At 43.0% G+C, this 58,571-nt stretch overlaps 1 protein-coding gene across 2 annotated transcripts; it reads right to left on the bottom strand.

Annotated features, from left to right (window-relative positions):
* Positions 1 to 10,856: 10,856 nt before the first annotated feature.
* Positions 10,857 to 18,562, bottom strand: LOC147882865 (protein kinase STUNTED-like). 2 transcript variants are annotated; one of them, XM_087400638.1, is made up of 11 exons: positions 17,090 to 18,562; positions 15,854 to 15,951; positions 15,530 to 15,651; positions 15,287 to 15,402; positions 13,951 to 14,964; positions 13,601 to 13,855; positions 13,342 to 13,502; positions 13,155 to 13,234; positions 12,192 to 12,339; positions 11,949 to 12,101; positions 10,857 to 11,826 (listed from the first exon to the last, which is right to left on the bottom strand). In XM_087400638.1, exons 1-11 carry the CDS (start codon positions 17,253 to 17,255, stop codon positions 11,560 to 11,562), a joined length of 2,580 nt encoding a protein of 859 aa, XP_087256764.1. In that variant the 5' UTR covers positions 17,256 to 18,562; the 3' UTR covers positions 10,857 to 11,559. The 2 variants fall into 2 exon arrangements, 1 of the variants encoding a protein (XP_087256764.1); XR_015543871.1 differs by having other exon boundaries at positions 11,695 to 11,826; positions 12,196 to 12,339.
* Between the last annotated feature and the right edge of the window lie 40,009 nt (positions 18,563 to 58,571).

Consider the following 58,571-nt stretch of genomic DNA (forward strand, 5'->3'; position numbering starts at 1 on the left):
ATTGAAGGGGGAATTGAGCTATGGAAGAAAGTTAGTGAGGGTCGATCATTGTTGCCAACAGGTTGTCTGGATATACTACCAATGGCTGCATTTGTGAGAGATCACTTGCAAGTAATATCAGGGATAAAGGATTACATTAAGTTTTGGGAGAGATGTGCAAGTGGAAAGAATGCATTGTATGAGTTCTACATTAGGCCAGTGATAGACTATTGGAAAACCATGATCGGTGAGCTCGAACAGGAAAACATCTCAGAGATAGGAGTGTACAAAGAGTTTTGGCCAAGAATACAATCTCCTGATGAGGAGGATGATATAGATGCTTGCATTAATGATTTCCAAGGCTATGAGGAATGGAATGATCACTATTGTGGGCCTCTAAAAGGTAAGCCGAGGGAAGAGTTTAGACCAATGGTGGATGTTAAGCAAGGTGGCTTCGTCTTGGTGAGGCCATCAGATCCTATATACCCCATATGGCTTGGGGTTGCCATATCAAGTGGTGAGATGGATGCTGCTTCTCCTAATTTCAAGAAATTATTAATTCAGTATTGGGCACCATCAGTTAAGAGAAAGGGGCTCAGTGATGCAGATGCCTATGTTGATTGCTGGAACAAGTATTGGGCAGAGAATAGGTTGGATCCACAAGTATGGGAGTGTATTGATGCAATTGTCTGGTCATGTGCAGGTAAGGGCACTATTGATGAGCGTGTTTTGGAGGAATGTAGTGGGTGAGACACCCAACATGGTCAAACAACAAGGACAGGCAATGGAACATCGCTTGTTCGAGGTAGATAGGAACTGGCTCTTGGAGGCAAATGCTTGTTTGCCTTTCGAGTGCACCACCAAAGAAGGTTCTTATGTTCACAGGGGTGCGGAGGGGTCGAATCACATTTACAAGTGAGTTGGATTCCTGATATTATTTGCTATACATGGCTTTCATTTCCTCGAGAAGAGTAACTTAGTGTTGGTAATCTACCTGGGTGGTCATTACATACATTCACAAAGCCGAGGCAAGCAGTTATTGATGTGTTTGCAGGCACAAGAGGACTTAGATGGCAAGCTAAATGCATGTCATGCCATTACATAGGCATAGGTAATGACGTGAGCTTGCAGTCCATCTTGGCAGATTTTCCAGATGCGGAGTAACTACACGGACCGACCAATGTGCCACAATGAGTTTTGAGTTCAAATAAATTGAGATTTTGTTAGCAATACCTTCCAAGCAGCGCTCTACTTACACTTTCATAAAAAAAGTGTCCCACACAACCTTTTGCCACATGGATTCTTTCTATTTTTGTGCTCTCTCTCTCTCTCTCTCTCTCTCTCCCCCTCTCTCTCTCTCTCCCCCCCCCTCTCTCTCCCTCTCTCTCTCTCTCTCTCTCTCTCTCTCTCTCTCTCTCTCTCTCTCTCTCTCTCTCTGTCTCTCCCCCTCCCCTTCCCTTTCCCTCCCCCTCCTCTCTCCCTTCCGAGTAGTAAAGGCACTCCTTCTTTGCCTCCCTTCTCCTCCCTTCCCTCCCGTAGTAAATGCAATGCTCACGAGTACTTGTACTTGCTTGTTATGCACCACTGCTATGAACTTGGCGTTTAGAGACATATGATTGTAAATTGTAAAACTGTAATGAGTTGAGTAGACACTTAAACAGAAAGATAGAAGTTAAGATATAAGGGAATAAATACAGTAAATCCACAAGAGGGCGGCCCAATGGCCTTACAACAATCACCATAAAAATTCATAAGGTGTACAATAATGACAACATAGCTGAGATTATAAGTGAATCATGCGTTTTATAACAATAAGAATAAACAGCAATTGTTTAGAATTTTTCAATTATAGCATGCAGATAGTGCTACAAACCAATTCCCTTTAATAGTGGACCTAAAGCACGATTAGATTAGAGGGGTCGATTCCCTCCTCCGCAATGGAAGCTCCACCTTAGGTACTTAGCTCATCCACTCCAGTTCCTTCCTCCGCATTGGGAGCTCCACATTCTGCACCTGAATCGTCCACTTTGGCACTTGGATTCACTCTGTCGTGTCGATCCTCCTCCTTCACTGCAACACAGTACCCACCCCTTGTTGTCACTGAGTGATGATTCTTTGATGGCGAGCTTCCTTGACATCAATCAACCATTGCAGCGGATGTGGATGCGACTACGAATAGTCCTAGGCACTCACCTCTAGCCACTTTTCCCTCTCTATCTGCTCCACCACCATGGCCCCAAATGGAAGGTTGAGGTCGATCCGCTCCGTAGCTGTAGCCCTCCGCTTAAAGGTTTGAGGGAATAAAGTTGGCTGGTCTGCCAGAGGTGCAAATGGAGTCTGACACCTAGTGAAGTACCACACCAGAAACCGATTTGCATCGTGCCACCAAGCTGGCCGCAGTGTCCTATGAAGTGCCCAAGAGTGCATAGTTAGTTCTAGCCAAGTGCGCAGGTTCCTACAATGCCACCTCATCTGCAATTGATGCTTGACCATTTCTGTCAAGTCATTGGCCACGTCATTATACTTGGCCTCCTAGTCCACAGATGTGGATTCTTGTTCGGCTTTCGATTTGTTTGCAACCCTGCCATGTGTACCCTGCATGCCCAGAATGCGGATGGTGAGAGTGTCATGGCTGGTCTGCGCTCCGAAGACTGGCTCTGAGTGGTGCAGAGCAGTGCTTTCTCACGTCTCTGAAATCCCTGCACGGCGCCACCGAGACACATTCTTTGTCCATTCTTCTTACACATCCTCTTGCATGTTGGCCAAAAGATCTTCTAGCTACTCCACATTGATAGACACATTGCTGGGCACCGTGGCAAGGTGCTGCGCCAATCCATCCATCATTCAGTGTCGCACCAACTCCTCCCCAATAGATCTTGCATACTCCTCATGGAGTTGCGGGCATGTTCTACCACATCTTCTGCCTATCGCACTCGTTGTTCCAGCTATTGCGCCCGCCTAGCCTATACCTACAATGCGGCGTTTTTCCTTCATAGCACTGCCACCTCTGTATGCAGGCCCGTCAGCTGCCGTTGCTCCTCCTCCCAGTGACTGGCCATCCAAGACAATTGAGTGGCGTAAGTCAGCAACATTTGGAGTGACCGAGAATCCATCGGCTCTGGGGCCCTATAGAGAATTGTGGCCTCTCTTGCAACACAAGTGACCACCACCGTGCTGTCCATAGAAACTGTCTATAACAATGGAAATGGCATCGACGAAGTCGCCGATGATGGAACATTTTTGTCCCTCCACCGCTGCAAAGAGCTATCAAACTGTATCCCTTGTCAAAACTTGCCTCACTAGTGTGCTTGTCGCCAGTGGGATGACCCCTGCATTTGATGTTGGCACTGGCGTTGGTGTGTCCGCCAACCAATGACACTGATGATGCAGCAGTCGCGTAGACACTGGCATTACGAACACGTTGACCATGGAGACTGTCAAACAAAAAGCCTCCGCAACCGTCGTCACTACCTCGACCATGGAGTTTGTCATTAAAAAAGCCTCCGCAGCCCCATCATCAATGTTGTCGATGTGTGAGTCGTGGGCGAACGAACATTCATCTCCAAGCCGAGAGCTTGGATTGCCAAGGGTGTTGAAGTAACAGATGGTGGTGGAGTCCACACTTCCCTGAAGCATGCCCTATTACAGCTGACCCAGGGCACGCCCTCCGCTTTGCGTTCGCCACCGCTCGGGTAAGAATTGAACAGCTTAGGCACTCGAAACCGAGCATCGGCCCTGAAATGAATCTCAGCGTCCCTCCGGGGGAAAAGAATCGACAAAATTTAACCTATTTTCGTGTGGATACATCAACCCTTCGCACTCGCCGAGGAAACTCTGGCAGCCTCCAATCGAAATCGCTCCTTTAAGACTCTGGCCCATGTCACTGGTTCAGACTCTACATGGTGTAGGAGAGCGTGTGTCCTCACAAACATGGTGTAGCTCTTTGCTTGCAAGAACAATGCCTTCAACGACCACCGAAAACACTCTCGGATATTTGCATACTGAAAGTTGCTGAGGCGATACTCGCTAATGTGGCCTTCCCCAAACTCATTCTCCATCATAGATTGGGTGAAGGAAGATGGTGCAATGAATGCTCCATCAATGGGAAGAAATAGGTGGTCCTTAATCAACTCCCCACTGAGCATGAGTTGTCGTGCACCAATGTTCACCTCATCTCCCTCGATAAGCTGAGAACACCGGGCAAGAGCCTATGGATAGATCACTTCATGAGCCCAATCGATGCCGCTGTATCCTTGAGTGTGAGTGAGACAAAGCCATGCATCCACGTCGGAGTTCCACAAGTTGAGTAGCGAAGTAAGAGCAGCAAACTACACTATTGCGATAACCATATGGGAGAGATGCACAGGAGATGCCAAAAAGAAAAAAAGATGGTGGGAGTGAAGAATGAGTATGTGCTAGCAATCATGGATAGACCACAATGAATGAAAGGAGCAGACCTAAGTTACACACAAAAGGCATGCACACTTCCAACATAGTGGAGCTGTTTGTATCTTGTCATCATTCTGTGAACTAGCTAGAGAGGCGTTCACTCAATCCAAGCCATCGATCGCTCTCGCTTGGATCATGATGGAAAAGCATGCCACTAACATCTCCCTCATTTTGGTTGGTCACACAACTATTTGTAGACGGACATGAGTAGAAAGAATGGACAAGCCCTAGTTCAAAATGTGTCCACTTGGCGGGGTGTAAATGAATGGGAGTCCCAACAACGGAATCCATGGTCAGAGTTACTCTGCTAGTGGGGAAAGGCGTCCGTCACAACCACCACCATCAAATCTAATCCGGATGCAAACTTTGAAAGGGTATGCAGGGTACTACTTTGCGGGGAACATTAACTCGTTAAATGGACATCCCACGTCCTTCTCATTGAGGATAATGATTCATGCTCAGTGTACCACGTTTAGGCAGATTCTTGGGTTCTAATCGCAACAAGCTCACCAAAATGTTGGGGAGGGCGAAAAAGCTCACCACCCAAAGCTCACCCAAAAATCATACCCTTGAGACTACTGAGTGAAATCATGAGAACTTATAGCAAAACTATCGCATAGTAATGGTAGGTGTAGTTTGGGTGCATTTTCATAGGAATATTTCCTTACAAGTACACATTTTCCACATATTCCCTTTTGACACTTGCTCGAATAGCATAAATGAGACTGTATGTTGTTGCGATTTTTGCTTGTCATCCCTTGGCAATTCTTACTTGGGGGATGACTAGTCAAATAGACAACTACTATATCCTTAGGTGGACCTACGAGACAATTTCATTGGACAGTTATTTTCATGTCATCCCTTGGCAATGCTTGTTTGAAGGCCAACTAGTCAAATAGACAACAACCATTTTATTATGTAGAGAAATGGGTAGGGAGTAGGACACAATAATTCATTAAGATGAAGCATTCCTTGAAGTAGCTATGAGATCAATCCTTATGTTTTGAACACCTCAATTTCAATGGAAAAGAGTGGAGTTGTGAGTGGGAAATATGGACAAGGGCATATAAGCAACAAAACGTAAACCCAAGTCTCATATCTAATTGAGCCATTAGTACCATGCCTTAATGGCCATATACAATCGTACAAAATTGACAAACAATTGGTAAAAAGGCAATAATTGAATTCGATGATTTTATTAAAACATTAGAGAGTATGTTGGGAGGGTATTGAGTCCCTCAATTGGGCCTCAATCCCATGTCTATAATGGAACATCTCCAAATTGATATGTAGAGTCCAAGACCTCAAGGATATGGCATGTCTTTTTAGGGACCTTTATTAACACATTGGAGAGTATGTTGGGAGGGTATGGAGTCCCTCAATTGGGCCTTAATCCCATGTATACAATGCAACATCTCCAAGTTGATATGTAGAGTCCAAGACCTCATGTCTTTTCAGGGACATCTCTTCAAGTCCAAATGGCATAAGTTTAGCCTAAGCCTTCAAGGAAACTATAGGCCTCTCATTAAATCTAGGTGGCATTAGTCAAGCCTAAGCCTTCAAGGAAACTAGAGGCCTCTCATTAAATCTAGGTGGCATTAGTCGAGCCTAAACCTTCAAGAAACTATTCCAAGAAACTATAGACCTCTCCTCAAATCCAAATGGTGTCTCTTGTGAGGGGTCTCTCTTCAAATCTAAATGGTGTCTCTTGTGAGATACCTCTCTTCAAATCTAAATGGCATAAGTCAAGCTAAGCCTTCAAGGAACTATTAAAGGAAACTACATAATGCAATAATTCTCTATTCAAACACCTAGATTAGTATTCAAACACCTAGACTTGTATATTCTTAAACCAAACCAAACAAAACACAAAAAGTAAATATTCAAAAAATGCTCAATCCAAACCCCTAGACTAGTATATTTTGAAGTTTAGCCAAACAAAACACAAAAAGAAAGTCCAAGTAGATACTAGGACAATACAAAATCACATAGAGATGAGCCCAGGGGGAGGCTCAAAAGACATTCAGGGTAATTAAAAGGTTGACCCATTTTCTTGTGATCCGCTAGAACTTTTGGAGGCACCAATATATTGCCTATGACCCCACTAATGGCCTTAATCAGCATTTTGGAACTTAACAAAGCTCTTATGACTGAAACCAAGGGTATGAAAATTTTCATATAGTCATCTCTTTGAGTAGTTCCATGAACTAAGGAGTTGTGCCAAATAGACCTTGGCTAAGATCTTATAGGTAGTTTCTAGTAAATTGATTGGACACTACTAGCAAATGTCTGAACCGTTCCCTCCTTTAAACATTGGACAAATCCAACCATGGGCAAGTCACCAAGGTAGCGATTTCAAATCAAAGACTTTTGGAAATCCAGATGTGAGTAGATTTGAAAATATTTGCAAAGGAAAAGCCATATTAGGTCACCACAAGAAAAAAGGGTGGAGGAAAGCAAACAACAATTGGGTTGCTATCAACAAGCCTACTCAAAGGCCATTTGTAGTGGTACTATTGCATGAATTTAGTTATGCTTCAATATTATGGTTGGCAAAAGGTCTCACATATCTCTATTGCAATGTATGCTAAAGCATATAATTTTGCATAGGAAAATCATGCTAAAACAAAGGAAAAGGTGTGATAGTTACTCGTTTGGGAAAAATATGGATCTAGTCACAAATCTGCAAGGCTACACAAAGAGATCATCATTGTTTTAAAAAAACACAACAATGACAATGTTGATAGAGATGTTAGGAAATCCAGAAGAAGTGACAAAATGACTACTTTACAAATGGCTGAAGCAGCATTGGATTTGTTATTGGCCATAGCCTATTCATTGCAGGATGAGCAAAGCTAGTGGAGCATCTAGTCAAAAAATAGATGTGTAAAAGAAGTCAAAGAGCCTATACTGAACCAAGGGGCTCTCTTTTCGTTCTTATTTATATGTAGTGAGTTTCCAAGTATTGGATCTATGAATTGTGTGCTTATAACATGTAGGATGCATTCCTTTAGATGTGCATTGAAATGTCTATGCTCTAGGATTTTATGGAAGAAGTATATGCCTAATTACAAATTGCCTAAGGAACCATCTGCTTAGTGAGAATCAGACTCAGCATGCTTATAACTCCTTATGCAGTGTGCTCATTTTGTAGATGGAAGAGAGTGATGGATGAATGTGAATTGTAATGTAGGTGCACAATGCATTATTTGAGAACCTTGAAGAAAAGGGATGTTCTATTCATTGCATCAACTCTGAGCAAGGTAGTACAAATGGCACAATTCAAAGCCTACATGCCCATATCCTTTATAAACTCACTTACAACTCATCTTTTACAAAGTACCAAATGCCTATCCTCAACCATTCATGGCAACACCACAGCTCACACAACTAGCAATATCAACACTACCTAACGATCCACAATCTCACAAATCAACCATGGAACTTAGAACAATAATTTTAATTTGAACCCCTCCTACAATGCACTACTACTCCTTGTGTACTTATTGTCCTTAATGCTTGGCATGCCCACCGCTAGGTGTCTTGCCTCTAATGTTGCTCTTCCACTACTATGGTAGATTCTCCAAAGTCTTGGGCTTGACTCAACTGAAATGTGTGGTGCAAATGTGTGGTGCATTTCCTTCAAGTGTTCCATTCAGTGGGCACCTTCCTCATGATTCAACCCTCACTATGAATCGGCCCACATGATTTGTACATAGGCAAATAGGTCGCCTTGTTCTGCATTTGCTTCAACCGATGCTTCACTTCATTGGAGCCCTCCATTATAGGGACTTAACTTTGCCCCTGACTGTCAGTGTAGCTATTTCCTCATGGTTTCAGTGTCTTGCTACTAGGTGGTGAGGTGCATTCGTGTATTTTTGCTTCACCTAAGAATGGGTGGTTCACCACATTTATTCAATAAACCCTAGATCTATGTCATCTCAATCTTAAAAATGCAATGCATCTTGTAGAGTGATCCTTGGCCGATTTGGAATATAAGGTCCACTCTCTATCGATTTGGGGAATTGGCATGTTCACAATTATGTCCAAGAGAGTGATTCAGTGATTAGCTACTACCTCTCTTGTCTTTCTCGCCTTTGCAATACGAACCTTGATGGCCCTACACTAGGCTTGTTTGGTATTAATTGGAACCTTGAGTGAAATATGTTCCTCAATTATGCCTTTGAGTGCCCCAACTGTTGTCTTCTAGCTCATGGTTTGTTGACAACTATACAAGCTCCTTCACTTGAGCTTGGAGTTCATGCCATTTTTGTCAAATGTTCTCAAAGATGCTATCAGTGAATTTAGTCTATACTTCTTTTGATTTGGACTAGGAGACTGTCACTTTGTCTGTTGCTAGATCCACAGGCCTCAAGAGTGCTATGAGGTACACATCCTCCTCGTTGATTCAATCCATGTGTTTGCTCAATGCCTCAACCATATGTTTCCTCCTCCTTGAGTGAACTAATTTCTGAGACCGCTTGGGCAATGGCTTCGCTTCCATTGTACCTTTTCCACCTCTAAGGTTGTGCACATTATCTTGAGCCTTCAAATGCCATCCAATGCTCATTGCAAGACGAACTCGATCATGCAGAGGCTGGAAGTTCTCTTGGACGTGTGCCATCACATTATTCGCTTGCCACTTGCTACACGTGGCATGAAGCATGAATCACAATATTGCTTCATGTCCTCCATGGAGTTAGTGATGTCTTCATATGGAACCTACATATCTGGTTGTAGAGGGAAGGCCTCTTCCTTAATTAGCTACTTCCCTTGTCATTTGATCTTTATTGTTCGGTAGCTACTCTCTTGGTGGCTCTTCCTGAACTCTCTCATTCACTGATTGTGATAGTTCTTCATTTGTTGGCTACAGTCGCTTTTGGCTTTGAAGGCCGTTCATCGAATTGTTCTTCCATCATATCTTAGTTGTCAATGCCGTAGGCAAAGAGGTGCCATGACTCGACATGCTTTTTGTTTACTTGCCCTCAATGATCATCGATTGCATCATGGGTAATTTTTCGCAATTACACCTTCGCTCGTCTAGCCAACTTGAGCACTTTTTGTACTAGCTGCTTCGGTACACAAGTATCTATGGTATCAAGCTAGATTCATTCTGACAGAAACTAAACAAGGTTGTTTGCATTAGATTCTGTTTGTCTTGCTTGTGATGTAGCCTTGGCCTTGCTGTTAGGATCCATCAAAAAATAGTTGTCACATTCAGCATTCGTTGGTTTTGGTGATTCATCGCCTTTAGTCGGGAGTTCGAACGTCAACAACACTTCCACTTTGTTGATGGAGATTCATTGCCTACAATTTGAAAGGTCTTGGTGCTAGACTCGTATATGAAAATGACATTTTTTGCTATGGTTCTATCAAAATCTTGTTTCCATGGTATCTTCTTGAATGCTCGAAGGCCCATTCGGTTGAGCCATTCAATGGATGCTACTAGACAGTTTCATTTTGGTGGTGGTTGAATGTTGGATGGTGTTTGTTTTCTCCATTGTTATGGCTTTCTTTGGTGTCAATGATGCCTTCTCTTTGCCAGTGACTTCCGATTGCGTCATGTTGTCCAACTTGGTTTCATTGTCCTCATAAAGGGCTAGCTTCTGCAAGTTTTGGGAAACTAACGGAAAGATGAGAACAAATGCAAGCTTATATGAGTTTTGGAATGCTAGGGGATGCACAAGCAAAATGTACAAGGGGCAAGAAATTACTTTGTGAGATACCTAAGCAAAACCACTTTGGTAATACAATCATCTAGGGAATTGGGACTGATGTGATTATCTATCAATGCATAGTTTGGTCGTGGAGGTGAGAATCTCAAACATCTGTAAGATTTTAGGACGGAAAATGACCGTGGCCTCTGCTTCAGGTTGCACGCAATGGACTGGGCTAGAAGAGCACTTGGAGAGTGGAGCCGAAATGGCCCCACACAAAGCAGCACAGGAGCAAGGCCTGAAATAGGCCTTGCACCAGCCCAAAACGGGCTCGTTACCAGCCCAAAGGCTGGTGGGGAAGTGGCAGAACTCGTGAGCAGAGACAGCCCAAAACAGGCTGTCACTGGGCCCAAAAACAGGCTAGGGAGGGAGAGGACATAGGCAGAGAGGGGGCGGGCAGGAAGAAAGGGCACAGGAGAGGAAGGCAGGCAGGAGGGGGGGAGAAGAGCAGAGCAGGGAGAAGCTATGCAACAAAATCTGGACGCTTAGCAAGGGTTTTCTTTACAAAGAATTCATGTGGCCTCATTTGTGCAAGGATGTTCCAAAAGAGGCCTAGTCATGATATTGTTTGGAAAACAAAGCATCAGAGTTACACCCATGGCAATTCATGATCAAGTAAAAGGGAAAAATACAAAGGGAAGAAACAAAAGAGGGGATAAGGGGGGCAATGGATGCGGTATGTTCATAGCCAAACATACATCAACTTGTATAGTGAAATTGTTCCAAATCATCAGTGCATCTGCGTTCACCCTCACCCACATTTGTTCACAACTGGGCATACTGAGCATCCCAATGGCAATTTGGGCTCCCTCCCCAATTGGGCCCAAAGTAAAATCATTGACCATACTCACCCAACATCCACGCATAAGCTGGGAATGGGGGCATCCCATCAGTCTGGCCTGAGGGAATTCCTGTGTGCAAGAGGAGCACTTCCCTGCAACTTTGAAGACTTCAAAAGCACACAACATTGCACATGAGTTTTCCTAAGTCAATGAAGATTGCAGAATATCTACATTATAAACCTGGTACAATCCAGAAGTGCAACAAATGCAGTTCTGACTTCTTTTCCCATTCGAATGCCCAAAACCGGAAATACACTGATTCTGGAGATTTTAAAAGCACACAACAGGTGGCTTTAATCATCAACCTTGATTCAATCCAATTCTGAATTGCAAAGCCAAGAAGAGAGATGTGACAACATCGGTCACCCATCTGATATTTCCAGCACTCATCCTGCCAATGTGACTGTAAATGTTGCCCTTATGTTTTGTACTTTGATCTAACAAGGGTGGGATTACGAGAGTAGCACAAGCATTCGTTCTGGAATACTTGGTGATTATCCTCATGAAGTCATAGCATGCAATAGTGGCAGAAGAGTTGGCTACAGAGTTTGCCCAAAGACCACACTTCAAGATTATTCAAAGCTGCTTGAGCGGCTGTACCGGCAACCAAGATACTCCTCCAGAAACTTGTTTGAATGTGCAAAATCCACACTGTGATCAATGCTGGATTGTGATGCTGCATCATCATCTAGACCAAGCAGTGCTAGTGTCAAATGTGTACGAATATCACACTCTTCATAGTTGGGCATGTCATATCCCTCATCCATTTCCTTGGAGATAGCATCTTGCCTTGCAAAGAGTTCCAGATCCTCACATTCCCCAGTAAGCAACTTCAAAATCTGCGAAGATACAATATTAATCAATTCACATGTGAAAAAAATTAGGCTGCCACTTTTGTACCTTGCAACCTTACAATATAAGAAGGCTGAGAACGATAATATAATGCAGCAATTGTACCTACCCGACTCATCCGAGGTCTTGAATGAGCTGACTGTCGAAGGCAAAGGGCAGCAGCAATCATCATATTTTTGAGCTGGCTTGCATTGTAGGCTCCCTCTAGCTTCGGGTCAATGAGTTGATCAGACCTTGACTCATCTTCCAAAAGTTGCCTTGCCTGATAATGAACAGCAGTTATAAAATCTTAGCATATGAGGCTAACTCAAAAGCGTCACCTGTAAACAGGATAAGGAGCTCAAAAGATTACCCACACAACCATATTCTCCTGCCCTTTGGGATTCCCAGTGGCTATAGGATGTTTGCCCGTAATCAGCTCAAGAAGGACTACTCCAAAGGAATAGACATCTGTTTTCTCATTGACTTTTCCATACATGAAATACTCTGGAGCTAGATACCTGTGGCAAGTGAAGACACACAATGGTCACTCACATAACTTGAAAAGAGAAGAGACACAAAGGTCAGCCGTGCCCCCCCGCCCCCCCCCCCTCCCCCTCCTTCTCCTTCTCCTTCTCTCTCTCTCTCTCTCTCTGCACTAGTTCGCATATGTGTGGGAGTGTGATTATGCTTTTGCTTGCGCTTGAGTTTGTGCTTGTGTGAGATTATCACTAAATTATGGTCACAGTGACTTTCACAGCCTCCATAATCTTAGAGCTTAAGTAACAACTGTCTGTCCATGCCATTCTTACTCACACTTTTCTGCTTGTAGATGGCTCCATGCCACCCATATTACACAATTCCTAAATTCAACATGAGAGCAAAAAATTATGGAATAAGGATTTGTAATGAGACCCCAGTTGCTGTCATGGACAGCCCTGAGCTGTGTAAGTGTGAAAAGAGGAGTCCTGTCAAGAAAGGGCTTTGTCAGACATAGGTGAGTGCTCCAGGATGCACTGCTGGCAGAGCACTGGTGGTTGCAGAACTCACTCCTCAGAATTGCTTTGGTCTCTAATGCATGTTGAATTATAATTATTCCTAAGCAGGGCAATGACAGGGTGTCAAGAATGGATATGCAGGGTTCTAAAATCCTTGATTGAATGCCAACCAGTGCTCTACTTGCAAGCAACTGGCGTTGTGCAATGGATTGTCTTGTGTAATAGCGTTTTACTATGGCCTTGCAACCACTAAATTACTGTGAAATGGCATTCTCTCACATTTGAACCCTTGACAGTATAAGAGAGTATTTTTAAACAACTCCAGGTAATGCACCTACCCAAAAGTGCCAACAACATCACTGCAAGTAATGTGCATAGAGCTTGTTGGGGCCCATTTTGCAAGTCCAAAGTCTGTCAGCTGGTACAAAATAGAAGCTACAGTTAGCAATATGCTGAAGTTCTAAAAATGCAACTGAGCTGCCTATTAAGTGCACTTTCAAAAGTGAAAACAGAGAACAGACAAACCTGTGGTTCAAGATTGGCTGAAAGAAGGATATTTGAGGACTTAACATCTCTATGAATAACTGGCCGTGCACATCCATCATGCAAGTACTCCAGCGCCTCTGCCACTCCTATAGCCACTTTGTACCGTACATCCCAAGGAAGTATAGCCTTGCCCTTCCCAGCTAATGATAGATCACACAATTTTAAACTTCGCAAAACTAAGAAAACATGTCTTTGCCATACATCAAACTAATAAATGACACAACAGAAAGCAACCTACCATGATGGAGCTTCTGTTCCAGGTTGCCTTCTGATGCAAAATTATACACTAACAAGTAATGATGACTATCAACACAATATCCAATCAGCTGAACTATATGGCAGCTGTTGAGACCACTGATAGTCTCAACTTCTGTAAGAAATGCTTGCTCAGAATCGGGTGCAGATGCATTTAAGCATTTCACGGCAGTGGTACAGCCATCAGAAAGCACTCCCTTATACACCTGGCTGCAGCCACCTTGTCCTACTAAATTCCCTGAGAGACCAAAATTAAATCATGTAAGTCATTAAAAATAACATTTCCAGCAGAAGGGTGATGGAAGGCACATCCGTCACGAAATATAAACTCACCTACAGAGAAGTTATTTGTTGCTGCTTGTAACTCCATGAATTGAAACACCTTGCAAGATTTATTTTGGCAAACAGCAGCACATTTCTCCATTGTCATTGCAACTCTGCTGATGTAGAGCACTTGAGGGTTGATGGTTACTGCGACATCCATGCTATCTTCTTCTATCATATTATGTTGCTGCTCATCATCAAGGTCTTTATGGCACATGCCTCTATTATTGAGCAAGGAAGAAGACAATTGAATCTTGTCTGCATGGTGTCTCAAAGCTTCTTTTTGCCTATCTGGCAACTGTAGAGCCCATTCCACAACTGTCATTTTGCGAGCTTTCATCCGAGGGGAGTTCAAGTTGTTCATGGAGATTGATCGGTGCAGCAGAGGCCAGCCAGGGGGTGTAGTGCTATGGGATGTATTCAATGATCTTGTTGGTATGTTAGTGGGTATCTCACTACTAGATTCTGTATCATGTTGGGATTGCTCCGAGTCCATACAAGGAGATGCTTGTTCAGACAGTACTTTCTGTTCCAACTTTGCAGATTCTTGGGAGTCAGATTTACAGTCTGGTAAACTACACAGTTGACGTGCTCTTTGCTGGCATGAGCAATGCCTTAATGATGCACATGACGTGCAAGTATTTCTGACGTTTTTCTTAACTACATCCGTATGCAAACTATCATCTTGACATTGTTCTCTCAGTACACTTGAAAGAGAAATTGGATATGAATCGGGTAGTGCCATGTCGCATGATCTCCTCAAACCTTGCACTTGGGGTGGAACATTCTTGTAAAAATGAGGAACACTGAGAGATGAATCTGTAACATTGCTGGAAAGCAAGCTGTCACATGAATTTTTGTCAAAATCACTACGTTCACAATGGACAAAAGCCTCCTGCTTTTCCTTGTCAGAGGGTTGGTCTGAAATGTTAGCTCTTTTAACCTTTGTATCTTGACCGAACCCCTTCCAACTGTGGCTTCTCAAAGTTCTTTGAATTGTGTTCAGCATCCCTGAATTACCATCTGCATTAAGATTATGATAAATCAGGCCTCCAGCCAAATAAATGCAACAGACAAATATCAATTGCCAAAATCACAAGCATAGTGGGTTTCCATATGGGCTTAACAAGTTTATTCTCTTATAGACGACATGGATTTCCCCTGAAGAACTCTCTCTCTCTCTCTCTCTCTCTCTCTCTCTCTCCCCCCCTCCCGCCCCAACACACACACAGAAGTACAGATGCAGCTTTTTCTGGAAAAAAAAGAGTACAGAGCAGCTGGGCCATTTAATTGGATTGCTTTTCACGTATATTGTCAAACAAATAAGTGGATGAGCAATTCCTACCCAAGCTTCTCAAAGCACCTTCCTTTTCAAATACTACCCGGCCATGCTGAATAACAAGGACTGAACAAGTTGATAGCAGCCGTTTTGAGCAGTAATTTGCCAAGGAAAAGGGGGATCTGTCCAACATCAAACAATCATTCATTTAATCAGCTATCTCCATTCTTCTGCCTACAATTGCCAATGCTAAAAGCAATGATTGATTACTTAAGAGTTGTGAGTAATCTACAAAAGGATTGTCCATACCCTATGGATGATTGCTTGTTCGTGGTACCGAGTATCAACTTGATAGCATTATAGTTTTTGGCCTCCTCAACCAGTACCTTCCTCAATGAAGGCCCATTTGTAACTTTCACCTTCAAGTCTATCTAAAAGATAGAAACAAGTATTATCTGGTTAATATCTCTGTTCAGCTGGCAAGTGCCATCTTGCTATCTTGTAGAAAAGATTTTACTCTATGGTATGGAGATGAGATAGCAGCCTTATATGTAAATAGCTTATCATTAAGCCTAAATCTCTCTCTGTCTCTCAAACAAGCCACAGAACAATTATGACAATCGTTTAACTTACTTGTTTAATGCTGCAGAAACCCTCATAGACACCAATAACCGAATCAAAAACTTCATCCACCACTTGATTTGCACTATCCGACTTGTTTCGTAATGCATCTGCATAACGGCCTGCAATTAGTAGTGCTTTTTGCAATGCGGGTATCAAATCAGATTCCACTCCAATTAGAACTTAACATAATCTCTCCTCTAAGGCCAAAGCCGTTCCCTTAAACTGGTCGGTCGCCAGTAAAGGGTCAAATCCCATGGAAGAGCGGTACATGGAACCAACTTCGCTCAAAAAGCTGCAAGCTCAACTCAAGAGCTTGAAGAAAACTGGTTTTAGAGTAAATTCATCGACACCCATTGCAATTTATTATTCTAGCAAAGCACGCATGTATACGGTTCACCGCTTGGTGAACCTGTAAATTATCCCCAGCAGGCTCTTTGACTGTTCAGTTCAATCAAGCAGAGATGCATTCAGTTCAATCAAGCAGAGATGCAGTTTGATACAACTTTTGAGATAGCGCACAATTTGGAGCAGGTTTGTTTGAGAAGAGGCAAGAAATTTCTTATTAGACGATCAGATCTATTGCAAACACAAGGCAGGATCTACGCAATTCGTCCAAAAACCAGGCACTGCCGCTACATGCGTTTCACGCGGGAGGCCTCTAGGTTTAGATGTATGCAAAAAACAAGCCCAGACTCGGTGCAGTTTTGCATCCTTGAGTGAAGAAACGAGAAACCTCCAATCAGGCGATGTCTACTGAACGTCTTTGAACATTGTTCCCTAGACTTGCAAAAACAAATGATGATAATAAGAGAGTTCAGATCTCAGCAGAAAGCGGATCAAAAAGTTCCGGGTTCCGGAGCTAAGAATTCAAAGGAGGAACTCTGGAACAAGTTCGAATTTGAAACGACAGTGCGCAATCCGTCACCTGAATTGAGGCCTATTTCACTACGAAACAAACCGGCTGGAGGATCGCTGCAACCATCTTTTTTTTTGTTTACAGAGTTTAAACTGCGACTCTTGCAACGGTAAAAGGTCCAGAAGATCGTCCACAGCGCTTTGGCGTGATTTTACGACATGTGGTTGAATGCACGGCATACTCACACGCCAATTGTGAAGAACGCAAATACCTATTGGATTTCCAGGCGATACGCTGGCGGTGCATTCAAGGATCAAGCACAAGTCTGGTGCTCTCAAGAAAGTTGCGCAGTAAAAGCAAACAGATGAACCGGTGCTCGAAAGATATACCTGCTTCTGAAGGAGACGATGCAACGTGAAGGGCAACAACATGGTCGCCTGGATTCGTGAACTTGGCCAGCGTCCAAGTGAGCAGCTCTCGGCTGGTTGGACAGACCTTTACCCCAACAATCAGTACGCTCCCTTTCTTCTTGCACTTCGTTCCTTCGTTTGTCATCGCGCCCTGAGCTATGGCCTTATTCCTCGCAGCGGGCCTGGTGCTACCTGGCTTGCATCCTGCTAAGCTTCTGACGGGGCCTTTCCACGTTCCAAAGAGAATCTGATGCAGAAGAAAAATGTCGCCGAGGATGCAAACGAGGATCTGCGAGTTGAAAGGTGCCAGTTTGACAAGCAGGAGGTGAAGCGCCTGTATGGAGACGCTGCGGAAAGCAACGCAGCCGCATAGAATTTTTGCGAGCTAAGCTATGCCGTAAAGTTTGGCATTCAGGAGGTGGCTGTGCGGAAGCGATCGTGCTGCAATGCGAGTAGCTTGATTCGTTCCAAATTGCTACAGAGCTCCAGGAATCCTTGACAGCAAAAGAACTTCCAGGAAGCTAGAAAAGCGAACACACGTTCCTTAAAGCGAATATAAATCAAGATAGTGTGTCTGCTTTCTGTTTGATGTAACAGGCTGCAAGAAAGCTTGATTTGCAATGTGGCTTGTGACAAGAACACACGCGGACGAGCTGGCTAGAGCAGTAGAGGATCAAAGAGCAGAGAGAGAGAGAGAGAAGAATCGGAACCGAGACGGGATCGTCTCGTTGGCTTGCAGGTTGGATATGGAAGCCTGAGGGAGCTCGCAGACGACATCAAAGTGATGAGGATGTTGTGAGAATCATCTCTTGCCTGATTATGACGACGAGCTTCAACCGTGGGGGTCCCTGGTTGGCTAGTGGTCGCCATCTTTCGGCTTCGTTGGAGCTGAGGATTGCGTAGGGGCAAGAGTCGGAGCTGGTCTCCATCGCCATGAGCTCTGTGCGTTGCGCAATGCAAATCCTGAATTTGAACCACAGATTTTGCAGCAGCAACGCAATGGAAGCAAAATCCTGAATGTGAACCACAGATTATGCAGCAGCAAAGCAATGCAAGCAAAATCCCGAATTTGAAACAGCAGATTGCGGCAGCAAAGCAACGTAGCAGCAGCTGGTGCTGCTGCTGCAGTAGGCGATTGTTGTTAGCTAGTCAGCGCCAAATTGAAGAGGCTGAAAGAGAAAGAAAGATGAAAGAATGGGGTTCTGCTGGCATGATGTTGTGGGCAGTTGGGAGATGGTTGGATGAGAGAGTTCACTTTTTGATCATTTGAGGTTTGAGGTTCGGTTGGGAGCAGATGAAAGACAGATGGAAGAAAGATGAAAGAAATGTACTTGTATCTGCTCTCAAGTTTGTGATGAGATGAAGATATCTTTTCCAAATTCCCACGAGCTTCCCATCAAAGAGATCGAGCTGCAGAAAGAGTTAGAAAGCTGGAGAGCAGCTGAGATCAAGTAGTTGGATCGTTGAGGAGAAGACAGGGGAGTTTGAGCTACTCAGAAAAAAAAGCTCAATCAGAATTGCAAAATTGGATCTTGGAAGAAGAGAAGTTAAATGGTTGTATTATTAACTGTCTCTTACATGAAGGTTAAAAGTCGTTATTCAACGGAAAACACAAGCTGTGTTTGCTCATCATTGCCACACAATTGCTCTGCAACCAGTAATGAAAAGCTTTGTTTTGCAACATAATCTGGATTCTGAATCTGTGTAGGAAAGAAAGCATTAAGCTGCTCCATCAAATCATAAGCTCCTTCTGGTGAACAAAAAGGGGGGAACAGAGGGTGAAATTCGAGAAAGTGGGTTTTTGAATCATAAAGTTATGAACCAGGGAAATGACACCATACAAGAATGGTGAGTTTTTTGAATCATAAAGTTATGACACCAAGCCAAACACAACAATGACAGCACAGAAAATATGTACTAGGAAGTAAACATGCAACAGGTTCTCAAAGCTGAACTGAGAAATGGAATATATCATATCATGACAGGTTTTAATTTCAGCACTTTGTCGAATGAAAATCAATCTTGGTCATCACCTTGTCATTGGCCCAAAGATCCTATATATAAATGAGAAGATTTCTACCCCTTTGCCTTTTTCATTTGACTTTTTTTCCTTTATTGAGCATTGGTAGATGAAAAAGAAAACACCCAATGACTAAACATCCTAGTTCATTTACACCACTAGGCCACTAGAAGGATAATTGAAGCACATGAGGGGGGGGGGATAAAACAAACACGAGGTAAACGTTCTTGTTTGAGCATTGGTAAATGAAAAAAGCACCCGATGACTAAGACATTTTAGTTGATCTACACAAGTAGACGAGTGAAAAACAAGAGTCGAGAGGGAAAATTGAAGCACAAAAGGGAAAATTGAAGCCTTAAAAAAACAAAACATGAAACAAAATTTTATGTAATGATATGGACACACTCAATAGGTCCCGCAATCGCACACAGGACACGTCAAATGAATCTAAAATATGTGTTCCCTACAAAACCAGCAGAGAGTGAAGGGAAAGTGTATTCTAATTCAATAACTGCTCAAATCTAAGATTACTCTTGCTGCCATCACTATACAGATCAAAGCCCAAAAAAGAAAAGGAAACAAAAAAGAGTGGTTGGAACTTGGCTGAGTTCGGAGATATGAATGCTAAAATAAAATATCTAAAGCTGCACTTTTGATACCCACCTGCGACCTGCCCACTTGGCAATGCCTAAACCATAGTGCCCCAAAACTTTGTCGTGTGCTGCTTGATCTCTTCCTCCAAAGTCTTTATGACTCCTTGAAAGTCTTGTTTGTTCTAATTTGCTTGTTGGGTGGTTGGTTGATTGGTGAGTTGGTTGGTCTTCTTCCTCTTCTTCACTCCTCCTTAACTTAAGGTCAATCCATTCATCTCCCGAGTCCCAACTCTGTCGTCTTACCCAGTTTCAAAAATGTGACTTCTCAATTGCCTCTTTAGTTCTGTCCTCCTTTCACAGAAAACCATTATTAAATCCCTTCAGCCCCGCATCGCCCTCCCTGTTCCCCTTCTTTTTGGCTTGAATGGCTTGACAATAGCAATGCTTGTGTCAAATTAAGAATTGCAAAAATCAAAGGTAGGTCCTTTGAAATTTGAATACAATTTAGGTCCCTGTTGCAATTTTGACTGCAAGAGTTTACACTTGATTAGCTCACGTCACAATTGCAGGCACTTCTAAACCATTTCCATCGCTCTCTTCTTTGCAAGGATTCATACAATCATCAATGATTCAATATATATTTGGTTCCGTCAACGAGTTATCGCATTCGGTTAGGTTGCCTCAGGACAGCAGGGAATCAGGGATCATTGCTCGATTGGTCCTCACAATTCAGAAGTTAAAAGCCTTTGTGCTTGTGTTTCGGTTTGCAGACCTTACCTTCGAGCTAGCATCAACCGTTAAGCTCAATCTTCCCGCGAGATTTGTAACTCCTATGTTTTCTTGTTCTGGTACTCCAATTTGCCGCCTTAGCTGTCAAGCCAACCTACTTTCTTGACTCTCTCTCTCTCTCTCTCTCTCTCAGTCATCTCTCTCTCTCTCTCTCAGTCACACACACACACTCCCTCTCTCTCACACGCACACACCTACTCAATCACAAAGACCGACATCAAGCAATCACACGAGAGCACAACAAAGCAAAGGCCAATTGGCAATGCCAACTTTGTCCGATGGTGCCAACAAGAACACCTTGGGGCAGCTTTCAACTTGTAGCATAGGTGATCCGGATCGTCTTTTGATTTATCGCCCCAAGTTCTCGTCAATTCCTTCGTCCCTACCTCGAGTCTCAGCAATCCGTCGGCAAATTGGCATCTTTGAAGAAGTTTATAGTCGATTTGTTCAATTCTTTATTCGAGTCTCCAGTCATGCCGAAAGTCGTGACTGATGGGTGTCGACTGATACTTACTTGGGATGTCTGGAGTCTGCGCCCCCAATTACCCAGGCCCGAACTCCGGAGCCTGACGGGTTGCCCATAGCTATCGAATGTCGCGATTGAGAATTTAAAAACTCCCCCTTCCAGTACAACCTTCTCCTCAATTTTGTAAATCACGCGCGCCACTTCTCATTGCCTCAAAACCAAACTCTCAGTTAAAACCGGTGGTAACTAGTAAGAAAGAAGTAAAATTGATGTGCATGCTTTGATTCTTGAACGCCCGAGATTTCCCAGCAAAATCGCACGAAAACCGGAAGTAGATACAACGAATTACATTTTCCAAGAACCCAGGTCCGAATCTGTCCCCCAAATGTCAAAAATTCAAAACTATGAGAGCCAGCCAACTTCGAAAACTCACGATTCACGAATTTCTGTTCTGATAAAATTATTCTAGAATGTAGAGTCCAGACTGAGACGACCCACGGGTACTTAACATATTTAATCGAAAATCAGGTTCACCGTCCGGAAGTAACTCCGTAATCCGGACTTAAATTCGTGGTTTATAACGGGAAGCGAACTTCGCCCCAGAACGGAACACGATTTCACGATTGGATCAAGAAGAGCATATAAAACTCCCAAATCCGAAGGAGTTGTTGCATCGGGCAACAAGTGCCGAGGCCATATCGCATTAAATTGAGCCACAGAAAAAGCGTCGACGACTCACGGAAGCGAAGATTGCGTAGCGCTAGGAATAATGGGAAAGCCGGGAAATTTTGGCGGGATGCGCGGCCAACGAAGCGTTTTTCGCTGCTAAACTGGCCTAACCAGAGTTTAGATCGCCGCTAATTTGGCGGCGGTGTCTCACGCCAAAATAAACTACATCATCTTTTGGCGGCTGTCCCAAATCACTACAACCATTCAGAATTGCCGTGTGTCGGGCTTAAAGTGATCCACCACTTGCTCAATTGAACCCATTGCAATCTCCCACCTTGGGCGCACACAGCGCAAGGCAGGCAATGAGATGTTTGCAAACATCGGATGCCTGAAGAATGCAAACACACTACACAAGCAAGCAAGGGTCGACAAGAATAACAAGTGAGTACAAGTACTCATGAGCATTGCCTTCAAGTTGGCACATGTGATGGAAGCCGTGTATAGGAAAGTTCAAATGATTTGCAAACTCCGCGCGCGCGCGCGTGTGTGTGTGTGTGTGTGTGTGAGAGAGAGAGAGAGAGAGAGAGAGAGAGAGTTCTTAAAAAAAGAAAGTGTGTGTGAGAGTGTTTGTGGAAGAGAGAAAGAACCAAAATAGAAGGGGCCACGTGGCAACAAGTGTGTGGGACACTTTTTTAACAAGTGTACCTAGAGCGTTGTTTGAAGGCAGTGCTAATAAAACACAACTTCTTCTATTTCAATATGAAGATTTGTCCCTAACTCCAATAGGAATCGGCACACTTTAGGCTGTCATGTGCCCTTGATTTTAATAACATCTGGCTTGACAGACTACAAGCATGTGCTCAACCTATCCGTCTGCTTTATGAGACAATTCCCACCAATGCAATTTGGGAGGTGGCAACCCCCATACCTGCAGGGTCAATTAGGCTTAGACTGGCAATTGCCCGCTTGGTGATCAACACAACGAATTAGAATTTGGATTCAATCCAAATCTCTTGTTGCCCTATCCACCACTCGAAACACCTCCTTTGAGTCGAGTTCTCCAGTAGGTCTCGCCCCTAAATTGGCAGGGCGATTTAGCGTGTTCGAGTATGGGGACAAGATGGCAAGCTCCAAAATACCCATTCTAGCGTGGATCCACGACCTACTCTTAGGCTCTTGGTCATTACATGTGGCACATTGAGCTAAGCCATGCACGCACGCACGCAGAGTGGACGAAGGAAGGGAGAGAGAGAGAGAGAGAGAGAGAGAGAGAGAGGGCTCGATGATGGCAAAGGGAAGAGAGAGAGAGAGAGAGAGAGAGAGAGAGAGAGAGAACCAAAATTAGTAAGCAAGCTTATATGCATCATGATAAAGACAGCTTGAATCATTGCTAGATCATTCCCTTTCGCAATGCTAACAAGGGAGTATACGAATTGACCATGCAACAAAGAAGGGGATGAAAGCTTGGCTTAGCGGCGAACACTTTTTAACAAAAGTAAAATCAGAGAGCCCGTGCCACCCTTGTCTCATTACACTCTTCTTTTTCTTCTTAGGTGAACGCAATGTACTCATGCCAAAATTTTCAAATTGCAGCAGCTCGAGTAAGTATGGGCTATGGTCCCCCAATCCCAAGTTGGATGCTCAAGAGGATCTTGGTATGCTACTCATCTCAAGACTTAAGTGCAAGTACGACGGGTTGTGGTCCCAAGATGGCTGGTTCATACCTTGGTAGAGTAGCTGGTCGTACGACATGGCCTTGGCACCACTCAAGTTTGGAAGCCTTTAAGAATCTTTCCACTCTCTTTACCCTCCCAAAACAAGAATAAGATAAGAAGCCACAAGTTGTGTTGCTAGGCTCTACCAGTAATCTCTTTCAACTATAAAGTATTTCCATCTTGCACTTGTTGTTCATGCCTTCACCATCTCCCACATGGTATGTCTCCTCTTTACCTACCTTTATTGCAAAGCTAGTCTGCATCCGTCCCCACCCCCATTCAATAACATTGCAAACGAAGTAATGCAACACTACCCATCTCTTTCCCAAAGTGTGGACCTCCATAGATCAACATCCCATTCCACACTCATGTCCATCATGGCCTATGCTATTTTCTCGATCCTTCTATTCTTCTTCAAAATCAATAAAGCTACAAATTGCAAATCGTGAACCAAGACACTCCAGCACATGATGATTTAAATCTAGTATGAACATGTGATGTACATTTGCATCTTTATAGTGCATTATTTGAGGTCAACAAACAACATAACACATCTTCCTAGAGCAATTCTTCGAGTGCACAAAGAAAAGAATTTCCAACAAAGCAAGCTCAATCTATAGCTAGAATAATAGGTAACTTTTAACCCTTGCTAGGAGTTCTAGCTATAGAGACTCTTAGCATCCTTATAAAAATTAGTGAACATCAAAGCTCAAACATTGATCATGTCATCATCAGATTCTCAAAAGTAACATGATTAATGTCAAATAAAGCGTGTGTCATTTAAAAAAACAATTGCAATGTGCTATTACATGCTTGATGGAATACTAAATACAAAGAAAATATCATGTCCATGGCTTTTAATAGAACCTTTAAAAACTAGCTATTAAAGAAATTGTTTACCTAGGCTACCCAAATTGAACATTTGATTTAATAGCATTGATTTTCCCACATGATGATGCTATGGGACATTTTATAGGATGTTCTAATCTACTTTTAAGTGTTTTTGTTTTCAATAGTGATTTCTTTTACAAACAGTTGCGTGCTTCATTGTAACTATCTCTAGAAACACAACTATAGGAAGGGGGGAAAGTTCTCAATAGTGATTTCATATACAAATCGAACTATCTCTAGAAAATACAACTATAGGAAGGGGGAAAGTTCCAATAATCATGATACACAAAACGAACCTTGTGCATTTAGTTGGCAGCCACATTGCGAAGAACTTTAAATGCTAGAGAAAATAAGTCGATGGAATCTTTTATTAATGGTCCAACACATCCACTTGGACCATTTGCTTATTGTATCTCTTGATACCATACCTTTATGACACGTTGAGCATTCACAACAAAAGAGCTCACATATCTTTGGGTAATATTATAGTTTGTGCTTCACACTTGCAAATATCTAAAGATAAGGAGGCCTTAAAATAACAAGTACGTTGTGAGCATATAGGAGCTTTCAATTCACACTTGCAAATATCTAAAGGGAAGGAGGCCTTAAAATAACAAGTACGTTGTGAGCATATAGGAGCTTTCAATTCATCCCTACACACCCAATCTTTTTCCATGATGCTCGTCAAGTACCATTTTTTGTCTTGGAATATGTGACCTTAAAATTTAAATTGTGTGCTATCTTGTAACTTTATTTTTGAAATATCTAGAATCAATGATTTTCTATTCAACTAAGAATGCAACTTGGTATCAATTATAACCCCTCAAATACCGCAACTCAATAGAAAAATGTGCAAAAGTGTCACAAAAGAGCATAGTTTCTTGTTTCTCAAGAACTCAAACATATCATCATATCTTCTATTGAGGAGTAATTAAAGTAGAATCGTAGAATCCTCAACTTTCCATAATTTTCAAAGCTCTTGACTAATTGTAATGAACATGTTTATCTAATGGTGTGATGTTTAATGAGACTATTCCCTTATGCTATTGGGATCAGTATTCAAAGTTGATCCTTGGGGATATACATCATGTTATTTTAGTGAAATGAGCGATCACCCCTTAGTTCAACATAGTTGACATGATTGATAAGGAGTATGGTCAAACCCAATGCAAGTAATTCCAATTAAACATGCCTAGAATTGATTATAACCCTTCAAAAATGACAACTCAATAGAAAATGTGCATAAGTGTCACAAAATGGGCATAGTTTCTTGTTTCTCAAGAACTCAAACATGTCAACATGTCTTCTTTTCAGGAGTCTTCAAAGTAGAATCCTTGACTATCCATAATTTTCAAAGCTTTTGATTTGATTTGTACATAAGCATGAATATTTATACTCCTTTATGCTATCCAAGTTGATACATGGGGATATATGTCATGGTATCATATTAAAACGAGTGACCACCCCTTAGCTCAACATGGTTGGTGTGATTATAACATCTATGACATATGTGAAGTCGCACTTGTCCTTGCTTAATACGTTTAGTGTTTGCAACATTTACAAAGTAGTCCTCTTTTTTATGCAGACTAGTAATAAATTATATTTTTCGCCAAAAAAAAACATTTACAAAGTAGTACATATGCCTTGCATAAACACTCTTGAATATTTTCTTACCCTTTTACTTCATATAATCACGGACAACAATGCATTTCATAAATAAAATCATTGACAAAATTAATTTCAAGAAAATTAGAATTTACAAGAAAAACACAAATGTTTTAGTTATCAATCGTAATCTCCAACAACCTAAAACAAAAGATTATCCTAGAATCAAAATACGTGAAATAGAAAATGTGAGAAAGGATAGTTACCTGGTGCTTCTAACCCCCCTATTTGAACATTGTAATCAATGCAGATCATAACATTTGCTCATGTGTTCACTATTCTTGAAGAGACTTTATATTAATCCATAAAGCTGAAAGGTGCATTACTATGAACTTTATGTAAAGGACACAAAAGATAACCTAACATACATGAGAGTCAATGAGGAAGATGTTTCTTAAGTAAATGAGTGAGCTGAAAAGGGAAGCTACAATACAAGAAGAAACTTGGAGAGGTTAAGTAACCGAGTTAGTATACTTGTGATTGGGAATTTATATGTCAAGAACAACTTTTATAATAAAAAGTTCATGTCACATTTATAACAAATTCAAAGAAGAACTACTGCTAGAGGAACTAATGCATAATAGACAAATTTGTAACCAAGTTGACACAGTGAGCACGAAACGTATTGTCTTTGCAAGGATTACTTGAGACGAATGTGTTTTATGCATCTAAAGTATAATTTTTATATTCATTTTTGGAATCTATCACTAAATCATTGTTTTTCCAAAGACCCAACATTGCATGCCAAATTGTCAACGGAATTTCTTAGTGTGTTGTCTTGTAGGGTTCCTAGTTATAAGCATTTTCTCCACCGTGGGTTTGTAGGCCTAAGTCTAGTCTCCAAATCCAAAAGAGATGCCCCATTTACTATTTGGTGTGTCATCTTATGTACAATTCCAAGTGATATAGTATGAAAGTCTAACCCTTCCAAACCCTTGAATTTTATGACTACTACATGCCCAATATACATTTTATATGTGGTACAAATCTAAGTTTCCCATTGATAGTGGTCATGAAATGAAAATGAGATTACAAGAGATAGGCATAAATAAAAAAATTCAAGAAATGCAATGAATGGTTTTGAGCAATATACCTGAATGCAAGTGATTTAAATTGTGAACTTTCAATAGATCCAATGATACAAAGAAATGTAATCCTTGGGTTGCAAATCGCTAATGGGGTTTCCTCTTTTGACCTACTAGAAAAAGGTCTTTCTTGTTGAAGAAACAAAGAGAGAGAGAGAGAGAGAGAGAGAGAGAGGAATAGAAAAACACCATAGTTGCCTACAAGATGTACACTATGCTTCTACATAGTGGAATGAACCCAATGTGGGTATTTACAAGTAAGAGCATAAGGGGATAAGGTCCCAAATGCACAACACTATAGTTGCCATACAAGATGTTCACTATTCTCCACCATCCTCTACATATTGGAGTGAACAAAATGTGGGTATATACAAGAGCATAAGGGGATAAGGTCCCAAATGCACACCAACTTTGCAATTTACATTCTCAACACTACCTCTTAAATTGCACTTGTAGATGAGGATAGAGTGAACAATTAAAAAGCAGCTCTAAAAGCATTAAACCCAAAAAATGTTATAATAAGAAGGAATTGTATGAGCACGTATAATCTATGCAACTTATCATGTGGTTAAGTTACAAGTCATCCTTCGCATTGCGAACAAAACCAAGAGAATGGGCCAAACAAGAAATAGAACCGTGCCAAAAAGAAAGAATAAGTCACTATGAACTATGAAGCTAATCTCAAGAAGACAGATGTGAAGCCAGATCATCTCAAGTGGGTATGTTCATTTACGAGAACATTGTTATGAGATAAATTCTTGAGCACACTTTCCACTACTTTCCACCAAACACCCTTTCTTAAAGAAAGGGTTAATCATAGTTCTTTATGAACTTTCATTGCTCTGCAATACTTTGCCACGAGCAGTGTGTATTCACTTGACAATAAAGCTTTATTATCTTGCATTGCTCTGCAACTTCTCCATGATCATTCTATATTCAATTTATAATAACCAAAAATCAAAATTTTGCACGTTTTATTATCTATAATAAAAATAAAGAAATTATACTAGCAAGAGACATTCAATTTTAATTAGAGCAGCTTATGTTTCTAATTTTCTACAAATGATGTATTTAAGTAGTTTTATGTCACTACTAAGAGTGCTTGCAAGTAACATAAGTGTAGGCAAGTACACTTTCGAGCTATCGTGCTCCTGTGAGCTCCCTCCCCCTTCGTTCCCCATCTACCCCCCCTCGCTTACTGCGCGGCCCTCCCTCTCCCTTCGTCTGCTGCTGCCGCGCAGCCAGCCATCCCCTCTCTACCACGCTCCTCCTCTCCGCCATGCTCCCCCTCTCCTCAGTCGCTGTTCCCCGCCCGTCGCTCCTCCCCCCTCTCCTCGCCACACTCCTTCTCCCCGCCCCGCCTCGTTCCTCTCCACTCCGCTCCGCTCACCTCACCCCCTTCCCGCCTCGTCCCACGCCGCTCCACTCCGCCCTCTCGCTTCGCTCACCTCACCCCCCTTTCACCCACCTCACCCCGCTCTGCTCAGCTCCACTCCGCTTACCTCACCTCACCTCACCTCACCCCACCTCACACCGCTCCGCTCACCTCACCTCACTTCACCTCACCTCACCTTTTTTTTTTTTTTTTTTTTGCCCAACCCTTTAGTCTCCACCTTCTTCCCCCCCTGCTTCCCCATACCTCTCCCTTTCCTCTTCCTTCCCTTCACCCACCTCGGGAGTTCGTAGTTAGTCAAGTGATATGGCAGCTACATGCCCGGAACCGGTGGCCCAGACGGACCCCCCCTCCATCAGCCTATCGCGTTACTTTGACAGAGCACCAGGTCTCCTTGGTGAAGCAAGCCGCCACGGACTTCTCCCAGACATCAGTTTATGGGAGGGTCATTGGCTACTCCCCTTCACGAGCAGACATCAGGGACTAGTCCACCCTCTACCTCGAGGACAGTCACATAGGACAGTCACATTGAGGAGGTTGCACTCATGGGACGTGGCATTTTCTAGCTTAAGCTCTCCTCAGCACAGGCTGCAAGTGACATGGTCAGGCGATCCCCTACTTCTATGGGTGGGAAGATCATCCTCATGGTCCCTTGGTACAGGGGATTCAGTGTAGCGGACTTCGATGCCCGTTTTCGCATTCCTCGCCACCCAGTTACCCTTATCTTCCCAGGCCTCGCCACCGAGCTTCGCCCGATTATCAAGGACCTGGGGGCGCACTTTGGTTGGCCTATGCAGGACACCTACGTTGATGCAGTGGTAGCCCAAGGGGTGCCATGTGTCAAAGTGGCAGTCCTTCATCCACAGAGCATCCCTTCGGAGTTCGAGATAGAGACAGACACAGGTGTGGTGACGCAACGCATTCTGGTCACTGGTCGCCCAAACTAGTGTCTGAGATGCCATGGCTTCGGGCACCAGGCTCGTTCATGAGTACAGAACCTCAGAAGACCCCCGTTAAGGCAGCTCAGGATACTCCGCTCCAGTCAGCGACATCCCCTCCCGAAGGGGAAGGCTGGACGGAAGTCAAAAGAAAACGGAAGGGCAACAAAGCAGGCCCCAAAATACCTCCCTAGCCACAGCAAGAGCCCCCTCAGTTGATCCCTACTCATCAGCAGGCCGGTAAGGGGAAGGAGAAGGGAAAGGAGAAGGTCAGCCAGCCTCCCCCTCATCCCTCACCCCGCCCTCCCCCCCCTCCCCCCTCCTCCTCGATTCTCCGACCCCCACCCCCTCCAGGATCCCCCCCCGCTCCAGTGATTTCCGCTCTACTCTCTTCCTCGAGCATGATCCAGAAGGAATCCCCCCCTCCTCTTGCGCCACTTGCAGCCCCGAAGCCAGCACAAACATCACCCTCATCTATCCCTCCGGGCCCGACGGTGGGGATAGGCCCTTCCCCACAGGTGGCCAGCACCCCTCCCTCCGGTTCAGACTCCTCATCCTCGTCCCCAAGCCCAAGGGCTGCTCCTAGAGCTCTTCCTTTGGAGTTTTACCGAGCAGGTCCTTGGGACTACTTGGATGCAGTGGGTATTGGCTCCTTTCCTGCATGCGTAGACATCAGCATCTTCTTCCTCCGCAAGGGGGCGGAGGGTGAGGTGTCTATTCTGCTCCGCACAATGGTCCTAGCTATTCCTTCACTATCTCCAGTGAAGGGAATGAGCATTGGATAAATGAAAATGTTTGGGAGACGATTCGAGACCAAACCCAGGAGCAGGTGCAGGACTGGATTAGTAGCAGAGCAGCGGAGCTTCTTTAGCAGCAGTGGCAGGAGGGTGATGTTCATCTGCGTTGGCGCCACAGCGCCAAACGTTTTCGACTCCTGGTCATTATTAGACCACCGCTGGAGTGGGCCTACGCAGAAGGGCTTCACCCCTAGAGGACTTCAGAGGTTGCGGGCTTCTACAGCATCTCCCTGGCAGAGGCGTCGAGTTGGTTAGAGAGAGCTTACCACCACGGGACGAAGGGCCTTTCCCCTCTGCTGAAGGTTTTAGAGGATGGGTCCAATGATCCGGCCTCCCCTTCGAAACCTTCACAGAAGCGCCTTCGTCTCCACACAGGACATCCTCCGACCACTTTGACTTCGACCGCAAGCAGACAACTGTTTGTGGCCCACCTTCCCTCCTCATGAGTTTATGCATTATCTCTTGGAACGTTAACGGGTTCCACTCATCAGGCACCCATGGCCCCAGGAAGATGGTGCTCAGACAGGAGCTCCAGCTAGCCTTGGTGGGAAAGGTAGATGTGCTCCTACTACAGGAACACAAGCTTTCGGCTTCACAGACCAGTATTTGTGGGAAGGTCCTCACAGGACGCTCCCACACCTACTGGGAACCGTCGATTGGCGAGCAAGGGAGAAGCGAGGGTGTCTGTACCTCCATCGACGCTTCTCTAGTGCAACATGTGTTTGGTTTTGGCACTTTGATCCCAAGACGTGCGCTTTGGGTGGGCTTGCATATTGAGGGATCCCGCATCGGCATCCTCAATATCTACGCCCCAACTGATCTCAGACGTAGATCCGTTTTTTGGAGATCCTTGACAGACCTGTTGCAAGAGATGGACTCTTGGATTGTAGGAGGGGACTTCAACAACCTTGAGACCTTAGAGGATCAGCAGGGAAGGGGTCCAGAGTTTCTCGGTATATCTCAGGCAGAGTAGGCAGATTGGGACTCCTTCCTCTTTGTAGTGGGAGGTCGGGATAGTTGGAGTGAGCCTTCTTTTCGCAGATGGCCTGGGAGTCTAGACTTCTCTTGGGGTTACAGGAGGGAGGGAGGCAGACTTCTGGAGCGACTGGACCGTTTCTATGTCAGTGATTGGGCGCTTGGCAGAGGAGGAGAGTCAGGAGTGGTTCCAGGGACGACACTTTCAGACCATGCCCCAGTCATCCTAGTCCTAGATTCGGCCTCTCAGTCCTCACCTCCACGTTCATGCCGGATCCCAGATTCCATCTACACTAGGTTGGTTCACAGTAGGATAGTGGACCTTTGGGAGCAGGAGTGGGACCCTACCAGGGATATGGCAGCACAGGTAACTCAGGCGCTTGCTGAGTCTAGCCGCATTTGCCAGCAGGAGGCGATTCAGGTCAAACAACAGTGTTGGGCACGGGAGAGGGGTCTCAGACGTGATCTCGCCTCGATTCAGAGGATGCAGTAGTCTTCTCCAGGCTCTAAGGAGCTCAGACAACAGGAGGTTCGGGCCCGAGCCATGCTAGAGGAGATCACCCAGCATCGCTCAGAGTTTTCCTTTCATGCTTCCAAGTCCTTCTAGGCTAGGAAAGGCGACAGGATGTGCAGAGAGTTCTTCAAGACTCATGGACAGAGGTCAGCAGGGGAACAGCTCCGTTCTCTTAGGGCGCAGGATGGTTGTGTCAGGACAGATCCAGATGAGGTCCGAGCCTTGGTGTCAGACTTCTACAGATCATTATTCCAGCAGGAGCCCCTAGACCCTTGTGGCCGCATTTGCAGGGAGGAGGTGTGGAGATCTACACTGAGACTCGTGTAGCCCAGCATGAGCGACACCCTTATCGCACCTTTCACTGTTGCGGAGATGCAGGATGCGGTGAGTGCTATTGATGGGCAAAAATGCCCAGGTGAGGATGACCTCTCTAGAGCTTTCTTCACCACCTTTTCGGAACAGATACAGTGGCCCTTGCTCGCAGCCTTCCAGCACATCTTCTCCAGCGGGCAGATGCCAGAGAGCCTTGCGACAGGCCTGATTTGCCTCATCCCCAAAGGGGGGACCACCAGGAGATCAGACAGTGGCGCCCAATCACCCTCCTCCCAACCACCTACAAAATCTTCACCAAGATGATCAGAAGTTGCATCCGCCCCTTGCTACATGACTTGATTCATGACACCCAGACTGGTTTTGTCCAAGATCGCAGCATCTTGGACAACATCTTCACTTTCTCAGAGGCGACAGAATGGGCCCAGCACAGTGGCCAGCACCTTGCCATACTCCTTCTCGACTTTGAGAAGGCGTACGACAGGGTAGACTGGTCCTTCTTGGAAGGTACACTTGCTCGGTTCGGTTTCCCAGACGAGTGGATCAGAGGTATTGCTAGCCTTTACAGATCGGCCTCCAGTCGGGTTATCATTAGCGACAGGATGGGGGAGAGATTCACACTCGAGCGCTCAGTGCATCAGGGCTATCCACTAGCGCCTTACCTCTTCCTATTTTTTGCGGAGGCCATGACACACTTCCTTCGAGCCCGTACCACTGGTCTTCGCGGGATGAGTCTCCCTATTCGAGAGGATGCCGAGCTGCTGGACTCCAAGTATGCAGATGACACAGCCCTTTATGTGCAGGATGATGTCGAGTCACTGGAGCGAGTAAGACTGTCCCTAGAGATTTTTTGCCTTGCGGCTGGAGCAAAAATCAACTGGCATAAGTCAGTTGGTTTTCTTATGGATCCAGGAGCCAGCTCACAGTGGGGTATTTTCCTGGGGTTTCGCTAGATCCCTAGAGGTCAGACGACACATTATCTCGGATTCCAAGTAGTCCTAGACATCACACCGGCTCAGCAGTTCTTGTCGGTCCTAGCCTCCATACGACGGAAACTTGCTTTCTGGAGCACGGCTCGGCTTTCCTTGGCAGGTAGGGTCCTTCTTGCCACTGCTTGGTATGTGGCCTCTTGCTGGTGTTTCTCGAGGTCTTGTGTAGCCCAGCTGAGGAGACTGGTGCGGAACTTCCTATGGTCTGGATCAGACAGTTTCGGCACCACCAGAGCTAGGGTCGCCTGGCAGACGGTTATTCTCCCCCAGGTAGAGGGCGGCCTCAGCATCATAGATCCAGAGTTGCAGAGTCAGGCACTTCTTGGCAAGCTAGTCATCCGCGGTCTGACCCCAAGAGGACAGACATGGAAGCTCTTGCTACAGCATGGTCTCAGTGCGTGTACTCCCCAGAGAGGGGGTGTTTGGCAGCCTTCTATCTGATGGATCTTCACTTCAGCTCCTTTGACTTAGCCCCGTTCCCCCTTCCTCCGTAGCCTCATTTCGTTCTGGAGGAAGTTGCGACACAGCCTTTCCCAGGTTCCCCCTAGCTGCCGAAAGGAGACAGATAGACAGCCCCTGATCTGGAGCAGCCAGGTGATAGATGATAGAGTTTGTCAACTTGGAGAGAGATCCCATATCCCCTGGGTGCTCTGATGACAGTCGCCTACAGAGCAGAGAGGCCGTGATCGACCCCCAGCTTCCCTGGCAGCACCTTCGCATTGTAGGGCTGCAAGGGAAGACGTGGCATATCGACCCCTTGATTATGCAGGACCAGGATTGGAGACTCTGGATATGGGAGGGCCGTTCCTTGTCAGAGGTGGAGTGGGACCCAGGGGAGTGGCATTGGCCACCATCGAAGACCTCAAAGAACCATACCCCCTTCTTTTCTTACAGTGCACGCACGGGTCGGCGTGCTCTTGGGGCTCTCCAGCATGGGCTACCCACATAGGCACATAGGTGGTATGCCCAGGGGATATCCTTGGTCTTTCTTCGCACCTTCTGGAAGACTCTTTGGGCTAGCTGGCGTCCGAGGAAGATTTCCTACTTCCTTTGGATGGTGGCACACAAGGGGCTTCCAGTTGCAGCTGGCTGAGACAGATGGGGCAGGAGGGGCTTTGCTAGATGTGTTTTCAGGAGGAGGAGTCCTTGAAGCATTGCCTTTGGAGCTGCTCACATGCGCAGACGATTTGGAAGGGAATCATGGGGATCTTAGCTAGGGCTACACCCGAGCTAGGACCGATCACTTGGGGAGCCGTTTGTTGGTGCAACACTGAGCCAGGACATCATTTGGCCTATGAGTTCTCTAGGCAGGATCCCGTCTTTTTCATCACGCAGGCCACTTGGGCATACATGGACAGCTTCCCATGGCATCTGATAGAGACAGATGCAGGAGCGATGCCTCGGCACCCAGTTTGGGAGATCATAGGTAGCATCACAGGCTGGCATATCTGGACTTCTAGATGCACGCAGACTGTAGGAGCTCAGACTACTACCCAGACCCTAGCAGATATCTGGAGCACGATCATTCACATGCTCAAGGGTCAGTGGGATCAGATTCAGGGAGAATCCCGGGTAGGGAAGGAAAAGAGACGACATTTCCTTCGCGACTGGGACCACTGGGAGTTATTCTTTCAGCACTCCACTCAGAGTCTTCAGTGGCATTACGCCCCTCCACTGTGGCTGTTTGTCCACTCTCCGATGATTAGGCCCTAAGAGGCTTGTATTTAGCAGTTTGACTTCTCGGGTTGAATCCGTTTTGTGATTATAGCTCGTTGGCCTTTAGGCCTTCTTGTACTCTCGCTTTCAAGTAATATAACTAGCACTACTTTTTGCGCAAAAAAAAAAAAAAAAAACATGTGTAGGCACACATAAAGTGCAACAAAATCATGACCCTTAAAAAAATAAATCTTAACATGAAGTTCAAATTTTAAGCCAGAAAAAGATCTTAGCATGATGTTTAAGTTTTCCATGTACCAGGTTACATGTTTGCTAATTCACACTATTATTTTTTCTCTTATAATTTACTACTAACAATGTATCCAAGTAACATAAGTAAAGGCACACACAAAATTTTAAAAAAACCATGACCAAGCAAAAGATTTTGTTAAATTTTGAGGCATGGAAAATATATTTTGAAATTTTGAATCAATGGGACCAAAAATTGAGCCACAAATCATCTACATAGTATAAAAACTTAGTAGGCTTACCAGAGTAATACCCAAATACCAAGCATAAACAAGAAGTGTGCATAGCCTTTGCTTTCTTTGGCATATATATTTAAGTGCCAAAACCAACAAAAGTAACACACCTAAGCATGAGAGTAATTTTTCTCTACATATGCAAAACAAGACATACATATTGAAGTACTAGAAGTAGCATAGACTTCCAAAATGAAAGTGGCACAAACATGAACTATGAATAGCCTTGCTCTCTTTGGCAAGAATAGCAATCGTTTCTTTGAAAAATCCTTTTAAATACATCCAAAAAAGAAACATCATCCCTCCATTTGTGAAAGAGCTTCAAATAGCTCCTGATTTGTCAAAGCTACTTGGTGCATGAACCCATGGTTCTCAAGTTGAAGACCCAAATAGCATAGGTATATGAAATATAGATTCTTGTAGGGCATGAACCGATCCAAGTGACAGATCCTCTTAAGAAATCCTTCACACGTCCAAGCTGGAAAAACACAGATCGTGACTATATATATAATTCCTCTCATGCACAATCCTTTAGTAGACACAACAAATTCCACATGCTCTTTTGGTCTCACAACATTGATACTTACCACATTACACTGCATTGAAATTGTTGAGTCAATCCTATTTTGTATTTCTCTAGTGATTACCTTCTTGTTTGCCCATCCCTAAAAGATGGTCTAGCTTGAACTTCTAGTTGACTCACTTTGCCTCTTCTAGGTTGCCTTGTTGCATTCCCTTATTGTAGCCCATCAATCATAAAACCCCTTTGATGGAGTGTTTCTAGCCGTTGTGCTTCTAGAGATGTACCTTTTGCAATGACCCATCTGGCTGGTGCTTTTTCATGCAAACCCTCAATAGCATTTGTTGGATTCCAAGAGTGATCCACACTATCACCACAAAACCAGACCATCTGACTCCTAATGCCAATTGGATTCTAACCCTTCCAAAAAACTAGGTTTTGGCACTCCCTTCTTACCTGATCTGCCCTTTGAGTCTATCGATTTGTCACACTTATATCGTCTATCCCCAAGATATCCATGTCACCACACAAGGCTCCTAGGGTTTGCATGACGAATTGCCTACATTATCTGGTGCACATCTGTCTCTTGCACAACTTCGGATTCCTATTTTGTAGCCCTCACAAAACCTCCCATTGTGGGCATTTATTTTCTTTCACACAGGTTGATTCACATGTTGAAACTCAGGCTGATGGGAGTCATCTTCATGAATTGGATTTGACATAGACTTGGGTTATTTCTTTCTCACTATTTGGTTGTTGCCAATATCTTGAGCAATGGACTTTCCTACACCAATCTTATCCACAACATCATCTACCAAATCAATAATTTTTTTTTGGATAGAGTTGTGTTGCTCTCATTGAATCTCTTCTTTTTAACTTTTGCATGTTAGGTCCTTCTCCAATGTGCATTCCTTTGATATGTGATGCATGCCTAGCACTTTGCAGGATTGATGTAGTCATGCATCATACAATGTCATAAACTTAATCCCATTATTTGTAGCCATCCAACTCCCATGGATTGATTCAGCTGAATTGAACCTTGGAATGAGTATCTCTCATAGCTTTCCATTCCCTGCAGATTAATATATGTCATCAAAATTACATCACATTCATATAAATTAAAATCAACCACATGTACAAGTTATAAAGTCTTATGAATCATGCTTTATAGAAGCTTACCTTGAGAATATATTCACCCGAATGGTATACCCTTGCATGCCACCATGCAATCCATGTTTCTAGTTTTTGAACACGATATTTTATTGCATGCTCCTCATGCAACCCTCGTGCAACCATAAGTAAAGAAACTTCAACTCTATACCTACAGCAGTGACTTTGTTGGTCCATCTTTCCATCAATGAGATCTCATCTTGAATTCATGCAGTCATGTGGAGGAATACATTCTCTAGCATGTTTATCCAAATTATCCTCCCAATGTCACAAACAAGACCTTTCCTTACCAACCATGATACTATCTGGGCCACCATTGAATATTGTTTGCACAAGTCTCCAGTTGGCTTGTGCCTTATCTCCCATAAATCCTTCAAAGTTGGTAGAAGGATGGTCCTCTCTCTCCATCACTTTATTCAACAATGACCAAAGAAAGAGCTAAGCCCCCAGTCATGAATTCTATTCACAAAATCAAAGCACACCCAACAACCCTCAAGCTCCCCACCAAGGCGCATCTTATTAGCTAGATCCACTCCAGAACCCAAGCCTTGAGTGGACATCTTAAAAACATGACATCTATTGAAAGTAGAGAATGTCAATTGTCCCGAGAAAACAATGCTATGCAGAAAGTCATATCTACTTTTTTATTTTAGTTGCAAAATACTAGAAAATCCTTTGTCAATGGCTCGACTCTTCAATATAGCATATTTCTTCAACTTAGACAACCTAAACAGGGGCACAAAACACAAGTCTATTAAGATTCACACTGCTAACGGGATATATAATAAAAGAAATGACTACACAAAGAAAAATACATTTTTTATGGCAAGGAATGGGGTTACTTTATCATGCAACAATTGAAACTCTTTGTTTGTCATTCTTTTTGAAGAAATACTAGTACTTGGGAGCACAGCCTCCATCTGCCTTTTTTTTTTGCATTGATTTAGGCCTTAAAGTTCCTTCATTCTCTATCAATCTTGAGACCTTTGAGTTTAGGCCTTTCATATCTCTCCTAGGTGTGCCCTCTGCTACCATGTGTAGATGATAACCAATATGAAGCACACATCTTGTCACCTTTTGGCCTTCGATATCAAATGGAAGGAAACTGTACATCTTGCACACACACGCAAAGCAACATTGAGGACTCCATCTATAGTGATAGCACTTTAGAGTTCCAAATCCTTCTGTACTTTGATCATATTCTCCATTGACTCTCATTGGGTAACCTTGAGTGAATGAAGAATGGGCAAAATTTGTTCTGACATACTAAATGACCTCCACACTTTCTTAGATGCACAATCCCATTGAATCCAGAGATACGAGTAGTGACCTACTCACTCCAAAGATGGCCATCAAACTTGATCTCCATGCTTTCTTCCTTAAATTATATTCAACTAGTGGAAGTTCAAATAGAATATTTCCATCATAGCATTTAAGAAGCTCTAAAACATTTTGAATAGTTGAGTCCATCTGATAGGTTGCATGCAAAATGCTTTCGATCAGCAAGTTTTGTATGATGTCAATTACACCAATAACTGGTTTATCTAGAACTGATTGCATTGAGTTTGTAGAAGAGTTATTTGCCATACTTTCAGCTTTAAAGTGGCTCCCAAATTGAAGGTCCAAGTTGTATTCTCATTCACCACCCCTCATTGAACAAAGAACCTCAAATGAAATATCTTGTGCATACCCATCTAAGATTTGAAATGTTTAATAGATTTAGCATGAATATTGAAATATGAATGTATCTCATTTTATGAAGCAATACAAACACTATTTTGAGTCATCTTCCTTAAATTCAAAGAGCCCTTGCCATCCTGAATGATGGCAAGCTTGTCATTACTTCCCACTCTCTCTTCCATTGCTAAAGTTGCATGTAAGATCAATTTGACACTCTCTAACTAATCCTGTAGATTAAGCAGCGTCGCATCTCCACTACCATAATGCCATGACAAACTATATTATGAGGAGTGCATTTCTTTAAAAGTTCCTATGGAAGAATGATACTATGAGAGATCTAAGGTGAGCTTGGGAGGATATGGACCCAAGTGAATAATACCATGAAAAATCTAAGGGGAGCCTAGGAGGAGAGAGACCCAAGTGAATGTCTATTCAAGATAGGAAGCTAAAGACCTTAGATTGTTTGCTATATCATTCAATCATTGAAAGCATTGAATTACTACCACTCTCGTCCGATGCACCCTCTAACTAGCCCTTCAAACTAAATGGATTCTAAGTGAGTGTTTACTAGGGATAGTAATAAACCATCCAAAGGCTAGTACCATGATGATGGGGACCAATTCGCATTTGGATTCCCTCAATCATAGAACAAAGTGAATGGCACCTTATGAGCATCATAGCCATACTAAAGGGTGATTATGATTAAGGATCATGCGAGACGGCTGAAATTGTCTTATACATGTGAGAAAATTGTCCCACAAGGCCCATCTGTTAGCAAATGGGTCATGTGGCCATTTATAGATCTTAAAATAAATGGGAGATAGCGGGGGAGCAATCATAGCATGGATATCTCAAAGAGGGATATGATCGTAGGACACTAGTATGCATGATTTATGGAAGATTTAATCTTTTAGATTTTGAGATTCTATTGCCACGCTTTAGGAAAATTAGGTACCAAGACCCATCCACTAATAACAAAGGGTGCCTTTGGAAAGTCAGGGTCCTTTGACCTTCTTTAAAGGTAAATTTCCATGTGAGTTCTGAAAGGACCCATCTGTTGACAGATGGGTCTTCTGACCTTCTTTAAGGCACCGTATTTTTGAAGAAATGTGGTAGCAGAGTGTTGAAACCCTCGAAGGCTAGGTGGAGGCACTTGTGAATTTGAAGGACCGGCAAATCTCACCTCTAAAATTTTGGCCTAATTGTCTGCAGAATCTTGCAAGGTCGTCTTGCACTCTAGAGACTGGGCCTAGAACATGCAAAGACTTAGAGGCTTAAGAGACCCTCATGAACCTTGTCACCAAACACTTAGAGGCTTTGGAGACCCTCAAGAACTCTTTCATTGGAGAAAGTCAGCCTTCATCCACAAAGGCAAAGTGAGTGTGATTCTTGGGGATATGTTGTGATTCTAGAAGTGCAGATTCATGCCCTTTCTTTGCTGGGAGTCTCAATCATCTTTCACCATTTCCTCTAGTTATAGCAGTGTCTCTAACTACCTACAAGTTTCCAATAATTCCCAATAGAGCTAGAGTGCGAGTTGTTTGGACCTTCCAAGAATCCATAATGGTATTGAAATGTTCAAAGCTGACGTACTAGAGCTTACAATGCTCAAAGCTCCTCTGCTCGATTAAAATGTTTGGATTTTGATCCATAAACTTGAGATACAAATCCGTCTGCTAACCCAACATGTGCAAACAGCAGAACTGTGAGGCCCCTTTTTGCTACTACTAAAAGAAGACAAAACTCAGTCTGATTAAAGTATATAATGAAGCAAAATAATTTTCAACCTCTACGCTGGTTTAGGACAGTCACAATTTGAATCACCGGGCTACTAGTTTAGGACATGTTTAGGACACCACTGGGCTAGTTTAGGACATGTTTAAGATAGTCACAATTTCAACCATTAGGATGATTTAACGTGACAGTCTTAGTTAGTCACCGATTTCCCTCCCTATGGCGATACACGTCAGCAGAATTGGTTATCCCAAAAAAGTGCAATGTGGCCTAAAATGCTTCAAAATACAAATAGGCCAAAGGGCATGCTATCAGGTTTGACGGTGTGTATTATTAAATGCAATGACCTTTGGCATGCTTATGAGCCATATAGCAAGCAAGTGCATGGAAAAAGAAACAATTCAAAATTTTAAACAGTGTTGGATTTATTAAAATATCTTTTTACATGCACAAATTGCACTTTTCCAACTTCTTCCATTTTAGGGTGACTCTAGATACCATACCAACAACTATCAATGTTTTAAGACCACCATGCAGTAGTCTCCTAGTTTGGATTCCAAATATTCAATCCGTTTTGGTTTTTAACAAATCAAAAAAAAGTTCTGGAGTGTGCCCTCAAATGGGTATGCATCACTTTAGCACAACATTAGAGGCCCATTAACCCATGCCTAATGTTCTCATTTAGGTGTGTCCTTGGGTTGAGGAGAAGCTCACTTAGTGTAGTTTTGAATGATTACTTGGTTCCATGTATGTATAGAACAAAATTTTGATGATTTTGAATAAATTTCTATATCCTATAGTCTTTAGGATGCATGCTTCACATGCAACATAGTACTTGTAATGCTTTGTCCTTATTCCATAATTTTTTGCTTTTATGTTCAAGTTTGGAATGTGTACCATAACTTGAAGATAAATTTTGCCAAATTTCATTGAGCAATGCATAGGTTATGGGTCATGAAAGATACCTATATACAGAAAAGTCCTTGAACCTCACCAAAAATGGCTACACCCAAGAAAACAATGACCCATTAGCCAAACTATGTGATAACCCATGAGTCATACAATTGAATAAGGCTAGCTATTTATTGGGATGTAATTGGATAATGAGAACTACTAGTTAGGATCTAACAAAGACAGTCCATGGTTTTACGAAACCATGGGCATAAAAACAATGTGCAACCAACTCATGGGATAACTGAGCTGTAAAATACAAATCCTTCCTTTGTATAAGAAGGGTTGGCCTGAATGAGCCCCCCTAAGACCTTGTGCTAGACCTTGATCAATCTCCTCATGACTGGGAAACCCCTCCTTGTGAGCAATGTCTTTGAGAAGATCCACTTGTGAGCCCTCTGCCCCATTGACCACTAGTCCTAGGGGTGTTCGTGAGAAGCTCTCTCTAGGGGAGAAGATCCAAGGGTTTTGTACAAGGTGTAAGACCCCCAACCAGTAACTTTTTTAGGATTTCCCAGCTCTGCATGTCTAGGTCTATCATGCCCAACCCACCGCACGATTGTGGAAGGATCACTATCTACCAAGCCACTCTAGACTTAGTGTTTCATGTGCTATTCGAGCCCACCATCCAGGGAAAGTTTCACACCAATCTTCTGAGTTGTCCCATGCATCCCCTATGGAAAGACCAGCATGAAGCAATGTAGCAGGATGTGATAAGACCTAATTTGCAATAAGGGCCCTGCCTATGAGTGAGAGTCTGGTCGAGATCTAATCTAGCAGCTTGCACCGAGTGCTTTCCAGAACTGGAGAAAACTATGCTCTACTGTCGTGATATCCAAACCCACCTGCACCCTAGTTATCTTGCTGTTTGTCTGTGTGGAATCCACCTAAAGCCGAGGGCTTTCCCTAGTCTCGATCTCCTCGACCACCTCCATGCCCATAAAGAAACCTACGGATTTGGCCCAATTGATCTGAGCTCTGTGATCCAAGCTCCAAAGGCCTCACAATAAATGTCTAAATCCCCCCTGACCGGTCTCGAGGCTTGCCACCAAGCTCTCTAAAACAAAGATGTGTCATCTTGGCAAACTCTGCATCCAGAAGCTATCATGAAAAAATTATAATCATTTCCCATTAGGAACAAGTGCCATAGTGCCCAATGCAATAAAAGCAAGTGCATCCCCCATGTTAGCACATAACACAAATGTATATGGACTATGTAGAATCCATGTCATATGTGACAAGGAAATGCACTGGTTGTGATCTACACCAGTTAGTCCCATTATTATTGAGTGCACCATCAAATAGTACCTCTTTTTGTGGATATAGGACCCTCATGAGTTGTATAACCTATGGATACATAATAAACAATATCACCTGTCACCACATTCTCCACTCTCATTGATCAAGATATCTCCTTTCATTGGCTAATTTGACAAATCACTCTTGGGTTGTTTATTGCCCTCTTACTCTCCAAAATTCAATATTTATTGGCATACCACATCAAATAAATCCCATAGAAATTGATGCCATACTGTCCATAAATACACGAGTGTGCATCCCAACTCGTGCATGTTTGCTGAAGTGAATTGAGAAGCGACTATGCATGTAAATTGAGAAACTCACCCTATGTATGCAAAATACAAATGTCTTCACCTAATTATATAGCTCAACTCTTTCAAAATCCAAACTAGAAACCTGGTGATTTATGGGACCATTCACATATGCTATTTTTGACAATGTCAAGAATGACAAAAATAAACCTTAATCTACCATTGAGAGTGGCCATCATCTCAATACATTCATTACATACTACTTATTCCATGCTACCATATTTCTATGTTCATCATAGTCTCTATGCTCCTACCTTAATTCTAATTGAGGACAACTCTACCCATTACAAGAAATGGAATCAAAACCCTAGAAAACAAAACCTACCTATCTTGTAAGATATCAAGGATGGCTATATACATTCTTTCCCTTAATCCCACTTTATCCTATAAACTGAAAGAGATGGATTAATGAACCTCCTATATGTATACCTACATCTCAATTTAAAATGAGTCAAATAGTAGGAAAAACAATGATATAATATAAAATACTTTTGAAAAACTATAAGATGCACAGCTAAATGCAAAAAAAAAAAAGTACCTTAGCCAACCCCAGTATTCACACATATATCAAAATTTGCCATTCAAAACAATAGTAAATCTTGCAAGCTATGCAAACACATACTAGTAAAATAGAATATGAAGACTAAAGTCAAGTACTAAATATCATTGCTCTCATGAGCTATATCATCCACAAAAATTGTATGGAGTGGTCAATGTCTATGCTATCTATGTGGGAGCATGTCAAGTGAAACCATGCTCTCCATTTGAACCACCATAGCCTCTACATATCAAGGCAATGCTCTAAATTTAATACTCTTATAATTAAAATAGTATACTATAAATCAATTTGAATTTTTTATTCATTGCATGAAACTGACTAGTCCTCCAGAGGTGCTGCAAATAAGAGCTCATTGTCATCATCCATCTCCATTTGTGGGACCCTTACTGTAGGAACCGTCACATGAAACAATTTAGTGTTTGTATTTCAATATCCATGAATAAATATATGTACCACATGAATCTCCATTGATGATACTTATCTCACCCTCCTTAGCATATTGTGAAAGATAAGGATGTAAGAACTTTTCACATATGTGTAAATCATTGTCCATAGCTAAACAAGCATGCCCAGACTTTAACGCGACTCACATACAAGGCCCTAATCCAACTCCAATATCTAGAACAGTGCTCCCTCTGGGACATAAAAACTCCATCATATGTAGCATGAACGATGACTCTTCTCCAATCATGATCTCCATGCCTCCTTTCCTTCCCTATGTGACACGCTCAGAAGATGGGAGGATTACCAAAAAGCGAGCGACAAAAAGCGAGCAAGCCAAAAAAAGCGAGCAATAAAAAACAATTAAATCCCCCATTTTAGTAGCAAAAAATAATAACTTATTCAAAAGTGCATATGTTCCCTCAATGCCAGAAGGTTAAACATGCATATAACTTTAAAGCCATTAACACTAATTTCACATCATCCATGAGACAGTTTATATGTTTAACTTCCAAGTCATTGTTTGTATCAAAGACAAACCCTACTGCAATCAAGTTCTCTCTTTCCATTAGAGTAATTGAGATCATCTTTCCAAGGACTCCTTGCATGGATTAGTCAAGATTCCATGCATATGTAAATGCTTAGGCTTTTTAACTCTGTTCACTCTTGGAACAAAACCCATATTTCTTTGTTACTGCAAAAATATCCTTCCCTAATGATTTATTCTTACCTCCCACTAGTCTTACAAATTTAGCAAATTGGCCACAAATTCATTTTTTGGTGCATTAAATTTTACTAGATGGTGCACAAAGACATGATAATCATCTAAAGTATGCCTTGCCATTTGATTTGATATGTAACATGACCCCATTTGGACTTGTAAATCAAAAGATACCTGGATGTGAAAATGTCCTCTTTTGGGCCAAAATAGGGAGCGCGTTAACGCGCTCCCTATTTTGGCCCAAAAGAGGACATTTTCACATCCAGGTATCTTTTGATTTACAAGTCCAAATGGGGTCATGTTAGTTAACGCGCTCCCTATTTTGGCCCAAAAGAGGACATTTTCACATCCCTATATTTTGGCAAGATGTCAACATTTGATTGTTTTGGCCCAAAAGATGAGTTTTTAACATCCCTACATCTTTTGATTATCAAATATAAATGGCATAATGTTACATATCAAATCAAATGACAAGGCATGATTTAGATGAATATCATGCCTTTTTGCACCATCTAAAAAACTTGTGTGCATCAGAATATAAATTTTGTGACATGTAACCACCTTTTTGAATACTTTGTACTTCAAGCAATTATTTTATAAAAAAATTTGATTCTTTCTTTGCTTGCTTGATTTTCCAACCACTTCAACTAATTGTCGCTCACCTTTTTGGGCTCGCTCGCTTTTTCTCGCTCGCTCTATTGACTGCCTCGATGGATGGCAAGTAGTGACCAATAATATACTCATCAAAGTGTTTCCCCAAACTACTACCAATAAAAATAGATGTGTTAGCATATGTGCGAGCCTTATGGCCAGCATGTTGCAAGGCTATCACATGAAAAGCTATCATCAACAATCATAACAACCAAGTAAAAGCAAGAAAGAGTCTGTATTTTATTCTAGAATTCGATTCTTTTTTCTACAAAAAGTCCAAATGATAAAAAAGTACAACCTTCATGCGAAGGTTCCCACATGGAGCATGGCAGAGTCTGCTGCATCCATCTCATGGATACCTCCAACTTCACCCTTGCACATAAATGCTCAACCATGAATGCAACCATGGGAGCACATATCACTACCACCCAACCAAAATCATACACTGCAAAGATCCCAAGGGACTACAAGATGTGGTCCTTTGAGATGATATTTCATGGTGGGATGATGGCAATTATCAACCACTACATAGCCTGCTAGAGGATCCATCATACACTGCAAAGATCCCAAGGGAGTACAAGATGTGGTCCTTTGAGATGATATTTCATGGTGGGATGATGGCAATTATCAACCACTACATAGCCTGCTAGAGGATCCACCATGCACAAGTCCACGATCCATCCACAGGTCCACAATCCATCCATAGGGCACAAAGTTTCATTGTCTCATTAGAAAACCCAGACTTGAGTAGAATTATCTAAGCACATAAAAATCACTCTTATACTTTCCTTGAAGAATATGCTTAGCCAATGCTATATAGTCACAACACCAAACCTTAATTGCCTCTTTATCAAATGCACCAATGGAATCTAGAACAAGAGATGACAAAGGTAGATGAACCATTGCAATGCTTTTGGATTTTGAACTTTCGATGAAACCAGTGCCATTGGACCCACCCATTTCCTCCCCATTTCACCCCCAAAATCTACACATACACGTAAAACCCAAAATCAAACTCTTTCCAAAATGAGATGAATCACTAACATTAGTCCTTTTTAAATGCATGCCTAATATCACCTAGAGTATTCATCATGGGATTCTTTGGGCGGCCTCCTTTCCTTGTATCATGTGATGAGTAATACTTTCTTATTGCTTCTCTAGCAATGCAGACTAGTTGCCCCTCCTACCTGGTGAAGTTTTTGAGAGTAGCCAAATTGGACTTTTGAAGAACAAGAGAGGAGCTCCCATATGTCATGATTTCAAGATCAGGGGAGGAGAGGCTCTTGCACTATGCTGCAGAGGGGAAGGAAAGATTGTGTGACCCGAATTGTGCAGGGTCCATTATGGGAGTGGATTGAAGTTGCAAGAAGAGTGCAAGGGAGATAGAAATGGTCGAGAGGGATAGAAGGTGAAACAATGAAGGACATGGAATAGTGGAGGCTTGAGTTTGCAGTCCGAGTGCAAGGGAGAAAGAAACGGTTGAGAGGGATAGAAGACACAATAGTTAAGGGAATGGAATAGAGGAGGCTTAAGTTTGTAGCTCGACTACACTATCAAGGTGAGAGCCACCACGGTGGTTGGCCCAAATTTTGAATAATTCAAGGTGGCAGTAATACCTTGCATGGTAATGAGTGATTAGAGGTGGTGGCATCTAAGATTCCCAGCCACGTCTGTGGTGGTGGCTAAGATTCCACTGGGTTGGTGCAACTCCTCATTTTTCATTCTGAGCTCTTTGTCTCCACTACCAGAGGATCTAGAGCTTTCTTTACATTCTCCTTTTGCATGCTTATCATAAAATTCCTTCTCCTCTTCAATGCTCATTCCTTGTCTCATATCCAACCACCAATGATAATTCTTGCACTCCCACTCAGTTAATAAACCCTTTCCCTTGGGGTCTTTATTCTCTCTAAATAAAGCTGAGGTATACATGCAAAAAGTTGGTGGAGAAATCATTGGCCATGCCCTCCAAATACTTGGGAGGCTCACCAACAGCTTCATCTTCACCAAATGAAGCATGAATCTTGTCCAATCACAAACACCACACATCATTTTAGATTTTGTATTCCAATCCACGATACTAAGCAAAGCAACTAATTTAAGTAGATAGACAAGCATACCTATAAACCACCTATTGTGATGCATTGAACATATCCACTTGCTTGGTTACAGGTGCTCCCACTACCATTTGTGGACACAATGGCCCAAAAATGTTTGATCGATGCCTAGTAATAACGTCTTCAAAATATTCTCTCAAAGTAGGGTGCTCAGGCAAGTCAACATTGAGAGTGCTCTCAACGAAAGCAAGAACGGAAGAAGGAGAGAGAGAGACAGAGAGCCACACAAGTTTTGGTGGGTGCAGAACCACCCTAATCTTCTTTTTCATTCATTTATATATGTCTTTGAGTATTGTACATAACCGTGGTAAAGGCACAGTGACCTTTAACCCCCACAACCTCCCACTTAAAGGACAATGTGCCTTTAAGGGAGAACAACCAGTGAGCATACTATCCAATGCCCATCAATACACGACAATACTCAAACCGCTAGACTCTTCGTCAGCATATCTGCAGGGTTATCATCTGTATGAACCTTGACAAGCTCTATGTGCTTGTCCTCAAGTACCTCCCTGATGAAATGGTACCTGACCTCAATGTGTTTGGTCTTTGCATGAAAGACCGGATTCCGTGCTAGCTGAATAGCACTCATGGAATCACTATGCAATGTCGGTACACCTGTATGAATCCCCAAATCTCCCACTAGTTGATCAAGCCATATAGCCTCCTTGCAACCCTCTATGGCTGCAACATACTCAGCCTTTGTGGTAGACATCCACGACACTGCACCACCTGCAAAGGTGAACACATAACTAGAAGTGGATCTTCTACTATCCACATGCCCTGCATAGTCTGAATCTGTGTACCCAAGTACATGCATGTCTCCTTTACCAAAGCAGATGCACATCTCCTTGGTACCCTTCATGTACCTCATGATGCACTTAACTGCCTCCCAATGCCTCTTTCCTGGATTAGCCATATATCGGCTAACAACTCCCACTGCAAATGCAATGTCTGGTCTAGTAGCTATCATAGCATACATAAGACTCCCAACTACTAATGTATAAGGAACCTTGGCCATCATGGCCCTTTCCTCATCTGATTTGGGACTATCTGTATGACTCAGTTTCACATATGGAGGCAATGGAGTACTCACTGTCTTCCCCCCCTCCATATTGAAACGCTGCAATACTTTTGTAACATACTCTTTTTGTGAAAGCCAAAGGAGTTTCCTACTCCGATCACGCGTGATGCACATACCAAGAATATGACCTGCTCCTAACTCTCGTGCACCTTGGTTGCATCTAGGCTTAGAGGTACATTCTCCAACATGTTCGGCCGCTTAGGACGAACAGATTTGAAAGAAATGGAGAACCCCTTTGCTGGCATGTCTGCGGGAAGGGAAGGCCAGCAACAGCTAGCTCCCGAAACCCAGACTAGGATAGCAACCACCTTCACCAATCCAAGTCCCTCTACCTATGCCAGATCTCCCCAGTGGGAAAACATGGATGATGAAGATCCATGGATGAGGGAATTCCATAGGCAAGACCCAAGCCATGGGGATACCAAGAACTTCCAAGATGGAGTGCCTTATGACCCTCTAATAGCTCCAGCACTACTAGCCTTCATCAACTATGGGGCACCACAGTTTCCACCCTACCGCCCGTTGCATGGAACCAATGCTACCATGCCCCAGGACCCACTACCTCTGGGGGTCCTTCCCTTCCCATCTGTACCAGTTGCACTAATGAATGCAGATCTTGGTACCTCTGTTCCAAAGCCAGTACCAACAACCACGTGGGGACCATCACCTGGGCCAAGATTAGGCCAGCCCTACGTGCTGTCAGGCCCACATCAACTAACCAACCTAAAGGCTTGGATATGAGTGAGCTTGCCTTCAATCTATTGGATTAGCTAGGCCAGTAATGGAGGACAAGAACCTCCAAGGAGGTGCCGAGCAACCCCCACTTGTTTCCATGGAGAGACAATGTCTGGTGTGGGGTATGCAATGGCAACCACCCCTCCAATGAGTACCCTCTACTGTGCACACTGCCATAGGTGGGGAGATCATAATACCACCCAATGTATCAAATGAGCCCCCCATTGGCCTAATGGCCCCACCTAGCCTCCAAATCTTTCAAGGAGGTCCTATGGCTAGCTCTAGCCAGTACAAGACTTAGCCAACTCCACTACCACCACCCATATTAGGTCCACATCCCCTGCTACCTCGTATAGCCCCAGTCAATCAAGTGTTGGTTGAAGAATTGCCCGATGACTGGGAGGAGATGGATCCTGATCATGGACCCCATGATTACTACCCCTACAAGGAGGGAAGTGGTACCTTGATCCACTACCTCCCACTAGAGGATCAACAAGTCCCCGTATTCCAAGCTACCCTCATAAACACAAGGGAGATAGATCTAAACTCAATTGCTCGGAGACCCTCACTCCAATGTTTCACCTCCTAGGGTCCCCATAGATCAAGTGAATTCCACTATCAAGGTACCTCAAACCCTCCTGTGTCCTATTTCAATTGCAGGGCCACACTTCTTGAAGGATTGTCCATATAGGGATCATACTCCCACTGCCCCAACCATGACCAACCCCACCCCTTTGTGTGCAGGATGTGGAATGGAGAATCTATTCTAGGACTATCCCACGAGGAGACCAACCACCCCAATCATCCCACCAAAGAGGACTAGCCTCAATCTACTTAGCATTGAACAAGCCATGTGGCCGCAGTGCCACTACAAGTCATTATGAGGATGCAAGCTAAGGCATTAGGCAAGGCAATGAGAAAGCTCAAAAAGAAGGATAAGGGATCCCCACATCCTCTAACCCGATCCAAGAAGGCCATTCGAGTAGGTGACGGCTCCTGGTACTTTTTCACCTCCTCTACTTCCGAACAATCTTCCACCCATGGTGACCCTGAGGTACCCCTCATCCCAGAGGTGAACAAACCAGTGCAGGCCTAATGCCTGGCACCCTCACCCACCTATAAGGAGACCTATCCCAATGGAACATCATGCAATCGTGATTGGGGCAACTCAAACACCAGTTAAGGCTAGAGGAGGTAGGCACTAGCAACGAACTGCATTTTTGTTGGTTTAGGATAAACTGTAACTCACACAAAATATAACCTTTAGTAAATCTCAAAAAACCACCATGCTTGTTTCAGTAAATCCCAATCAATCAATCCCAAACAAGCAAAAATGTAAATCCCAAACATGATACTAATCCCAGACAACTAGCTTGTTTTAATGACAATGACTGTGCATGAGGGACCATCTAATTCATAGGTTCAAATTAGCATTCGGCCAGAACTATAATAACAATGATTGTGCATGAGGGACCATCTAATTCACAGGCTTAGATTGGCATTGAGCCAGAATTAGACTATAATAATAATGACTTTGCATCTAGTTCACAAGCTTCTAAAGATTACCATTCAGTCGCTTTATCATGCTATAATAACAATAGTTTAGAATGAGAACTAGCATTAAGCAGGAGATAGACTGTAAGTACATATCAGGCTGTTAGAATTGCCATCTGATTGCATGTCATGGCTAGATGATGATGTATATGACCGCCTATGCTAGGCTGGGCTACAAGCAAAGCTGGGCGTATGTGCCACTTCTCCTCCCTCCTCATCCCATTGAATTATGATGATCTTGGCTCCGATGACCAACAAATTCTCCCATGGCAACATCTAATCGCTCGTCATGGCTAAACGATGATGTAAATGACTGCCTAGGCTACCAGCAAGCTAGGTGCATGTGCCACTGCTCTCCCCCCTCATCCTATTGAATTATCATGATCCTGGCTCCGATGACCAAGAAATTCCAGCATGGCAACCATCTAATTGCACGTCATGGCTAGACGATGATGTAGATGTCTACCTATGCTAGATTGGGCTACCACCAAATCCGATGGGTGGATTGTGTGGCCTTAGCAATGATAGGCACCCAGAGTCACAAAAAAAACACAAGAAATGAAGGGGCAAAGAGTGGGAGGGTGGCAAATCCGAAATCCTTCATATCAAAGGCCTCATGCAACTTGGCCTTTAATGCATCTAGCTCATAAGTATTCTTGCTAGCCAATAGCATATCATCCACATACAGTGCCAAGATTATCAGGCTATTATCCTTAGCCCTTTTAGTGTAGAGGCAGTGATAAATTACACTCCTTCTAAAACCCTGGGACCGAATGAAAGCATCAAACTTCTGATACCATTCTCTAGGTGCTTGCTTAAGACCATAGAGACTCTTCTTCAGCTTGCAAACTAAATGCTCTTTGCCCTTTTCTTCAAACCCTTCCAGCTACACCATGTAAATTTCCTCATGCAAATCCCCATGCATGAAAGCTGTCTTGACATCCATCTACATAAGCTCCATATCCTCTAATGCCACTAGTCCAAGCATGCATCTAAGTGTGGTCATCTTCACAACCAGAGAGAATATCTCATCAAAGTCCACACCCTTCTCTTGCTTGAACCCTTTAGCAACCAAACGGGCCTTGTACCTAGGCACATCATCACTGTGACCTTCATTTTGTAGACCCATTTACATGGCAATGCTTTCTTTCCATGTGGCAAAGAAACCAAGTCCCAAGTCTTATTCTTCATAAGTGAACTCATCTCTGATTGCATAGCATACTCCCACTTGCGTTGATCCTCGCGCATCATAGCCTCTTTGTAGCAAGAAGGCTCCCTGCAATCAGTAAGCATCACATAATCTACCCCTGGAATAAACTTATCAGGTGGTCTAGACACTCTAGAAGATCTTCTCAAGGGCATTTCAGCTTGCTGTCCCACCTGCATATCAGCCACATTTGGCTCATCATTTCCACCAATAGATGATCCATCATCTACCCTTGATTGTATACCTGTGGGAGTACTTGGTGGTACCATTTCTTGCACATTTGGTGCATGGACAGCTTGTTGTCTATCAACATATGCACGTGGATTCACATCCTGGAGAGTGATTCTCCTCATTTCCACATCCCTCATGGGTGCCTTATGCATTTCTTCTCATTGAAGACTACATCATGGCTGCGTATGATCTTCTTTGCTTCTGGATCCCAGAGACGATAGCCCATCTCTCCACTTTCACCATAACCCAAAAAGATGCATTTCCTAGACTTAGGATCTAGCTTCTTACAAAGCTCTTTCGGCACATGTGCATATGCCTCACACCCAAATATACGCAAATGAGAGTAAGAGGGCTTCTTGCCACTCCATGCCTCTTCAGGAATACCACCATCCAAACTCTTACTAGGTGATCTATTGATCACATGCACTGCAGTCTTCATTGCCTCAGCCCAAAAACCACCAGAAAGACTTGCATTGGAAAGCATGCATTGCAACCATTCTTGAATGGTATGGTTCATCTTTTTTGCAAGTGGATTTTGCTCTAGAGTATGAGGGGATGTGAGCTCCCTCTTAATCCCACATGTATCACAAAAATGTTGAAAGTCATGAGAGAGATACTCTCCACCATTGTCAGTCCATAGGCATTTAAGCATTCTACCTGACTGATTCTCAACCAAGGCTAGCCATTTCTAAAATACCTGGAACACATCACTCTTCTGAGCTATAGCATAAGCCCACACTTTCCTAGTTGCATCATCAATGAATGTCACATAGTATTCAGCCCCGCCTAATGACTGTGTAGGCATGGGACCACATACGTCTGAATGCACCAAATCAAGCTTTTCAAACTCTTTCTTTCCCCTTCTTTTATGGGCTGATTTAGTATGCTTCCCATAGAGACAATGCTCACAAAATTCAAAATCAAAGAAACTCAAATGCGGTACATAACCCAAACGGCATAAGAGTTTCATTCCATTCTGGCTCATGTGCCCCAACCTGCAATGCCACAAAGAAGTGCTTGGCTGCTCGGTTATTGCAACAACATGATCAAATACCCTTGATACATGTAAGGGATACAAAGTCCCACACTTGGCACCCCTGGCCAAAAGCATAGAGCCCTTCTGAATTTTCCAACTCTGAAAGCCAAAAGTGGTGTGAAAACCAGCATCATCTAGCTGACCCACTAAAATAAGACTCTTGGTCAGCTTAGGCACATGTTTCACATGTTTTAAAACAAATGCAGACCCATTTGCAAAAGAAAACTTTATGTCACCTGCTCCCACTATGTCACATGCATAGTCATTTCCAAAGATGCACACAACCTGTCTTTCCACTGTCATAAGTGGAGAACCATTCCCTATGGGGAGTAACATGGAATGAAGCACCAGAATCCAAAATCCAATCCTGGGAATATGCATCATCTGAAGTGGTAAGAAACTCTGCAGATAAACTAGACATGAAGAGAATGTCATTGTCACTATCATGTGTGACTGCATTGATCTCCTCGATCTTCACTTTTTCTTTGTCCTCCCTTGGACTCTCTTCCTTTTGATTTGCACCCCAATTTGCATTCTTTTTTTTATCCTTTTGCTCTCTTTTTAGCTTGTAGCAATCCTTTTTCATATGGCCCTTCTTGCCACAGTGGTAACACTCAATGTTCCGTGCCCTAGATTTGCTACGAGACTTCCCTCTTTCTTGGGACTTCCCCCTGAATTGTGATCTGCCCCTTTGCACATTTAAGGCTGCATCCTGCTTGTTGCCATCCATAGACTTCCGTCTAATCTCCTCGGCCAACAAGCTACCCACAACATCATCAAATTTCAGTACTCCACTAGGTGCAAAGTTACTGACAGCTGTACGGAAGGTATCCCATGAGGATGGCAATGAACATAAGAGAACTATTGCCTTAGTCTTCGCATCAAAATTCATCTTCTGAGCCTGAAGCTGGCTGAAAATAATATTGAATTCATTCAAGTGAGAAGCAATGGAGACCCCTTCCTTCATCTGCAGCTCAAACAACCTCTTCATGAGGTAAACTTTATTAGAGGCAGTTTCCTTCTCATAAGTTGCACATAGTTTCTTCCACAAATCTTCCGTAGTCTGCTCATTTACTATTGTGAAATAAACTGACTCTACAAGATGAAGTCTAATAGTAGACTTTGCTAATGCATCTAACTCATTCCAATCATCCTCAGACATATTTGCAGGCTTAGCTTCAATCCCTGCCAAGGGTTTAATCTGCTTCTTTTGAATAAGCACATCCCTTATTTGTTCTTTCCACAAAGAAAAGTTTGTCCCATCAAACTTTTTAATGCTGAAAAACTCCTTTTCAGACATGGAAGAGGATGCCATGATGCAAATGAAACAAAATCCCAAATGCTAGTGCCTGTAAGAGAGAATCACACCAAATACCAGGTGCACCCAAATGTGTATGCCACAATAGAGTGAAATATCACCAAAACTCAAAGCTCAAAGCATCAAAAGATGCATCTAACTCATGTGCATATACTATGCATCCATATGAGCAAATCTGGCCCAAAAGAAAATGCCAATAAGTGCCAAATGACTCAAGCATAAACACCGTCCACTGGCATATGCATCAATAATATTTCATCCAAGAGAGCATAGCACTATCAGTACATCACCTGCAATGTGTCAAAGCTGTCCCTCAGCATAAAATAGCATCCATGTGCAAAGCATCCATAAAAATAACATCCCTCAAGGCAATTTGGGCCTATCAGCGCATCCAATAAGGACCGTAATGCATCCAAATGGTCTATAAATCATCCATTGCAACCTAATGCACACCACGAATGAGCGCACACTGCTCAAACTACAACCAGAGTGATCTGCATAAGGTATGCTCAAGAAATCATAGTCCCACGGTAATGACCGCTACTGAAAATAGAACCTGAGATGCCTCAAAACATGGGCGCCATTGCATAATCGGAATCAGCAAGAAAATCTACAAATATCTCTTATCTGCCAAAACTCCAAAATCCCAACCGATGAGTGAGAAATGGGAGTCAACACTTATCCACTGCCATGTGGCATAAATCTAAGGTTTCAAAACCTTAGAATGAAAAATGCATAACAGAGAGACAAAATCGAATAGACAGAGATCTATAACTCTGAAAATCCTCCACCGAATTACATAAGAACTGACAGGTAGGGGTTTTTGGGCGTCCGAAATGCAATGGGACAGACGGTTTTGGAAACCGTGGTCTCAATCACTGGGTCCAACACACGGACTGAAAAACGTTTTTGGAAACAGAGCTGTTTGTAAACTCCACCGGAGTGCGAATGATGAGCAACATAGAAGTTTTAGGTCCTCTTGAGTCCACCGGAACTAACAGATCTGCAAATGGTTGCTCCAAACTTGAGTTCCAACACCCGGGCAAAAAACGCAGAAATTGACACAGTGAGTCAAAAATCCAACGAAATGATCCCAGATTCAAGAATGAATGTGTTTCCAAGCTCCTGAAGTGAAGTGGACACCAAAAGCAAGCAATAGTTGCCTCTACAAGTCAATACGGAGTCTCTGTCATCGAACAGAACAGAGAAAGGCTCAAAAAACGACTTTTTCTTTGAAAACACTTAACAGGCTCTCAAAATCACTTCGCAAAGCCAAAGTGACTTTTCCAAAGGTTCCTCCAAGGTCTCTATACACTCCGATGCAAGTAAAGTCACCCACAAAGCTTCCCACAGAGCTTCTACTTCCTCCTACAGGTTGAGCTTCAAGCATTCACGCACGCTCAGCTAGATCACCTGGCTCTGATACCAGTTGAGAGTGCTCTCAACGAAAGCAAGAACAGAAGAAAGAGAGAGAGAGACAGAGAGCCACACAAGTTTTGGTGGGTGCAGAATCACCCTAATCTTCTTTTTCATTCATTTATATATGTGTTTAAGTATTGTACATAACTGGGGTAAAGGCACAGTGACCTTTAACCCCCACAAACATGTTGCATAACTAAAGTGGCATGAATCACTTGTTTAAGTAGTCAGGTGCTCTCCTCCAAGAGCTATTCGATCCACATTTCCTTTCACATCCAACTAATAAATGCATGATTTGAAGTGGAAATAACAAATGAATCTCTCACGTTTTTATTAGAGCCTAGTAGAGTAAGAACACTTAGTCTCTTCTCTACACTTTGCAACAAGCCAAAGACACCTAGTATAACTTTTCAAGTGTCACAAAAGGACTCTTTCCCTCATATGGTAGATTCCATAAACTTTGAAGTATCCCCATTGATTGGATTAACAATAGATAGCAACTGCATAAAACCAAAAGTGTGAGTTTTAAATTTACATAAGTAACAAATTTCCAAATATTGTGAATAAATTCTCCTTACCTTGCTCATCTTCCTTGCATATGTTTGTCCCACCGTCTTTCTGGCCTCTACCACATTACACTCATGATCCTTCTCAGAAACTCCAGATGGGATATCTTTACACTTCTCCTCAAAATGCATTTTCCATTTAATTTTTATTCCACATAGCATTCATTGCCACCAAATCAAATACCAATCTTAAACCATGTAGGATGAGCTTCAAACAAGATGGATGCCCATGCCTCCTCGATGAATGTGCAGTCTGTAGGCCACCTAGATCCTCATCGTGTTGTGTAAGGGAGGGAAGGTTTTGTAGCCTAAGGTCTCTATGGGAGCCAATGGTTTGTCCAAAGGGAGACCGTGAGTGGCACAGGATTGAATGCATTCACGGCACATGCAAGCATTGCAGTTTGAAGCTAAAGAAGAAGACATTCAATGTCTATCCAAATGAAATGAGGGAAGACAACCATGTTGCTCTAAAATGGAGGAGATTTGAAAATTTCAATGTTGAAGGATCTGATAAAAAGAGATGGCTACTATCATATAAGAGCACCCAGCCAACTAAGCTTGTAGGTCACATGGTTCAATCCATCCCAAAATATGTGCTTCACAATTTCACAGCTAGCTGGCAGAATAAGCAGTTCGGATGTGCCTTGCCAATTTTTCCCGTGACACTATTGTATGTGTCATAGATTTTGCAAAAAATTATTCATTTCAAGAACAAGATGAGATACAAAGTGCTCACTGGTACAACAAGCAGATAACAATTCTCATGCATATCACATACACTCATTTGCTTGATTCTTCCATGCCTGATTCCAATCTACTTGCTGACTCATAGGAGTCTAGGTCAGTGCAACGCATGTACCATTTCTACTTTTATATGATAGGGAAGATGACACCTTATTTGTACAACATGCTTTTCTATTGCATTGGGAATGGCTGAAAAAGGAAAATTAGCATGCATAAAATATAAAACAACATTGGGTGTGGTTAGATGGTGCTGTCTCTCAGTTTAAATCAGCCCATGGATTCTACTTCGTCTCAAGGTTCAAATCCCTGACCGGCGGTCTAGACATGATGTGGAATTTCTTTGGATCTAGCCATGGCAAGGGAGAACATGGTGGATGCGATGTTGTTATTAAGCAAGCTCTATTTATACACCAATTAGCATGCCCTCAAGAAAAACTCAATAATGCCCATGATGATATAACATGGCTTACAACCAACCTCTCCACATGGGCACATGCAACATACAATAAACAAAGCCTTAAGAATACTATAGTACGCAAAGTGTTCCATGAAGTGAAAGTGGATGAAGTGCAAATGAGAAGCTGTCACATGATTGCAAGAAAATTAAAGGAGTTTGTGGGTCTGCACAGCATATGGTTCTTTTCAAACAACCAACTAATTAAAACAAGAAAACTTTCTTGTTTCTGCAGTGCATGCATCTTAGGGGATCATGAGGATTGTGAGAACATTGCAACTGTGAAGACGTAAGAGCGATTTCAAGTTTCCCCTCTATGTTCAGATGGAGTGACAAACAATGGAGAGACAAACAACTCACCATAGTTTGGGGAGAGTTTCGATGACCTCACTAACTATTTGGAAGAGGGGGATAACTTTTCAGTTGTCACAGCATCTGGGGAGAATGAGAAAGATGACCCATACTTTCTGTTTCAGTGCACAAAACCTAAGCACAAGGTTGAGGAAACATTTAAGGATAATGGGGGAACAACCTATGAGAAGTGGGATGTAGTAGTCAGAGCTTTTTGGTACAAAAAAACATCTAAGAGAGGCCGCAATTACGAATTGCTACATAACAGTCCACAAACATGTGTGTACTCTCATTTAGTAAGAGCTATTAAGTTCCAGATGCAACTTGTGTCACAACGAAAGTAGGGCAAGAGTATCTTCAAATTGGAGTTAGACACACATGAGCACATCTTGGGGTGTCTTAGAGTGGTGGACGAGGACGAATGAGATAGTACTAAGAAAATGTATGTAGTCTCATTGCAAGCAAACAATATGTCCACTTGTCCTAGAAAATGGAATTTGTATTTGAGACTATGCTTCTTTTCAGTATATCCCAAACAACCACTGTGCTAGTTTTATTAAATTGTTTTTGCAAATCCCAAACGG

Source organism: Dipteris shenzhenensis, chromosome 29 (assembly GCF_047967505.1).
Source record: "Dipteris shenzhenensis isolate YYH24624 ecotype China chromosome 29, Dip_SZ_1.0, whole genome shotgun sequence".
In the NCBI taxonomy this organism is placed as follows: domain Eukaryota; kingdom Viridiplantae; phylum Streptophyta; class Polypodiopsida; order Gleicheniales; family Dipteridaceae; genus Dipteris; species Dipteris shenzhenensis.

Coding starts and splice junctions, on each gene's coding strand:
- LOC147882865 (XM_087400638.1), bottom strand. CDS start 17,255: ATGACAAACGAAGGAACGAAGTGCAAGAAGAAAGGGAGCGTACTGATT. Junction 13,503..13,600: donor GGAACAGAAGCTCCATCATG/GTAGGTTGCTTT, acceptor ATCTATCATTAG/CTGGGAAGGGCAAGGCTATA. Junction 11,827..11,948: donor CAAGACCTCGGATGAGTCGG/GTAGGTACAATT, acceptor GTATCTTCGCAG/ATTTTGAAGTTGCTTACTGG.